The sequence below is a fragment of the Cibotium barometz genome, chromosome 2 (assembly GCF_041138505.1).
Source record: "Cibotium barometz isolate CiBa-2024 chromosome 2, ASM4113850v1, whole genome shotgun sequence".
NCBI classification, from domain to species: Eukaryota; Viridiplantae; Streptophyta; class Polypodiopsida; order Cyatheales; family Cibotiaceae; genus Cibotium; species Cibotium barometz.
Window position 1 is genome coordinate 13,413,875 of NC_141047.1, and position 70,000 is coordinate 13,483,874.

General features: G+C 39.0%; 2 protein-coding genes and 1 non-coding gene across 7 annotated transcripts; 2 read left to right on the forward strand and 1 right to left on the reverse strand.

Moving 5' to 3' along the window:
- Positions 1–2,216: 2,216 nt before the first annotated feature.
- On the reverse strand, positions 2,217–2,289 carry TRNAN-GUU (transfer RNA asparagine (anticodon GUU)). Its single transcript has one exon. It is a non-coding gene; the product is annotated as a tRNA-Asn (tRNA).
- Positions 2,290–26,590: 24,301 nt separating this feature from the next.
- LOC147640671 (ADP/ATP translocase 1, mitochondrial-like) lies at positions 26,591–32,428 on the forward strand. 4 transcript variants are annotated; one of them, XM_086814060.1, is made up of 4 exons: positions 26,591–26,697; positions 29,040–29,541; positions 29,727–30,098; positions 31,666–32,428. In XM_086814060.1, the coding sequence occupies exons 2-4, from the start codon at positions 29,050–29,052 to the stop codon at positions 31,963–31,965; spliced, it is 1,164 nt and encodes a 387-aa protein (XP_086670186.1). In that variant the 5' UTR covers positions 26,591–26,697; positions 29,040–29,049; the 3' UTR covers positions 31,966–32,428. The 4 variants fall into 4 exon arrangements, with proteins under 4 accessions (XP_086670186.1, XP_086670181.1, XP_086670172.1 ...); XM_086814055.1 differs by lacking the exon at positions 26,591–26,697 and adding an exon at positions 26,758–26,873; XM_086814046.1 differs by lacking the exon at positions 26,591–26,697 and adding an exon at positions 26,817–26,839.
- Positions 32,429–33,030: 602 nt separating this feature from the next.
- On the forward strand, positions 33,031–36,540 carry LOC147640672 (ADP/ATP translocase 1, mitochondrial-like). Of its 2 annotated transcripts, XM_086814078.1 has the most exons (5): positions 33,031–34,009; positions 34,690–35,194; positions 35,389–35,760; positions 35,998–36,303; positions 36,339–36,540. In XM_086814078.1, the coding sequence occupies exons 2-4, from the start codon at positions 34,700–34,702 to the stop codon at positions 36,295–36,297; spliced, it is 1,167 nt and encodes a 388-aa protein (XP_086670204.1). In that variant the 5' UTR covers positions 33,031–34,009; positions 34,690–34,699; the 3' UTR covers positions 36,298–36,303; positions 36,339–36,540. The 2 variants fall into 2 exon arrangements, with proteins under 2 accessions (XP_086670204.1, XP_086670198.1); XM_086814072.1 differs by having other exon boundaries at positions 33,034–34,009; positions 35,998–36,540.
- The last annotated feature ends 33,460 nt before the right edge of the window (positions 36,541–70,000 follow it).

Here is a 70,000-nt window from a genome sequence, read left to right on the forward strand (position 1 = left end):
AAAATCTCATTATTTTTGAGTGCTCAGGCAGCATGTCATTGCTATTTACATAGTGGTTTGTAATATAAAGAGGAACAATTTTTTGGATGCGTCACAGCCACCATGCCCCTAAGAGAGACCTTTATTGGGATTGACAAGGTGCAACCAACGAGGTACTTGCAAACTTGCTTAGCAATACAATGCCATCAATATTGCATTGGGCCTGCAGTGTACATAGAACTTTGATCCTCTACACATGATTATTGCTAAATAAATTATGATTCTCCCTCTCTCTCTCTCTCTCTCTCTCTCTCTCACACACACACACACACACACACACACACACACACACACACACAGGAACAGAAAAAAGGGCTCTGTTATTAACATATAAGAAAATGTAAATGATTATATAAGAATATACATAGGAACAAGCACATATATACATATAAATATATCAACATATTTATACATTACGCACAACACTCTCCCCCCAGACAACCCCCCCCCCCCCCCCCCCCCCCCCCCCCCCACACACACACACACACACACACACAGAAAACTCAGTAAAGTTCATAAGTAAATAGAATTGATACAAAATAAAATTAAGATGCAAAAGGAAAAATCCATAGAATTCATATAAAGCTCAAACTTTGAGGGATAACTATGAACCTCCATCCATCCACTATAACATATGATTAACAACTGCAAGTTATGAATGCAGTTCTTTGGTTGTTATTTCAGTACCAAAAAACAGTACTTAATTGGGAGCTAAAATATACACGAGGTTTAACTTTGTATGATCTTGCTAAAAAATTGGGAGGAGAGAGAGAGAGAGAGAGAGAGAGAGAGAGAGAGCAGTGATAATATGAATGTATATAAATAAATAAATAAATAAAGAAGCAAATCTTGAATAGTTAAGACGCATGCAGGCATTGACAAATGTACACAGAGAAACATGCGTGTAGACACGTACATGTAGGTACACACACATATATATACGTGTGCATGCACACAGACCTCCATATACATACACATGTATATGTATATGTATATGTATATGTGTACAGGTGTGAGATACAATCACTGTTTGAATAAGTGCATATAATAAGCTTTTTTAACTTTTAACTGTAAAATATCGCTAACCTTTGCAAGACAATCTACATGTATGTTTGTAGAGGTGTTACCTTAAAATGCAACACTTCGATTAAGGCCTAAAGATGAAAGCTACTTTTGAAGTATATGGTTGTTTAGTAGATTTGATAAAAATGAGGGACTAATTTTTGAGAGTAAATAATACATTGAACCCTTTACTTTTGCATTGAAACGCAAAATCTATTTTGAATGCAGAATATTAGAAGAGGTGTATGTGGATCAACCAACCGGTTTTGCATTTACAAGACATGGAGGAAAACATAGACATTGAAGAAGGTCTCGTGTAGTCTCAAGCAATACTATTGACAAATTAGTAACCAAAGGCTATCCATATACTAAGAAGGCATAAGTTATGAAGAGACCTTTGCTCCTTCAACTAGGATCACAACCATTGTATGTGTTTTTTATCATTATCGGTGGAAGGCTTATGACATCTATTTTGAATGTAGAATATTAGAAGAGGTGTATGTGGAGCAACCAACCGGTTTTGCATTACAAGACATGGAGGAAAACATAGACATTGAAGGTCTCGTGTCGTCTCAAGCAAGCTCCTTGAGCTTAGTACCAAAAAACCCATGCATATTTCTTTCTGAAGGATTCATTAAGAGTCCCATTGAGCATGCTGTATATGTACTCACAATGATGAGTGTGGACTGTGCTCTTTGTGGATGATATCATTCTTTTTGGTGGCAATGAAAAAAATATTTAAGTAGTCAAAACTGGTTTTGTCTTCAACTTTTGAGTTGATGAACCTTCTTGTACTTCAATATTCTTTGGAATTTGAATATATATTGACAAACTACAAAAGACTTTTTTATGTCTTAAATTGAGTATGCCAAAGAGAGAGAGAGAGCCTCCGAATCTACACACGTTCCAAAACTTTTTCTTAAAAATTTATACTTGAAAGGTTTTTATACATATATTAGGAAAGAATATTAATAATCAAGGCATATGAGACTAATATTCTAATGATAGAAAGAATATTAATGATCAAGGCATATGAGACCGTATTTCGAGAATGGCCCGGTCCTAAAGGCAGCCAGCCCAAAGACCAAATGGACAGCATGCAGCCTACAAAAAAACGCTAGAGGGAGGGTTCGAACCTCGACCTTATGGTTAACAGCCATACGCTCTAACCAACTGAGCTACTCCAGCTGACGCCCGTAGTTTTCTTGTTATTATTATTCAGTAAAAAAGAGAATGAAATTTTTCGTTTCTATACTAAACACTCGTCTCGCCCTTCCCAATGGAAAGCCATTCATTCACAACCAGGAAATCCAACTTCAACCCGCAAGCATATGTAAGACCATATACCTCTAGTGTTATAACTCATTCAAACCTCCATAGATTCTCTCTTTCAAGTATGTGTGTGTGTGGTGTGTTTTTTCTTGCAAGAGGGGGGGGGGGGGGGGGGGGGGGGGGGGATGGCAATATCCTCTTTTCAAGTAATTTTCTTGCAAGGATAAGAAACCACGCTAACTTCCTTCCCACACACGTTTATTCATATGCAGTTTGCCATTACAAAAGCCTCATCTTGGGTCTTCAACAAACATGTGGAGAGAGTCATGTGTAACACATCGATTAATCCCAACTCACGTGCATCCTAGACAAAGGTAGGCCTTAAACCTCTACTCAACTCATGTGCATCCTAGACAAAGATCATGTGAAGAGTCATGTGTAATTCCTTACCCCAACTCATGTGCCCTTGACCTACTCCACATTGAAAATGCTCCAACACCACCATCTTTATGATGTCCTTGGCCAAGTCAAGGGCACTTCCCTCATAAGAAAATAAGCTTGCCAACCTCACAATATTGTGCCAAAAAAATATAAAGAACTAATTTATCCCTAACCTTACAATGTTGTGCTAAAAAAGGCAAAGATCTAATTTATCCCTACATATGGTGCAAAAAAAGTAAGGACCGCTTTACATAAGGTGCAAAAAAGGCAAGGACATTATAGTATTGTGCCAAAAATGGTGAAGGCCCAATTTATCCCTACATATGGTGCAAAAAGGTAAGGACCTAATTTATGATAACATCCTAAGTATATGCCTTGTTTTTTTTTAAACCTAAGTATTTTTTATACCATCCTAAGTATATGCCTTGTTTTTTAACCTTTTCAAGGATCAAAGACATCACAATTTGTATAATTTCCAATCTTACTACATTTTTTCACCAAGGCCAATGATGAGTAAAGACCATACTAAATGGGAAGCTTCACTCTGTCCCATAGCTCTTCCTCTGATTTACCCTTCACCCTCAGTAGGGTTTTGAACCCACGCTTCAATCTCTTCTTTATTCATGAGGTTATTACCCTCCTGCCTTAAAGGATCATAAAGTTTAAACACTTCCAACTTATCTCTTAATAAGGGACTAAGAAAGCTCTATTTAAGTTAGACCTAACTTCTCTCCCCCCTTTCCTTTTCCATTTTCTTAACCCATCCAATGAGTGCCAGCCTAAGTTTGTATTCCATAAGTAACCCCATTAGTGGATATGTCTAGGCCAATCTCTAATGGTGTGCTCCATACTATCACAGTAGAAGCACTGCCTTGCAGCCATTTTGGCTTGGTGCTCTTCTAGGGTGAGAGAAGGCTTTGAAGACTCTCCCCCATTAGCCTTGCCCTCACCATCGGATAACTTGGGCTGCTTCCCCTTGTCCTTGCCACATTGTTGTAGTTATCCCCGTACTTTGGATCGCCAAAGTCGTGGTGGCCACCCAAGTGACTACCACACATTGTTGTGGTTGAGAGCCCCCATACTTTGGAGCGTCTATGATCGCCAAAGTCGTGGCCAACCTGATTGCCTTCTCTAGAGGATGGATGCGTGTGTGTATGCATCTATGCATGTGTATATGTGTGCAAACGTGTGTGAGTGTGCACGTTTATCGCCATTTTTTTTGACTAACCCCTTGCTATCAAAGCAAATATTTCCTTTTTTTCCTTCCATTCATGGATACAACTCACAATAAATGCTCTTGGGGCTTTGTGGAAATGAGGTTTGCATGGCAGCAACTCTAATTATATTTATGTGGAAGTAGGGAGTGCTAGGATCTGTTCCAAAGGAATCTCCTTTACTGAGAGGTCTATGGGAGTCCTTGGATTTGCCTTTGGAGTTGTTCCCTTTCTCCATTATCGGTGGTCCATGGCTCCTGTACTTTGGCTTTGCCTTTGTCGCTCCTCTTAGGCACCCATACCTGCTTTGGTGTGGCCTATTGGGGTACCTTCTTTGAGCGCGATGATGATGATCTTTAATGTACTATGGTTCTCACACTTTGTTGGTTCTCATACGCTGTTGGTTCTTTGATGTACTTTGGTTCTCATACTCTGTTGTCCCCTTGAATTAGCATTATGTTTGGTACCTAAATCAGCATGTGTCCTTGGTAGTAGCCTTGGGCTTTTAAGGAGCATTCTATTCTTCAATTTGCGGCTTTTCCTTTACTTTAGGATCTATACAAGCTTGTCACTTTCCATCCATTGCAAGCTCCCGTTTTGCAAGCTTGAAATGTTAGCTCTTAGGATCCATGCCTACTTTGGCTTTTTAACCTTGCTTTTTGGAGAAGTGGAGGGTATAATTACTAGGTTTAGCGAGGCTTTTGATACGCACACTTTTTGTACTTTACCCTTGGGGATATTTGTGAAGTGGAGGGAATAGGGATTGGGCTGAATTTGGTCGCTCTTTTGTTTCTCATGTGGTTCCTCCTCAGTTTTAGCTTGGGAATATCCTTGTAAGGTTTGGTATTTGGCTCGTTGACTTTAGCTCTTGATAAGCTTAGGAAAGGCTATTTCGATGAGACTTGGAGCTTGTAGATAATTGAACTTACTAGTTCGATAGGACTTTGTTGCAATAACATGATCAGTTTTTGGATCATCGGAGGAGATTTGCCCTGGCTCCCCTTCTCAGGAGAGGAATATTTATGGTTTGTTGCTCAAGTTTTATGGTCGCTGTCCTTGCCTAATCAATGATGGAGTCATGTTTGGATATCAATCCTCTTCCAAGGAGGACGATCTCTTTTGGCATAGTTCCTGCAGTCAAGACAAACAAACTACCTTCCACGAGATAAGATTTTATGTGGAAATCAAGCTTTACAAAACCTTCACATTAATTATACAGTGTTGAAATAATTTCCACTAAGGCCTTTGTATTCTTAAGGACCGGCTTCCCCAATGATATCTAAGTCTCATAGCACATCAAGTTTCTATCTACTCTTATAACCAACAGAGCAAGTTTGGCTATACCTTTTTCATTGGGTTTGAAGACCAAGAAAAGCCTTGCAGGCTTCATTGTCTACTATAGCCTTGCCTTAGTTTTGCTTTTTCTTCACAAACCTTGGCTTTATGTTGGGCTTGTTTTTTCTTTTTGGTCTTATTTTTTCTAGTTTCCTTAGCTAGGTGGATGTCCTTTAATTGTTCATAAGAATTCTTGAGTTTTCTCCCATTGAGGAATCCTTCAATTTGGACTCCATTCAATGTTTCTAAGCTGCGTTAATGCATTAAGCTTAATGCATTAAGCATAATGCATAAGCTTAATGCATTATGTATTATGCATAATGTGCATAAGCTTAATGCATTATGTATTATGCATAATGCATTAACACATTAATGTATTAAGCATAAATATTTTAAAGCCTTGTAAGTGTTTAAAAATGCACACATGAGAATGCTCAATTTTATAGATCAAGTGACTAGACAATAGGGGAAGGTTAGTAGAATGTGGGGCTAAGGTAAAATTATAAATCCAACAATTGGAATTTTGTATATCTCTTTTGTAAAATTGTTTTAGATTGTGAGAGGTCTTGTAAAGTTTAATATTTTAAGTATATAATTTATAACATTGATGCAAAGTACGTCAAACTTATAAGGATACTTATAATTATGAATTAATAAAACATAGGCTAATTAGGGTAAGGGAAGGTCCTTTTTCACCCCTCCCAAGTAAAAATCCTCATTTTGTGTCCACTATTCTCTTTGAAGTCTAAAAACTAAGCCTAGTTAGCTTTGGTAATCTACCAAGCCTAAAGATCTTGCCATCATGTGTGAGCCTAGTTAACTTTTGTAATCTTGCCATCATGTGTGAGCCTAGTTAAGTTTTGAAATCTAGGCTTGGTGGGTAGACCTCCTATATATCCATGCTACCTTCTATCCATGTCATCCTGCAAGAAAAGAATCCAATGTAAGCTTCATGCCATGTCACCTTGCCGCCTTAACTATCCATGTAATCTTGGTCAACCTAGTTGACTTACCACCTCATCATCCTAGTCATCATTAATGCCACATCATTTTGCCACCTTTGCATACCACCTCATGTGATACCATGCCATGCACACACCACATCATCCTCCACATTGTATGATGTGTCCATCCCCATGTCAACCAATGCATGCACTCGTGGACATGCCACATCACCATACACATGCCGCACCTTCTTAACTCTCTTCAAAATGGGATCTCAAGCCTTAAGAGCCAAAAGTGTAATAGGAAAAGAAATCTACCCACCCTTGATGTTCATGAGGAAGAAATAAAGAGGATAGCACGTGAACAAAAACAGAGAGTGGAGATCACAATGTCAACGTCAACATGTCATTGGTGAGCCAAATTTTTCCTCCCCTTTATTTTGATGCTCTTCACACTTCCACTCTGCCTTTTCCTCCTCTCCTCTCCACATTACTTTAGATATTCCACATGGACACCCCCCAACGTGCCTTGGTCTTCACAAGAACCCTCCCCCACCCCCTCCACAAGAATCCCCTCTTCCTCCTATGCACCTACTAGTGTGGATATGAAAGAACTATCCACATCCTTGGTGCATGGACATGTGAATATAATAGTCCAACCCCATTTCCATGATCTCATACCTTCATCCCTGACATCCATGCTCAATGCTTTGATTCAGCATCCTGACATGTCACAAAGCACAATGCATGGTGGCTTTTGATATTGAAGGTTAAAGATAGAGGACATATGTGTTGTTCATATGCGATAATCAAGTGGAAGAATAGTGTGGATGCTTTCGCTACTCGAGGGCTCTTGTGTGGTGGTCATAAAGTAGCTTCTAAATAGGAGGCAATGTGAGTGCCACATCTCACATCCTTTCCACAACACCACACACACTTAGAGTGGGATGCAATAGGAGGGAAAGTTTTAATGCTAATGATGCAGAAGCATTATGGGTGAGAAGTGGTCATGCACCTAGGCATGATCGCCTAGTAGAGGAAACAACTAAATCTTTGATAGGAAGGTTTTGGGAGGAGAATTATCGAGCCTCACTTGTTTTCGAGAAAGATTTGCACAAGAGAGTCGCAAGAGGTGTGTTCATGGAGCATGGTGATAGAAAGGCTTTGGGAGGAGAATTACCAGGCCCTAAAGGAAGCTTTGCACAAGAGAGTCGCAAAGAGGTGTGTTCATGGAGCATGGTTCTTGCTTTCTTGAGATGAGCCAAACTTAGTTGTATTTTTAGTTTGTGGTAACATTTCCACACATTAGGATTGGGCAAAGGTCATTTGAGAGGTGTAAGCCATGCTTTGTGTAGTACTCACAACAACGCGACACATGCCGTTTTGTTAGTATCATGTTTAGTTATATCTCTTCTATGATATTTTACACTCTCTTAGTGGGCATAGAGAGTTCCCAACCCTCGAGATTTCATCCAATCCCTATTATGTGCGCACACGGAGGAGGCCATTTACCACACAATCTCTTATGTGGCGTTGCGTTGCATCGTGTGGATCTCTTATGAGGCGACATATGGTAGACCAAGACACATGTGAGGTGCAAGTACTAAAGTGGTAGTGCTATGAGTATGTTGTCCATTATCTCCACGGGGTGGTGGTGGGCAGTCTAGGAGATTATAGCTTGTGAAACATCATACATAATGTGCGAAGTTCACACGCACTTTCAAGGAGGAGATTCACTCATAATGGTTGTGTACACTCACCAATCTAAATAATAGGGCTTTTAAAAATTCTAGTTTGTTTTTTTAAACAACTATTTGGTTTTCCCCAAATTAAATAATATAATCAAGGTATTTCTTTACATTTTGATCAAGACACCCATCTTACTTCTAGTCACCCAAGTGTGGCTGTTAAGAACTATTTAGTTTTCCTCAAGTTGAAGAATATAAGCTTACATTTTGATAAAGACACCTATCTTACTTCTAGTCAGCCAAGTGTGGCTGTTAAGATCTAGCCACTGGGGGGTATTATTATCACTGGGGAGGGCTGAGTAGCTAGTGATGGTCACTAGTTATTGTCACTTTGCGCCACCAAGCTAGTTTCCATTAAGCAACCCATAACAACTAACCATGTAGCAAAATAAGCCCAATAGCTTTAAGTGACAACCAAACCTAGCTTAGTGGTCTTTGGTGAAAATCCTTCTAGTGATCAAATTCTTAATGGGGCAATGAGTGGTATAGTTTTGGAGATGGGTATAGTGGGTATAATTACATATACATTATAGAGCAGGGTTAACTAAAGACAACCTTCACTACACAATGGAGTACTTTTGCCTATCTTGTGATACCTTTTGGTTTATGCAATTCTTCTAGTACATTTCAAAGGTTCATGAATGAGGTCTCTAAGCCTTTTATTGGTCACTTTGTGAGGGTATTTCTTGATAATTTTTGTGTGTATGGAAAGAGGATTGATCATTTTGTACAAGTTGAAAAAGTGTTCATATATAGCACATGCTTCATTGAATCCAGCAAAATGCAAGTGCTTCATTGAAAGGCTTGATATAGCACATGCTTCATTGAATCTATCAAAATGCAAGTTTTGATGCACCACTCAACATGTTCTTCTTGGTCATGTTATCTCAAATGAGGGGATTGCTATGGATCCAGATAAAGTTTTAAAGATCTTGGACTTGCCTTTTCGTACTACAAAGACAATGTGGGGTATTATAGAAGGTTTATTCAAAGGTTTACTCCTATTTTCTCAGCACTTAAGCAAGTTCTTGAAGAAATATTCACCTTTTGATCTTGATGAGAATGCATTTGAGAAGCTGAAGGTGGAACTACACCTCACCTTAACTGGAAGAGAGAGCTTTTTGTATATACAGATGCTTCTTTGTAGGCTTTTGGGAGTACTTTGACCCCCAAAAAGATGAACAAGGGCATGACCATCCTATTCATTTTGCAAGTCCACAGCTCATACGAGTAGAAAGAAACTACTCTATCACTGAAAGAGAAGCTCTTGCTATTATCTTTGCTATAAAAAAATTCTCCATTATCTTTAGGGGAATAAGTTCATTGTTATCATTGATCATAGACCTTTAAGGTTTATTTTTAATAAGCCTAATCCAATTGGTTATATAGCAAGGTGGATTATCCTTTTTTAAGAGTATGGGTTTGAGGTTTTGGATAGGCCATGGTCTAAGCATATTAATGTGCAAATGCTTTATCTCGAGCATATAATGATGTAGGGGATAAATCAAAGGATGATGAATTTCCTGATGCTAACCTTATGACTATAGGTAGTGTTCCAGATGGTTTTCAAGAAATTTGGGATTATCAAGGAAAATATCCTAGTAGTGCAAATAAGAAGAAGAAGCAAAGCATTACACCTAAAAGCAACCCTTATACAATAATTAGAAATAATCTTTATTTCCAAGGTGGTGATGGGATTTTTCATAAGGTGGTTTCCAATACAAATGAGAAAAAGCTTCTTCTTGAGGAGTTTCATGAAGGATTATGTGGACATAATCATGTTGGCAAGGCTACTACTCACAGCACAATCCTTACTACAAGGTATTATTGGCCTTCTCTTTTTAAGGTTGCTTTTGCCTTTTGTCGTACTTGTTATATTTGTTAGACCTTTACAAATAGGTCAACTACACAAGGACCACTTCATATTATCCCTCCCCTTAGTCCTTTTGAAAAATGGGGGACATATATTTTTGGGCCACTCTTTGTAACACCTAGGAGGATTCAATTTATTGTGGTAGACACTGAGTATCTTACCAAATGGGCTAAGACAATACCTATCAAGAATGCAACAAGGGAGAAGATTGCACACTTCATGTATGAAAGGATCATTATTTACTTTGGATTCTATTAACATCACGTCATCACATCTTATAAGCCTAGCACAAATGGATTAGTTGAGAAATCTAACCACACTTTATGTAGAATGATTGCTAAGGAGTGCAAGAAAGAGATTAGGGTTAGGAGGAAAGATGCACTCAAGTGGAGTACCACACATATACACTCAATGGGAGTACACCATAGCCAAGAGATTGGGCTCAAGATTTGTATTAATGTTTGTAAAAAGGTACTTGTCCATCTCCCCTAATTCACTTATATAGGCCCATGGTGTCTTCACATGGCCTTATGGTCTATTATTAATTTACATGTCCAATCGCCCATGGCTAATTGCCCAATTAATAAGTTCCCCTTCATTACAAACCATCCCCACGTGAATGGTTTCATCCTTGAAACCCTTGAATCACATAATCATAAGGGTTAGGTGCAACATTATGGAGAACACAACACCTCTTCAATTCCAAATGTGAATGTAGCATGTAGAGGGTAAGGTCCTCTAACAAAAGAGTATGAAAACTCTTGCATTGTTGTGAATCTACATAAGACACCTCTGAATTAGCTCCTTGTCTTTACTCCATGAAGGTACGTGCCTCTCCCAAAGCTCGCTCCAACAATTGAGTTTACCATATAGACATATGGACAGAAAAGAGTGAATTTTTAGGAATTTCCAGCAAGCTTATTCACTGTTATACCTGGAGCACATTTAAGTTCATCAAAATCATCCAACAATCCTTGGTAATGCTCCATCATAGAAGCGGGTTTCCATGAAGCCTCTTCTTTCGGCAATCCTTTCCATTTGACTAGGTATTCCACAGAGTTCGATTACAAAGAACCCTATCTCTTCTGCCCAAAACCTTCAACCAATCCTTCTTTATCCAAGGAAGGCAATTCCTCTTGAACAACTACTTCCAGCTCCACATAATCTTTTAAGTGTGATACATGGAAAACATAATCATGAATCCTTGTCAATGAATGTAGCAACAAATGATAGGCTACTTCACCAACCTTCCTCAATACTTTGTAGGGTCCAAAATATCTATGAGTTATTCTGGTAGTAGTATTGCCTTTGAGCGATCCATATCTTGATTTTAGCAATCTTAAAAAAACATAGTCACCCTCCTTAAACTCCAAGCACCTTCTATGCTTATCCACAAAATACTTCATACTCTCTTGGGCTTGTTTCATGCGCATCTTGCATTGTTGAAGGCAAAGCTTGCATTTTCTCTACCTTTTGTTTTACACTTTGATTCACCACATCTTGCTTAATGACCCCCCTCATTGGCATATTCACTTTGTACCCATATAATGCTTCAAAAAGAGACATGTCAATGCTCTCACGATGGGTACTATTGTATGAAAATTCAGTAAAAGGTAACCACTTATCCCATGAACATTGTGTCTCATAGCAAAAATGCCTCAAATAGGTCTCCATCCACTTACTCACCCTGTTGGTTTGACCATTGATCTCTGGATGATAATAGTGGTGCTAGGCATCAACTTAGTATCCATAATAACAAAAAACGTGCCCCAAAATAAGCTCATTAATTTGACATCCCGATCACTCACAATGTCCATAGGCATACCATGCAACTTGAATACATGCTCCACAAATTGCTTAGAAACCAAAGATGTTGTATACTTGATCTTGGTAGTAGGGATAAAATGAGAAACCTTTGTCATACAATCCACCACTACATACAAGCTATCCCAACCCCTCTTTGTAAAAGGTAATGTCATAAAAAAAGTCAATAGAAATGTTAGTCCATTTGCCTTTTGGGGATAGGCAAATGTTAGTCCATTTGCCTTTGGGGATAGGCAAAGGTTGTAATAAACCATTTGGTTTATGAGTAGGATCTTTGTTAAGTTGGCAAGGCGTACACTTTGACACAAATGCATGTATGTCCTTTCCCATTCCCTTCCAACCAAAAGAAGCTCTTTCTAATCTTGTCATAGGTTTTGAAGATTCCCAAGTTCCCTGCCACCATCGGGGTTGCATGCATTTCTTGTAAAACCTTTTACTTGCATGATGAGTGAGGCACCAAGTAAACCTTATCTTTGTAGTATATGAGACCATTATGAAGTAAAAAATGTGGCAACTCATTATGAGTACCTTGTTGTAGTTTCTAAAAACTCTAAGACATCTCCTCATCCCTAACAAGTACTCCTCTTATATGTCTACAATTATTATGCACCTCACTAATGGTTAAAACTAAGTATATCCACATTCTTAAGAGTGCATCCGAACATTTTCTTTCCCCTTAGTGTATGTGATCTCAAAATTATACCCTTGAAGTGTAACCAACCACCTTCTTTGCTTGGGTGTGAGAGTGGCTTGAAACATAAAATACTTCAATACCCTATGTCACTCCTCACATAGAATCATCACATGGAGGATTCCAAGGATTTCTTTGTAATATTATATATTAGGTATGAGAATGAGTGGAGTGTTGATTGTAAATACCATGTATATGATTTATAAATACATTGGTATGGGTTATAGTGCTAAATGTATATAGAATGGGTGATGAGTCATAAAATAGGAATGGGCCTTATGTCTATATGAAATGGTAATTCTAATAAAACAAGATGCATAACACATGCCAAGCTCATGGAGGTGTGTAGAAAGCATGTGGAGGAGTGTGGAAGTTTGCAGCATAATAGAGACAAATCCTTCTAAAAGTTCTATGTGGACTAAGGAGACTTTGGACATGTGTAATTGAGGGGCCTTTGTGTGGAATATCAATATGGGGTTAATCTTATCTTCCAAGTCAACAAATCTTTGAAGAAATATATCAGGAAGACACATGTCAAAAGTGGCTAAGAAGGAGAAATGATAGTGACATCCGTGTCTCCTCATTACCTCTTCTAGCATGTGCCTAATCGAAGTCTTGTTTCTCTCTTCTAGTTGTACTTCAACAATTGTGCACCCAACAAGGTCTCACAAATGTAGTGAATACAAACTAATCTCTATTTGATATTACTTGAGATTTGTGGTTGAGAACCCTCAAGTATTATAAGCCTTGGTATGTCCAGAAACTTAGCCATTGGATTCGCATGGTGGTTAAAACCTAATTATGCTATATGAGCGTGATGATAAACCAAACTAATTGTTAAGCACTATTAGGCTCCAATTTACTCAACTAGTAATATTACATTGAACACTATTCACAACAAAAGAAAAAGGGATGTTTACACCAATAACTTCAATAAAAAAATAACACTTTGGGATGCAAATACATATATTCAATTCATATTGAGTCGGCATGGTGTAGCTAGTTACTACACTTTATATATAACTAATGATAAACCAATAACTACTGCAATTTGTGAAGCATTTCAATTATGCACGATAAACAAAGCAAGCACCTTGGAAAGATTAAGAAGCAATAACAACTACAATTCGTGAAGCATTTTTAATTTTGCACAACAAACAAAGAAAGCACCTTGGAAAGATTACGAATGGGGCTCTATTTGGGTAAATTGATGTAGGTTTTCGTGAGTGGTCAAGCTCTTATATAATGCCTGCTGCCATAAGAGTTCAGGTGTTAATGTCATTGTGTCTTTTTTGGGCGCATGATATAATCTAGAGTCCAAATCATCTATTGAAGATTTCTCAGACAATACTTCACTCCATCGGCGGCGATGGAGGGGCGGAGACTATTGAGTTCACTAGGTGTGAACGCCCCTATGTGTGTGGATGGGATAACTGTGCCATGTGTCATCAGTCCTCTATGTGTGTGCGTGCGTGTGTGTGTGCGCATGTGTGTGTGATTTTTGTGGGTCGAAAGATAAGGCTTCAAGCCTACAAAGCATGTACCTAGTGTGAAGGTTTTACACATCAATCACATCATAATTGAATCGTGTAATCTAGCTCTCACTCTATAGCATGTACATGATGAAGGTTCTACACATTAAATCAAATCATCATTGAGTCATGCAATCTAGCTCTCAATGTGCAACTCTGTCATCTCTCTCTCTCTCTCTCTCTCTCTCTCATTAGCCATCACCTTGGTACCATGTAAAACAACAGTGGGTTCTCGATGTATATATGAGAATTCAAATTTATATAAGTTAATTGTTAAACCTGGACTCGAATTCACTAAATCACAAAAGTAGGCAATAATTCTTTAAATATTATGACTTGAATTCATTAAATACAGTGACCTGAATTCAATTTCCTTTGCAACTTGTTGTTGCATACATATGATACATAGGTCACTAGACATCATGTCTAGCCTTGCATTTAACCCTAAGAACATCAATTTCCTTTGCAACTTGTTGTTGCATACATATGATACATAGGTCACTAGACATCATGTCTAGCCTTGCATTTAACCCTAAGAACATCAAAACACATGGCCTGGTTTATATTGCACTTTCACTTTCATGAATCAAAGACCCTCAACTTATGTATTTGCTCAAAAAAATATAAGCAAACCAAATAAATGTTGACCCATTAGTGTTAGCAGAAACCCGTCGCTTTTGCAAGAAATAGTGAAATGAGATTGCATTAACAAATGACTAGAAGACCATTCCACAACACACATTGTCATCAATCTCAATGGCAACACACCTTCCTTCTTGTGGATAAGAGGTTGATCACAACAATAACATATTATGTTTCCAAGAAACCAACTTACAAAATCATAAATAGATATTGATGCACTTGTTTGAGGTATTCATGCTTTTAATGGCCACGGTGTGTCAATCTTTATGAGCAACACCTCAAAAGAATACACAAGAAAATAGCCCAGGGAATAGGAACACTACACACAGTTTCCAATGCTATTTTTGGAAAAATGCATCTAATTACAGTCTCAAGTTAGCACCAACAATGTCTTTTGAGGTTCTTCAACAAATCCCTATCAATGGTGATCACTGGAGACTTCAATATCAACGCACTCTCAACAACAACCAATACTTTTGATAGTCTGCGATCCATGATGGTCACTTTCTCTTGCTTCAAAACAAATCAAAATGCTAACCACAATGTATGGTTCAATAATCGACCCACAACCATCACCTTATGTGGAACAAATTAATGTTATTGCTCCGATCACTCAATGCTTGTAAAGTAAACTTTGCACATCGCTCCCCATTTTCTTCACAAAGACCCCTTTTATGCAATCCCCTTCTCAAATTCCTTTCCTCTGAATAGTCCCCACACCCATCCTCTAGATAGGAGAGGAAAGGGTACCATAGAGATAGGCCTTATATTTGAAGCCCCATTATGCCTAATGGTCTACTTTAAGAAAGCACTAAAATTGGCTACCTATAATGAACACACCACGCTTGCCATACATATCCACGAAAGGAGATCCTCAAGCACTTACTTTTATTTGAAGAAAGCACCAAACTTGCCATATATATACATCTGACATACATATCCATGAGAGCATTCCAACCTAGTCTAGTGGTAACAAAACTTCTCAAAACTTTAGTAAGAACAATCTTAACATATGTGGTGGTGAAAAAATAAATCCACAACATGAATAAAATAAAGAAGGTTACAAATAGTGTTGTATTAGTTGCCTTCTCTCTCTTATTACGAGTACATGATAGGATAACATAACACAAAAGGTAGAGTTAGTCTATAAACTAATACAAAGCCAAAAAAATCCTTTATTCATCGACACACAAAAATGTCAAAAAGAGTGACAAAAAAAGTAGATCAATGCCCCATGCAGAACCATCATCATTGACCTGTACATAAATTGGCTCATAAGTTGACAGTAACCACACAATTTACTTCTCTTTACCTCGCTAACAAAATTGATGTGGCAAACCTTTAAAACAATCTTTGGGCATTTATCTCTCCTTGGAAGCCTATACTTCTCGCTTCCATCTGTCCAAAAAAATATTTATAAGATACTAACATTAGCTGAAAGAAATATTTTTTAAAGAAAATAATTGCTACAAAGATAAAACGTTATAAAACTCATTTGGTGGACCAATTATTGAGAAGAATGGCATTTGAACAAGCTTGTAAATAGCAAATCGAAAAATTATGTATTGTTCTGCGCCTATGCACCGAAAATCTAATTTATCAAGCTTTTCATAGTCTACAAATATTACATGTATATGAAGCTGATTCCCAATCTTAGATTATAAATTCTAAGAAGCCTAAAGATCTCACTATATAAGTATCTGGATCATACAAGCCTAGCAATAATCTAGGTTTAAAAAATAAAAAAATATTCCTTGTTTTAAAAAATCATATATCAATTAACATTTAAATTTATAATTAAATAAAATAAATGCAAAAATCAAGTTTTTATACCATAATACACATGTGCAAATACACATGTGCACTCTAACAATTCGATCATTTGGGATGCGATAATGTCCATTTGAAAGAAATAATGTAGCTATTCCAGCAGCAGATGCAAATGCCAAAGCAATTTCATTCTCTTCAAGTAATCGGGATAGCAAGGCATTATAAAGATATGTTTTACTTGATCACTTGGTCCATCAAGAAAAAAAGCACCACCATTGTTTAAATAAATGGCCTCAAGGATGGTATCAAATGCTCTTGATTGACAATTCTTAGCTTCCAAGATGTATAGCCTATCCTCTATCAAATAATCCGGTTTCTCATCCCAATTAACTTGCATTAGTCATCTACAACACAACATCATAATTAAACCGCAACATTAAAACTATAAAATGTTGTTGCTTACAAAATAGACAGAGGAAATAGCTTAGGATTTCTTACTCAAAGAAACCTTCCCCTTGTGAAGGGTTTACAATCACTGCCAGCCACCTTATAGCAGCCTCCGCTTTCTTTCATCTTTATAAAATGCCGTTCTCCATCTCTCTTCAAACTCTTGTGCAAACAAACTATCAACTAGGGGGTCAATATCTCGGGTGGCTGCTGCGAGGTAATCATCCTATTATTCACGAATTGCAACATTAGTGGATGATATGCAAATGTTTATCATATATTTCAAGTGTCTAAAGATTGAAGGTTTACCAGGAATACTATTTGGGAAAGTTCTAAAAGCTCGTAGTTATACCAAGATGGGCGGCCCTTTTTTTTGTGTCGAGGCATGCTTGTCCATCCATGCCTTGTTCATCTCTCTAGTGTGTTTCATAATTGTTTCTTTGTTTGCTAGCCCAAGTGCCCTAATGAGGCACACTTTGTCCACAAGGGAAGAAGAAACATATCCCACTTCATTCATCCTATGGCAACAAAATTTAACGTTATGATGATGAAAGATTGAAACATAGTATATGGAATATTCCTAATTCAAAGAGTCTTAAAACATATATTCTCTTACCTGTTTAAGCGAGCGATCACTGTGAGAACCTCCCCCTCACTATCCTCATTGAATAAGGATAGCGTCAACACAAGGATATCTTGATGCGACATTCTATTTTATAAAACAAAAGACCGCATTAAAAAAAGTAGGCAGTTTAAGTAGACTAAAATTTTTGATCTCCTCCATCCATGCCACAACTCGATGATTGTCATCCCACACATACAACATCTTGTTGCTCATGAATTCCCACTCTATGCCTTTGATCATATTCTCGAACTCCAGATGTCATCCCATGCAATAACATTATCTTGAGTCACTTCTCTAACAGGATTATGGGATGAGAAGATGGAGCAAATGAACCTACATGTATCGACAACATAGCCATTATGTAAGATTTGATAAAAAGTGGTTAACAATTACCTTCACTCTGTTAAGACTGTCTTGTAAGAGTTCTAATCTCACGGAAGTTTGAGGAGTCACCATGAAACCCTCTTCATTCTCGCCTTCTTTTTCAATGCCCTCGTTCACCTCTCCTACTTCCTTAGTTTCTTTAATGATTTTTGAAGAAGCACCTTAGACTTAGCAACTCGACTTGGATTCCTTCGAGGAGGACTCCAATCATCATCTTCCTCTTACACTTTCTTTCTCTTCTTGGTACTTGTTACTTCTTGGCTTTATTGCCTGGCAGGTGTGCTCTTTACATGTTTTGCACGCTTTGGATGTGGGGTTTTCTTTGATGTGTTTGTAACAATCTAAACACATCGACATATACACAAGACAGATTGCTCTCCAAAAAATCACTAAAAAAGAGCATAATTGGAAAGGCGGAGAGAGATAAAATATCACTAAAAAAGAGCATAATTGAAAAGGTGGAGAGAGATAATTGGAAAGGTTTTTTTTGGGGGGAGAGAGAGAGAGAGAGAGAGAGAGCACGTTTTGTTTTGGGGGGAGAGAGAACGTGTTTTGATTTGGGGGTGGGTGCCCACTAAGGGCGACGGGCCCACTAAGGGCAACCATTACTCTTAGTGGGCAAGCCTTTAGTGGGTGTACATCACTAAGGACAACTCACTCATATGTGCTTAGTGATGTACATCATTATTTAAAAGTACAGCGTTACAATCCACTATATATGACACACGTCACATGATGTACAATGTAATTGCTTTTCAATGTAGTCCACCTTCCTTGTGTGTGCTAGCTTAAGCATAACTTTGTAATTGTGAGTAAACCTAAAGGAAATACCTTTATTATGATGATGATGATAATGACCATAATGATGATAGACATGCTTAGATGTTGCATTTTGAATCTTTTCAAATTCTCCCATGCATTGTTGGGCAATACAAGAATGTACTCTTGATTTAAAATAAAAATGGATGGAATCATAAAAGAAATGATAAAAAGGTTAAAACTTAAATTGGGATCACGGTTGAGATATAAAAATTATGCAATCATTATATGAGAGTTAGTTATGGAATAAACATTAAATGAGAGATAGTTATGCATGCATTTATTGTATAATATAATTATTAAAAACGAATTTTAGATTTTTTGTATTAATGACATTATTTGTAATGATCATTTTTATAAAATGAGTATAATTTTAAAATTCTAATATGTATAGAATTCGTGTTTAGACTTTTAATACGTTGTCATTAGTTCGTTGTATGTTTGTGAGATGGTTTTTTGAGAGCTTATGTATTTCTGAGATGGTTTTTTGAGAGCTTTTCTTGCCATGGTGGAGAGCACTTCTTTTCACATTTTTTGGGAGGTTTGGAGAGTGATCCTACGGGGTTACGAAAGCTGATGATTTTGACAAAAAATTATGTCCTCACTCTGGATTGAAAGTTTTTGCAATCAAACCACAAGATGATGGTGTAGAACATCTTATACCTATCCAGTCAACTAGAGCCGCTGGAGAGGAACCATGTTATATCTTTAATAAAGATATAACAACAAAATACCTTATTGTTCCAATAACAGGAGAGTCAAGCAACACTCTAACAAGCACCCCAAAAGAAGTTATTATTGACCTTACAATATGAGATTCTCCCACAGGTACACCAGTTCAGAAGAGTGTGGTCAAATACTTATTGTTTGAGGAATCCCATGTTGATGTTCTTCATAGATTGTTATTAGCAAGCACACATATTGAGAAAGTAGAAGAGATTTCTCAAATCTATAATGGTAATGTGGCTTTTGAGTTACCAAATGTACATGATCCTTCAGCCTCTCTAATGCAAGGAATAGAGCAAGCACATGATGGCCATTGTTGGGTGAAACCTGCAGAGTCATGTGAACTTTCTTAGGGTTGTATGAAAGAGTTTTTGTGGAGGCTTATGTGAGTGCACTTATGCCTTATGTCGAAGCAGAACTATGAATGGCACACCTAATACAACATCATGGATTGGTAAGTTTATTGTCTTGGCTTAATTTCAGTAAACTTTCATTTATAAGAGTATTTATTAGAACTTTGTAAATTTTCACATAATAGGAAAGCTCACACAGAAACTTCCCTCTCTGGGCTTAACAATGGATGGATATGGATCACTAGCTTGTTTCTACTGTAAGAACAAATCTGTATATAGAAGAATGTGTAGTGCTATGGTGTACTATTGTTTGCATGTTGATCCACATATGTCAATATTGATGATACATCAAGGGGAACATTTGCATGAGGTGCAAAGGGGCACATCAAGGCGGCAGGCATTGCAAAAGATAAGAGAACTTGTGCAAGAGGCAGTTTCAGAGGTTGCTACAAGTGGTCCAAGGAAGGTACAAATGGATATCACTAAATAACTCATATTGGATGCAGTTGTCAGGAAGCATACGAAGAATGAATCAAATATTAGCAACATGGAGTTGTCACTATTATTGGAACACATGCATCCCCTAATTCAATGTCAAAGGTTATGTTCTTTCCATATTGATTTTAATTGTTTGGTAATTCTTGTGAATGAACATTTACATAGTTTGTTAATTGGTCCAATTTTCTTATAGATTCAGGAGGATGGTGCGTGCTTCTAGGATCAACAGTTCAGTGCAAGGAGCAGAGTCAGGTATCCTAGAATTGAAGAGACAATGTGCTTTTGAGTTCTTCCATGGTAGTCGTTTTCCTGGGCAAGCTTTGGATGAGTCAGATCGATGTTATGTGTTTAAAATGTCAACCAACAGGGCCTGCATTAGGTTTAGATCTAGTGAACCGTATACTCCAAATAGGATACGGGGATTTGAGAAAGGCTTGGGTTTGTTTTGATTACGTCAGGCGTATACAAGGATGGACAACAATGGCTGCAGATGTATATAATCCAAGGTAGAGTTTGGGCTTGTTAAGTTCTTAAAAAAAATTGATCTTGTTTTTAGTACTTTCCAATTGTCGTATGATGGCATGCAACCTGTAAGAGTTTATGACAATTGCAACTTGTGAAATGAAAGAGGAGGACACAGTGGCACAAGTGCTTTTCTGGGAGATGATTAACAATGTTGTGCTTTAAAAAGACTTCTCCAAGCCAGATTTTTTTGGCTTCATGGGGCTGATGAGGCTGGAGCCAACTAGAGGAGAGTTAGGACTATCTATAATAATGGATCAGAGAATATATTGAAAGGTCATGAGGATTCGTGTCTTTTTCATTGGGAACAAAGCTTAAACATCCATACAGTATAATATGTAATTAGGAATTTTCAGGAAGAGCATAAGCAACTATGTCGTCAGTGGCGCTGTGCATTGAGTGAGGAAGAGGCACTTTTAAAATACAGACACATTAGATCGTGGTGGTGGATGAACGGTAAAGTCACTCTTATGCAAACTTACCAGCTTGGATTATTGGCTTAGTTGGTGGCATACTAGATATCCCCATTGGAGGAAACATCTTGTAGGGGTAAGTATTGTTTTCTTGGTTCTCAAACAGAATAGCTTGTATTTTGAATCTAAATTGTCAACTTAACTATTTGGTTATAGAATGCGGTTGTATGATGCAATTAACTTAATTCCCTGTTGTAGAATGTCGACGATGCTTGTGTGCCGCACATGCTAACCACTAATCTAGCAGAAATGAAGCATGCAAGTTGGTTAGCAGGAGAGGGTTTCAGGGGAACCATATCTTTATACGATGCAACTGTTTCAAACCTCCCTAATGCAATCCACAAAGAAGCATGCATTCATGTAAGGTAAATATCACGGAGCAAGCCCTACAACAACAAAGTTGATGGAGAAGGCCAAAACATGAAAAGCTCCAAGTCTGACAAGCACTAGCAGATTGGTGGGGGGAGCAGTGAGTGGCATACTAATGCACGTGCAACCAAACTTTTTTGGTGATAACATTACTGTTAGAGTCGACGTTGAAAACCCACAGTTATAAATCTTAAGGAAGATAACTCATCACATCATCCAGAGTATGTCACAAAAAAACAGACACACAAGAAACAAGGTAGGAGATTAAGCTTTCCACCCACTATTCCTTTAACCACATGTGGTCAAAAAAATGCAGAGGGAAAGACAACTGAAGCAGAGCTTCAGGAAATTGTGGAGAGTTACATACACGATTCAATGTGGGCTATACGTTGAACATCTCTACACAACAAGGTAACTTGCCAAGGATGGTTAGGTGGCCAAGATGGCAAGTGCAAAAAGAGCATCGAGAAATGCGGGCAAGGTGTTCCAGCTCCTTCTTTCTATGGTATGAGAGAATGGTATGGGGGCAAAGGCGTCAGTTCATGTGGTTTTGTAAGAGCAATGTGGATCATACTTGGAGAGTATGTAACACTATCTGTCAATCACGTGCTAGACCCCCGGTTGTTTGGCCAGTGGAACGAGGTACAAACTTGACTGTGGATGAGATTTGAGAATTGGAGGCTAGTGGGTTTGTGTTGTAAAAGGGACAATGTCAGCAAGCAAACGATATAGGCCAACGGTCAACAAGGTACAGAAGTGACATATCAGATATGGCAGCTAAGTGAATAGATTCGGTAATTTCAAGTACAGCTACGGTCTTTAAGCATTTGGTCATTAAAGTTGGGCAAACAGAAGTTTTTGTCATTGAGACTAAGGAATCACTAGTGCGCAATGAAAAATACCGGGTGACTATGGGAAAGAATCCATCATGCACATGTCTCGATTTTTAAAACAGGGTAGGTTTTGGACAACCATATTGTGCATGTAAGCACCTTTACTTTGTATATTTGCATTATCTTTGGGTTAGATGCGAACCATAATATGTTTATACATCAACCCACTCTAAAAAAGGAGGACCTAATGAGAATGTTCAACAGTGGGAGAATAATGTGAAAAGGACCTAGTACTGTTGATGGCATTGTATTGTAGTTTTGAAAAGATCCTTTATCTTACAATAATAAAATGCTCGACTACTTACTTTTTGTTTTTTTTAATGTTTTAGTAGGACAATTAATATGATCATATGTCAATGCCTCGAATATGTTCATTCCATTCATCTACTTTTTCAAAAAAAAGTGGATAGACATGCATGTACTTTTCTAAATTTAAGAAAAATCCATGCATGTACTTTTCTAAATTTAGGGAAAAGACAAGGATCTACTTTTCTAAAGTTAGTGGGTAACCATGAAAAGTAGTGGGTAACCATGAAAAGACAAGCATCTACTTTTCTAAATTTAGTGGGTAACCATGAAAAGTAGCTGTTTGCTTTTTGCTTTGTGTATCTATAAACTTGACCCCTGCCTCTTACTCTAATCCTCACTTCCAAATCTTGTTACCTTCCTCTCCCTCTTATTGCCTCCCTCGCCCTCTCATTGTATTTCTCTCCCTCTTTATTGTTCTCTTCCTTACAACTCTCACGACCATTAACTACCTTTGTTCATCTCTAATGGCTTCTTCTAATGTCCCTAGCTATACTCTGAAGGAAACCCTGGAAAGGGTTTGCAAAGACTTATGCAACAAAATGGGCGGAGATGCAACAAAACATCTCAGAATCACGGTAGAGGCCCGCAATCTTTGGACAAAGATGCTAGCAGATGAGCCTATTGATTTTGGAGATTTGTTCGTGTGTGGAACATGAAGATTGGAAGCACCATCGGTACTTGGTGAAGTTTTGAATATATTCCTGAAGAGACGAAGGAGCCCTTATGGGAGGAGTTAAAGAATAAAGTAGTCGAAAAAAGTGTATAGGTGTAGGATCCGTAGGTAGTCATAGTATGTTTTCAATTTTACACAATGTTAGATTGAAGTAGCCCACATAATAACCTTTTTTTGGAATAAAGTGGTTTTAACTATAGATTGCCATGTCTTTTGTATTAATTGTGGGTTTGTTGTTGTTATGATCGATTATATCAAATTCTTAGTTTATTGCATGTTTTGAATTGTGGGTTTGTTGTTGTTATGATCGATTATATCAAATTCTTAGTTTATTGCATGTTTTGAATAGCATCGTCATGTTCTTATCTCTCTCACTCTCTCTTCCTCTCAAATAATTAGGCCATGATCTCAATCATAATTGACAAATTATTGACCTTAATAAATTTACATTCTTTATTGCTTCTTACGCGAGGCATAGTAGATAGCTTGTATGTATAAATCTTGAAATTATTCACCTTGTTAATTGTACTCACATGCAAAGGCCTTAAATGCTATGAAATCACGTGCAAAGGGCATGGAGTACCGTGCAATAACATGCACATATAATAATAACATCCACATGTAATAACATCTGGATAAAGAGATTATGTATAGGGAGGGTGGGACAAAGAGAGAGAGGGAGGGAGGGAGGGAGGGAGGGGGAGGGTGAGAGAAGGAGAGAGAGGAAGGGTGGGAGAGTGAAAGGGAGGGAGAAGGAGAGAGAGGGTAGTGTGGGCTGGGTGGTGATGGGACAAGGAGAGAGAGAGGGAAGAGGGTGGGAGAAGGAGAGAAGGGAGGGTGGGAGAGCAAAAAGGGAGGAAGAGAGAGGAGAGAGAGGGAGGGTGGAAGAAGGAGAGAGAGGGAGGGTGGGAGAGAGAAAGGAAGGGAGAGAGGAGAGAGAGGGAGGGTGGGAGAGATGAGAGAGAAGGAGGGTGGGAGAAGGAGAGAGAGAGAGGGTGGGTGGGAGAGAGAAAGGGAGAGTGAAAGGGAGGGAAGAGAGAGGGGGAGGGAAGAGGGTGGGAGAAGGAGAGAGGGTAGTGTGGGCTGGGCGGTGGTGGGACAAGGAGAGAGAGAGAGAGAGAGAGAGAGAGGGAAGAAGGTGGGAGAAGGAGAGAAGGGAGGGTGGGAGAGTGAAAGGGAGGGAGAGAGAGGAGAGAGAGGGAGGGTGGGAGAAGGAGACAGAGGGAGGGTGGGAGAGAGAAAGAAGGGAGAGAGGGAGAGCAGAGAGAGGGAGTGTGAGAAGGAGAGAGAGAGAGGGTGGGAGAGTGAAGGGGAGGGAAGAGAGAGGGGGAGGGAAGAGGGGGGGAGAATGACAGAGAGGGTAGTATGGGCTGGGCGGTGGTGGGACAAGGAGAGAGAGAGAGGGAAGAGGGTGGAGAGGAGAGAGAGGGAGGCTGGCTGGGCTGGGCGGAGATGGTAGTGGCAATAGTTAGAGAGAGATAGTTCAAGTAGAGAGAGAGGAGAGCCAAGAAAAGCTCCCTCCATCAAGCTCTCTCAAAAATCACACTCCGTTTGGTGACGAGGTAGACTGTTGGGCTCAATAGGTGTGAACATCCTCTTAGGTGTGAACACCCCCTATGTGTAGGGATAGGATAAGTATGCCATGTGTCATCAGTCCTATGTGTGTGTGTGTGTGTATGATTTCTATGGGTCAAAAGATAAGGCTTCAAGCCTACAAAAGCATGTACTTGGTGAAGGTTCTACACATTAATCAAATCATGACTGAGTCATGCTCTAGCTCTCACTCTGGAGTATGTACATGGTGAAGGTTTTGCACATAAAATCAAATCATCATTGAGTTGAGCAATCTAGCTCTCAATGTACAACTTTGTCATCTCTCTCTCTCTCTCTCTCTCTCTCTCTCTCTCTCTCTCTCTCTCGCCCATCTAGCTATCACCTTGGTACCATGGATATGAGAATTCAAAGTTATATAAGTTAAGAATTTGTAAAACTTGGACTCTAATTCACCAAATTGGAAAAGTAGGCAATAATTCTTTAAATATGGTGACCTAAATTCAATAAATATGGTGACCTGAATTCAATTTCCTTGCAACTTGTTGTTGTTGCATATAAATGATACAAGGCATGACCATGTCTAGCCTTGCACTCAACCCTAAGAACATCAAAACACATGGCCTGGTTTACATTGCACTTTCATGAATCAAAGATTCTCAACTTATGGATTTGCTCGGAAAAATACAAGCAAACCAAATAAACGTTGACCCATTAGTGCTAGAAGAAACCTGTCACACTTGCAAGAAATAGCGAAATGGGATTGCATTAACAAACCACTAGAAGACCATTCCACAACACATATTGTTATCAATCTCAATGGCAACACCCCTTCCTTCTCGTGGACAAGAGCTTGATCAATCATGACATTATGTTTCCAAAAAACCAACTTGCAAATCAAAAAGAGATATTGATGCACTTGTTTGACAGTATTCTCACTTTTAATGGCCATGGTGTCTCAATCTTCATGAGCAACACCTCAAAAGAATACACAAAAAAAATAGTCCAAGGAATAGGAACACTACACACAGTTTCCAATGCTATTTTTGAAAAAAATGCATCTAATTACAATCTCAAGATCAGCACCAACAAAGTCTTTTGAGCTTCTACAACAAATTCCTATCAATGGTGATCGGTGCAGACTTCAATATCAACGCACTCTCAACAACCACTACTTGTGACAGTCTGCGATCCATGATGGTCACTTTCTCTTGCTTCAAAACAAACCAAAATCCTAACTACAATGTATGGTTCAACAATGGACCCACAACCATCACCTCATGTGGAACAAATTAATGTTATTGGCCCGTGTAAAGCCAACTTTGCACATAGCTCCCCATTTGCTTCACAAAGACCCCTTTTATGCGATCCCCTTCGCAAATTCCTTTCATGGGAAGGCACTCCATCATCCATACATTTTTTAGGCACTCCATCATGATTCATCCATACATTTTTTGGGGCAGTCGTATGATGTGGGGCTCGCTAGGACACATGTGAGATGAAATCGCCCTCTCAAAAGCGCCCGGGCCCCGCAGTGTGAACTGTGAAGAACCTTTCGCCCAATAGAAATGCTCGTCTCCGGCTTTCTTTCTTATTGACCTCACGTCTCTTCCGAGCTCGAGGCTGTGCTCGCACAGGCATTATTCCGTTACTCGTATGCTTACTCAGGTACTCTCTAACTCTCTGTCTCTCTCTTTTCCTCAATCTTCTGTGTGCTGTTTGTTCGTGTTCAATTCGTCAATCTATGGCCGATGATCCACGTCCGAGCCTTTCTAGCTCCGGCATTGCAAATTGCAAAGACGATCTGCCGGTAAAATGTCCGAAAGACGTGTGAAGTTACGAAGGTTATGGATTTTTTCAGCTCTAGATCTTGCATCTCGTTTACTCATCTAGCATTTCTAGGCAAATCGACCTCGACAGCACGCTAATGATCTTGTGTTTCTGTTTTTTTTTTTTCTGTGGGACACTCACGTGTTATGTACACCTTTTTTTCATTCCTTCCTCTGCTAGTGTTTCTAGACCCCTGCAACGGTTATGCCGCTGTCGTCGTTTCTTTGGACTGAAACGTGTGTTTCCGTTGATTTGTCTAAATTTTTTGGTTGCACCTGCGCTGTAATGTGGTGAGTATCATTGATGTCTCGTTGAAAGCCTTGGAGAGGCAGTTTGTAGCAGGAAACTGTTCGCGATACTTGCAGGTTCATGAATGATTTAAGCATTTTTTATCTAGATTCTTTAGTTTTAGCTTGAAAACATGTTTTAATGTGTAAATGATGCATGTTTAATATTGTTTTGCAGGGAAGGCAACATATTTTTTACATACTATAAACTTATATATAAATTTTGGGGCCTGTAACCTCCCTGTTTTGTATGAAACGTTTTTGAAACGTCTGGGATTTGAAAGAAACGTTTATGAAACGCGTTTCATGAAACACCTGGCAACTATGGGGTCCTCATGGGGCCCACTAGGGTGGTGAGCCTGGCGGTGCTGCTCTGCCTTGGAAATCGGACGGTGGTTCTACCTTGAATTGGCGGCCTGCCATTCCTGCACCAAGGTTTTTTGTTTTGTTTTTCGAGCCGGGGTCAGAGACGAGCATGCTCATCTTTGAGACTCGAGCAAAGCAACACTTTTGTCATTAGCTTCGTCGTCTCGATCGTGAGGACGGTTTCGCTACTTCCTTAAGGCATCTGCACCAAGGTCCTCAGGGGCCGGAGCCCGATGCTTTGCATCTTCGGAGCCGAGATCCCCCCCCCCCCCCCAATGAGGGGCTATGTTGGGAACCCACGGGTATCCCTCGCGAGGTGGGGGAGAGAGAGAGAGAGAGCGTTGGTGGCGCTTTTTTGTATTGATGGCGGGGACAAGCTCTAGCAAGGTGTCCCATCTAACGGCAAATGAAGCACTATTGGAGGCCACTCTTTGCAAAATAGGAGCTCCATGGAGGCATGGAGGCGATATGACATGAGGAACTATCCTTGGGTAGGCTATGCAGATGCGAATAGAAGAAATCCTTGCCCCCGAGCTAGAACTGAAGCGGCAACCCAACGGTTATGGGGGGATTCCATCACTTTCCCAATGACTCCACCCATCACCAGGAGAAGGGGAAGATATTCCTTACTGAGGCCAAGAAAGCAAACTACAACGAGAAAGCCTGAGAGGCCCGCTAGGGGTCGGATTTTGGGTTGAAGTCATGCTGCCACCTCAGAAAGGAGGACTGGGCTGTATCCAGGGCGATGGGGTTCATGACTCTGTCAGATGCTGGAGGCGAATCAAACTCGACCTGGTAGCATCCAGGCTCGCTGATGAAGCTAGCCTGCAGAAAATCCCTAAGCTGTCCACGTGCTGGGTGGCTACCAACTAGCTTGCATACCGATGTGGAGGCCTCAAGGGAGGCAACTGTTATTTGCGAGGCTGGAGAGTTGCTTCAGAGAAAGATGGGCTGGGAGGGGCGGTCTCGGTGGGGTTGATGGAGCGTCTGCCATGGAGTCTTTGTTTGTGAGGGAAAAGACCAAAGGTGGCGACACTGCACAAAGGAAAGAGGAGGCGGCGGAAGGGGGAGGGGGGAGCAAAGCCTGATGGAAGCAGAGGGGGGTGGAAAGAAACACAGCAGTGGGGGAGGGAAGGCAAGAGAAGAAGAACGAGCCGCAGGCTAAAAGCAGGGAGGGGCAAATGATGGAGGCGGGGCGGAAAGAAGTGGGCCCTGATGATGGCAAGAGCAGGAGGGGGGCGCTGGCTGCAGGGAGGGGAAGGGAAGGGCACATGAACGCAGACAAGGGTGGTCTCCAGCTTGAGTGCATGCAGATTACTCCTGGGTCAGCTCCCTGAGAATTCCTTTAATCATTCAGTATCTTGTGTATGTGAGATTCCGCAGTCTTCAAAACTGAGGACTAGCTGACATGCTTCAGATTGTTTGGATATAATGTTTTGTATGCCGTGTAACACGTCTTCAGCAGCTTTGGATGGAACTTAGGCTATTTACTTCTAATGCAGCATGCTAATTGTATGTGCTCTGCAGTGAGGTTGCAATGGCAGATAAACCAAAGGCACCGACTGTAATGCAGAAGCTTTTGGGGTATCCTTACATTGGGGCTAAAGTGGCCGACAACAGGAAATTGCAATATGGTGTTTTGCCATCAGCCTTCTACCCTTATCGTTCCCGGGAAACAAGTCCCTTGTCATCCAACATCTGCTCCATGAAACTTACTGGATGCTCTCAGGCTTTTGTGCCTCACAACCCTGTGTTTGTGGCTGCTCCGATGGAGAAGAAAGGGCCCTATGCATTTGCTGTTGACTTCCTTATGGGCGGGGTTTCTGCTGCAGTTTCCAAGACTGCTGCTGCTCCTATTGAGCGTGTGAAACTGCTAATCCAGAATCAGGATGAGATGATGAAGGCTGGCCGACTCCAAGAGCCTTACAAGGGGATTACCAATTGCTTTGCACGTACTATTCAGGAGGAAGGTTTTATCTCTCTGTGGCGTGGTAACACTGCCAACGTTATCAGATATTTCCCCACACAAGTACGGTTTCTGTTTCTTATCGCAAAGATCTGCTAGCTTTATAGTCTCCCATATGCACTATCATTAGTGCTGGAAATTTGTGTTTCTGAAACTGCTTGAGCACTGAAGATGTGCAGTATGGGTGTTTTCCTGCATGGTTTTCACACAATATGATCTTGTGTGGTGGTTTCTTTTGGTGCTTTCAGGCTCTCAACTTTGCGTTTAAGGATTATTTTAAGAAGCTCTTCAACTTTAAGAAAGACAAAGATGGTTATTGGGCTTGGTTTGCTGGCAATCTGGCCTCTGGTGGTGCAGCTGGGGCTTCCTCTCTGCTTTTTGTGTACTCACTTGACTATGCTAGGACGCGTCTTGCTAATGACGCCAAAGCAGCCAAGAAAGGAGGAGAGCGCCAGTTCAACGGGCTGCTGGATGTCTACAAGAAGACTTTGGCTTCGGATGGTGTTGCTGGATTATACCGTGGTTTCAATATTTCCTGTGTGGGAATCATTGTCTATAGAGGACTGTACTTTGGGATGTATGATTCGTTGAAGCCGGTTGTTTTGGTTGGCAGCCTACAGGCAAGTTGATACTAGCAACAGTTGATCATTAGTTTGTGTTTTTTTTTTTGTTTTTGTTTTTCATGTTTTATGTGTAGTTGTATACTCTTGAACATAGATTTGAGCTTCTTGCTAGTTTGTTTCATTGAGTCAATATCTACTTATGATATATGTGCTGTGATTTGTCCCTCTGGCAGGGTTTTAACTTCATATATCAACTTTGATCTAAATCTTGAGTTTGTGCTGTATATGTTGATGTGCCGTATATGTATGTACATACAGTTCTGTCTGTGTTATATTGTCAAAATGGATATGTTTGCTAGAACCTGATAGGAATTTTTTTGTTCTGTTTGTAATTTTTTGCTACTTCCCTTAGTGCTAGGCTTCATTATGGCTGAGTCTGCCCTGCATCTCCGGAGGTTTGACAGAAACTCAGTACAAAGGCCTTTGTGTGAATATATACTCTTATGTGTGTGTGTGTGTGTGAGAGAGAGAGACAGAGAGAGAGCATATCTTGATACAGAGTTATACACCCACTATTGGGCACTGATGACGTTAGTGGGGATGTCGTAGTATCTAGTCCATACTATGCATAATGGAATTGATAGTTATATAGTCTTGTGGATTGACTACCATGAGTATATAACATGCACGTTCCTAAAAGGTGAATTTGGGCATGTTCCTGGGTTCATCTAGGTATATAATTCAGCCGTATTAGCGGACATGTAGATTTCACATTGTGAAGTTTTCGTCCGAGTTGCGGCCAGTTGATATTGTGCTAATTCTTTCTATCTTTAGTGGTGCATTTTCCCTATCAACTACTTATTTGTATTACTAATTCTTTCTATTTGTTACTTCCCTTAGTGCTAGGCTTCATTATGGCTGAGTCTGCCCTGCATCTCCAAAGGTTTGACAGAAACTCAGTACGAAGGCCTTTGTGTGAATATATGCTCTTATGTGTGTGTGTGTCTCTCTCTCTGTGGAGTGCGTGCGTGAGAGCATATCTTGATACAGAGTTCTACACCCACTATTGGGCACTGATGATGTTAGTGGGGATGTCGTAGTATCTAGTCCATACTATACATAATGGAGTTGATAGTTATATAGTCTTGTGGATTGACTACCACGAGTATATAACATGCACGTTCCTAAAAGGTGAATTTGGGCATGTTCCTGGATTCATCTAGGTATATATATATATATATATATGTATGTTCATTTCTTGTGTGCCAACAGCTACCCATGCAAATGTTTGAGACATGTGTAGAGGCTGGATGCACACAAATCCCTGCCAGTCCCACAAATCCCTGCCTGGACTGGCAAGATTGGCTGTCCAAGGCTCACGTGCAGTCACAACAAGTTTTCCCCATGCGTATCCAGCCATTTCGACATGTAAATGGTTTTTGGACTAATTTTGCTATGTTAGTGAATGCTTTTGTATGTGTGCTTGTCTATTATGTTGGTATGTTTTCAGTGTTCTCGATTTTGATATGTCATGGATCTGAGTCACATTCTTTATCTGTTAGCTTCTAATGATTTTGTATCATTTCGGGGACACTTTTCTGAGATCTCGATTGGGGTTGTGCAGGACAACTTTCTGGCTAGCTTCCTTCTTGGCTGGAGTATTACCACTGGTGCTGGGCTTGCCTCTTACCCCATTGACACTGTGAGACGTCGCATGATGATGACTTCTGGTGAGGCTGTGAAGTACTCTGGCTCCCTTGATTGCTTCAACCAGATAATTAAGAAAGAGGGTGTGAAGTCCCTGTTCAAGGGGGCAGGTGCAAACATTCTGAGAGCCGTTGCTGGGGCTGGTGTACTTGCTGGATACGATCGCCTGCAGTTAATCTTCTTTGGGAAGACCTATGGGTCTGGTGGTGGTGGCTAATGCTCTAGGAAGCAGGTTTAGGCAACACTCAGTAGGGTTAGTTGCACTGCAGGATAATGACGAAACAAAGTCAACTTGGTAATCAAGAAATTAAATGATCAGTAGGCTTCTGTTGCAGCGTAGTGAGAAGAGAAGGATGCGAATTTTAATTCTCTTTTTCATTGGGTACAAAGCTCACAAGCCGAAGTTTTAGATTCATTGAACAAAACAGCTATTAGTTATGCTCTGTCATGACCAAGTGTCTTGATGGGAGCTGACTTAATGCGTTTTTGTCTGATCCTCTCCTTCTTTCAGTATCGGAAACAAATTGTAATCGTTTCAGGCGCCACGTTAAGGGTTTCTTTTGGCAGCGGACTGACAAAATCAGGTCCAATTGTAATGGCGATTAAATGAGTAGTAGGTTTCTTGTTGCAGTAAAGTGAGAAGAGAAGCATGATTTTTTTTTTTGGGGTTTTTTAGAAAAGTTTGGCATGCCAAAGTTTTGGATCCATCTAATAATGCCGCTACTGGTATGACTGAAGATATGGACTTGTTGCGTGATCCAGTCTTTGTATTGGCTCGTTGGTCTGTGGCTTTAGCCTCACTCATTTTTCTCTTCAGCTGCTTCTTTTTCATGTGTGATTTCGTTGCCCCTAAGCTGTAACACTTGCATTTCTGATAAGTGGGCTTGATTTGATATCTCTGCAATGATCAGAATCTAGTATTTACTGTTTTTAACTCCACGTGCAACAGATGTGCCATTGTTTGTTCCTGCTCCACAGGTTATGCAGACTCCAGAGCAGTAACATTACAAAAGCAAGTCCAGATGACCCCTTTATCACCGTGTAAAGAAAATGTGATTAAATTGTACAAGGGTTTCACCGTTTAGTGGGACAATTTTTCTACCGGCTTGATGTCGGTGCAAAGAGTCTAAATGGAGCGAGTTGACATAGAAAACTGGCCAGCCGTCTCATTCACACAGTACAGTATGTTTTTTTTTTCCATTAGCTTGGGGCGTTCATTGTGTGTGTGTGTGTGAGAGAGAGAGAGAGAGAGAGAGAGAGAGATCGTCTCATTCACACAGTACAGTACGATTTTTTTCCCATTAGCTTGGGGTATAAAGATTGGCGTTCGTTGTGTGTGAGAGAGAGAGAGAGAGAGTCATCGCTGCTTGTGGAAGCCTTTGGATTATGAGAATCATCAAACCGTGCTCCCGTAGGCAAAAGCCAAGCCACGCGTTGATGTAGTCAACGCCCACGTTTTTCAAGAATCGTAATGTTGCGTTTGCGTGAGGAACAAGTTTTAGAGAAGACCCCTTTATTGTGGATTTTTGAAAAATCTGCCTGAAGCCTCCATTTTGTAAAAAAGTAGTATTACGAAGAAAATTATTTGTTCAAATCACTTAAAAAATTTCCCAGTTCCAACAGAATACATTTAATGGAAATGCAAAAGAACATTTTTTGGTGCCATATATTTAAAGGAAATGAAAAAAAAAAACGTTTTGGTGCTATGTATATATTTGCTCGGAGTTATTTATTTATTATGAATTGGGTACATGCTTTATGATTTTCCCAAGTAATAAAAGAACCTTCTATCACCGTGCTCTTAGTATTTTGTCTCTCCGCAATTAATACGTTGGTTTGAAAAAGAAAAGAAGCCTTGGTCATTACGAATTCTTATTCTGTGTAAGACTTTGAAAATTTCAGTTTCGAAACCATTGAATTCTTGAAAAGTAAACAAGCCATTTTTATATGCTTTGAAAAGAAATCAAGGCCAATATATACTCTTGTTCTGACTCGTCATTCGTGTGATGCGTACTTACCCTCTACTGCCAATAGCGATACACATACTTCTAAGTTCTCTCCCTTCTCATATCGATCCTGGCCGCCATAGCCAGGTGACGGAGATCAAGGCCAATATATACTCGTCATTCGTGTGATGATTACTTAACGAAAGTGCACCAATCATATCGATCCTCATATCTCACGTTTCTTCTGAGCTCCAGGCCGCCATAGCCAGGTGACGGAGATCTCGTCCTCGCGCAGGCATCATCTCGTACATGCAGGTACTCTCTCTCTTCTCTTTCCCTCAATCTTCTGTGTGCTGTTTTTTCCTGCGTCTTATGTTTAATTCGTTCCTCAATCTATAGTCGAGAAGCCATGTCCGAGTCTCTGTGACTTTGGCATTGTAAAATGCATAGGCGATCTGCAGGAAAAATGCACAGAAGACGTGTGAAGAAGTTACGGCACTTATCACATAACCCTCCCTTATATAGCTTTCCTACTACAAAAGCACATAAAAGCTAAACTTATGGATTATTAACTGAAGTTATTACTAACTTATAAGTCACGTATAAACCTTAGTCTTAATAAGAAGTCTGCTTTTACTAATCTTTTGGACCCCTAATTACTAACTTATTTCACTTATCTTTTGGACCCCTAACCCACATATATTAGCCAACGTAACAATTTAATTGCCGAGTTAGCCTCAGGTGCGTAACACCTTTTGTCTAGTGATCTTCTGATGGATGTTAACCTTTTTGTCAACATTATGTATCTTGTATGTGTGCTGACATACTTTAGATTGTTTGGATATAATGATTTGTATGGGCAGTAATGCCTTCTGTTTGAGCTTTGGATGGACGTTCGTCTGGCTGTGGTTTTTTTTAAAATAAAAAACTGCAGCATATCTGTGTGTATTAACTACGTTCAAGGTATAAGCATGCAAATTGTATGTGCTCTGCAGTGAGGTTGCAATGGCAGATAAACCAAAGGCACCGACTGTAATGCAGAAGCTTTCGTGGTGTTCTCACATTGGGGCTAAATTGGCCGACAACAGGAAAGTGCAATATGGTGCTTTGCCATTAACCTTCTATCCTCATCAGTCCCGGGGAATAAGTCCCTTGTCATCCACCAACATCTGCGCCATGGAACCTGGTGGATGCTCTCAGGCTTTTGTGCCTCACAACCCTGTCTTTGTGGCTGCTCCGATGGAGAAGAAAGGCCCCTACGCATTTGCTGTTGATTTCCTCATGGGCGGGGTCTCTGGTGCAGTTTCCAAGACTGTTGCTGCTCCAATTGAGCGTGCGAAGCTGCTAATCCAGAATCAGGATGAGATGATTAAGACAGGCCGTCTCCAGGAGCCTTACAAGGGGATTGTCAACTGCTTCTCACGTACTATTCAGGAGGAAGGTTTTCTCTCTCTGTGGCGTAGCAACACAGTTAATGTCATCAGATATTTTCCCACACAGGTAAGATTGCTGTTTCTTATCGAGAAAAGATCTTGTAGCTGTTTTTGTTTTGTCTTTTATAGTCTCCCATCTGCACTGTGCTGCAAGCTGTTGTTCTGAAACTGCACGAGCACTGAAAATGTGTAGCAGAGATGTTTTCTGCGCAGTGTTCATATCATATGATCTTGTGCGGTGGTTTCTTTTGGTGCGTTCAGGCTTTCAACTTTGCTTTTAAGGATTATTTCAAGCAGCTCTTCAACTATAAGAAGGACAAAGATGGCTATTGGGTTTGGTTTGCTGGTAATCTGGCCTCTGGTGGTGCAGCTGGGGCTTCCTCTCTGCTTTTTGTGTACTCACTTGACTATGCTAGGACCCGTCTTGCTAATGACGCGAAAGCAGCCAAGAAAGGAGGAGAGCGCCAGTTCAATGGGCTGCTGGATGTCTACAAGAAGACGCTGGCTTCGGATGGTGTTGCTGGATTATATCGAGGTTTCAATGTTTCCTGTGTGGGAATCGTTGTCTACAGAGGCCTTTACTTTGGGATGTATGATTCGTTGAAGCCAGTTGTTTTGGTTGGCAACCTACAGGCAAGATCTCTATCGCTGATACCAGTCTAAACAAGGAGCTGGCCGTTGGATATTAGTTTAGTCAGTATGTACCTCTATTTGGGCTTTAATTGTGTGTATCAACTTCAATCCAAACCTCGAGTCTGTTCCATATAGATTTGCCAAGGATCTGAGTCACATTGTTTCTCTCATTTCTCTCAATTGCAAAGGTTTTGTAATGCTTTTCTGAGATTGTCTGTTTGGGTTTGGGTCGTGCAGGACAACTTTCTGGCCAGCTTCCTGCTTGGTTGGAGCGTTACCACTGGTGCTGGGCTGGCCTCTTATCCCATTGACACTGTGAGACGTCGCATGATGATGACTTCTGGTGAGGCTGTGAAGTACTCTGGCTCCCTCGATTGTTTCAACCAGATAATCAAGAAAGAGGGTGTGAAGTCCCTGTTCAAGGGGGGAGGTACCAACATTCTGAGAGCCATTGCTGGGGCTGGTGTACTTTCTGGATATGATCGCCTGCAGTTAATCTTGTTCGGGAAGACCTACGGGTCTGGTGGCGGAGGCTAATGCCCTAGGAACTTAGAGAATGCCCTAGGAACTTAGAAGGAGGCTTAGTTGCACTAGCAGGATAATGACGAAACAAAGTCAAATTGGTAATCACAAAAATTAAATGATATGTAGGCTTCTATTGTAGCAAAGTGAGAAGACATTAAGGATGAGAGTTTTGATCCTCTTTTTCAGTGGCTTCAAATTTCCAGCGAAGCCCAAAAAAAAATAAAAAAATAGCGAGTCTAGATGACCCCTTTTATCACTCTGTAATAAATTTGTGATTTCTTTTTCCAATTTGTGATTTCTTTTTCCAAGAGAGTGGGCAGCTGTTGGTCTAGACATTGCACATTTTGTGATGTCACCCAGGCATGTGCTCGAAAAAAAAACCATATTTTTCAACCAATCAAAATAAAGATGACTCTTTGGTTTGGTTTTCCAAAATCTATACTGGTTTTATAACTAAAATATATAAAAATTCGTTCCTTAAAATAAGGGTTACTGAAAATCTCGGCTAGGTTTTCTTAGCACTAACCTAGGCAATAAGAGTCGCAAGTGGTCCAATTTACATACCACTGTTGGATAGGAGCAACTTGTAGTAGCCAAGATGGCACATGCTGCTAGTGGTAGTAGAGGTGTTGGAGGTTGCGACTCCATTCTCATCACTTTTTGGCCGATGGGTAGGAGAGACTCATAGTAGTCGAGATAGCACATGTTGCCAGTGGCAACAGAAGTGAGGGAGGTTGTGGCTCCATTCTCATCCCTTTTTGGCTAGTGGGCAAATTGGACCTTGGTTGAGCGACTCCTAATAGTTGAGATGGCACATGTTACTAAGCAACAGAGGTGTGGTTGTAGTTAATCTTGTTCGGGAAGACCGACGCGTTTGGTGGTGGTGGCTAATGTTCTAGGAACTTATAAGGAGGCTTAGTTGCACTAGCATGATAATGACGAAACAAAGTCAAATTGTTAATCACAAAAATTAAATGATTAGTAGGCTTCTATTGTAGCAAAGTGAGAAGACATTAAGGATGAGAGTTTTGATCATCTTTTTTCAATGGTTTCAAATTTCTAGCCAAGCCAAGCCCAAAAGAAAAGCAAGTCTAGATTACCCCTTTTTATCATTGTGTAATAAATTTGTGATTAAATTTCACCATTTAGTAGGACCATTTCTTTTTCCAAAGAGTAGGCAACTAGCTGTTGGTCTAGACATTACACATTTTGCAAGGCCAGAATCACCTAGGCCAGTGCTCGAAAAAAACCATATTTTTCAACCAATCAAAATAAGGACGACTCTTTGGTTTGGTTTTTTGAAATCTATGCTATATGTTTGTTTTATAACTAAAAAATATAAAAATTTATTCCTTAAAATAAGGGTATGCTGGTTTTATAACTAAAATATATAAAAATTCATTCCTTAAAATAAGGGATAGTTAAAATCTCAGGTAGGTTTTCTTAGCACTAACATAGGCAATAAGAGCCGCAAGTGGTCCAATTTACATACCACCGTTGGATAGGAGCGACTAGTAGTAGTCGAGATGGCACATATTGCAAGTAGCAACAAAGGTGTAAGAGGTGGTGACTACATTATCCCTTTTTGGCTAGTGGGTGAATCGAGCCTTGGTTGTTACATACAACTTTTCGTAGGAGCATCTCATAGTAGCCGAGATAGCACATGCTGCTAGTGGGGTAGCAGAGGTGGGGGAGATTGTGTCTCCATTCTCATCCCTTTTTAGCCAATGGGTGAATCAAACATTGGTTGTTACATACCAGCGTTGGATAGGAGCGACTTGTAGTAGCTAAGATGGCACATGCTGCTAGTGGGAGCCGAGGTGCGGGAGGTCGTGACTCCATTCTCATCCCTTTTTGGCCAGTGGGTGAATCAAACCCTGGTTGTTGTTACATACCACCATTTGATAGGAGTGACTTGTGGTAGTCGATTTAAAAGCCCAACTTTACATACAACAATAGTTTGGCAGATGGGGGCTCTATTACAAGTGGTCCAATTTAAAAGCCCAAATTTAAATACAACAATAGCTTGGCAGATGGGGGCTCTATTGTTGTTACACGATTTCTTTAAAAAAAATGATTCTTGTAAAAATTGACCCAAATCGTATACCTTCTCTACTACTCTCAATCTTGTGCAATAACTCTGTGTGATAAAAGCATCTATACTCTTATTAAACACAAGCTATTGCTCTTCTAGGTGGCCAAAGCAGAGGAGGGAGGGGGGCCAAGGGAGAAAGGGGAGCATTCACGTTGCCCCTCATCTCAATTTTTGAAAGGAGACCTATCCCTTCTTACCTAATGATTTTCTTGAGAGAAAAAATAGATCTCCCTCTTAAAAGACCACCTTCATGATGAAACTTCAACTTGTAGTAGGTGTATCTTGTAAAGAAAAAACAAAAGACGTTACATGTAAGATGCATTTATTTAAGAGTTAAAACACCCCACCAAATATCCCCACCCATTAAAATTTAATTAATTGTAGTAGGTGTATCTTGTAAAGAAAAAACAAAAGACATTACATGTGAGATGCATTATTTAAGAGTTAAAACACCCCACCAAATATCCCCACCCATTAAAATTTAATTAATTGAAATTATATGCGTATGTGCACGCGCGCGCGCGCACACACACACACACACACACACACACACACACACACACACATAAATTGAAATTATATGAAATGACATTCTAGTGTATTTGTACCGGCCAAAATTAAGAAAAGCTGACTAAGATTTTAAGTAACCCTCATTTTAAAGAATCATTTTCTAGTTATAAAATTTGCATATAGTAGGGATTTTGAAAACAAAAGTTGGATAGATTTATGAGTTGTCCTTATTTTGATTGGTTGGAAATAATGTTTTTTTCGAGCATTGTATGTATGTATAATATATATATCTATATTATCTATTATGCGCAAGTTTTTGGGAGGGGAGGGGACACATGGCAGTTGGAAGAGGGCCAAGTGTTGGGGTAGGGGAAGAAGAGAGAAGGTGGTGTGATGGGGGAGGGGAGGAGCCACTTGTTGTGGTAGAGGGGAGAGAGAGAGAGAGAGAGAGAGAAGAATAGGAGGAGAGAGAGAGAGAGAGAGAGAGAGGAGTGTAGGGATATGTTGAGAGAATAAAAATTATATAAAATAAAAGTAAAAATACATATGATAAATAAGTATAAAATATACATCAAATACAAGTATATATAATAACAATATGTAAATATATAATAAGTAAAGATATTAAATAATTATTACTATTAAATCTATACTAATATATTATAATATAATGATATCAAATAGATAATATAAACAAGAAAATTAAATATATATATATATACTAAATATATAATAATATATTATAAATATAATAATTTAATACATAAATATACATAATAATAGAATATAAATATATTACTAATAAATAAAAATATATAAAATAAGAAAATTAAAAATATATAATAAAATAATATAGTAATGATATATAAATCAATATACATATAGTAAATATATAATAATATTATATTAATACTATTTAAACACATCCACACACATACGCAGTCACATGTGTGCGTGAGAGAGAGAGAGAGAGAGAGAGAGAGAGAGAGAGAGAGAGAGTTTCTATGTGTGTGAGAGAGTGTGCATGTGAGATGTGTGTGAGAAGAGAGAGAGTGCATGTGGACATGTATGTGTGAGAGGCGTCTGTGCACATGACATAGACATAGAGAGAATCTATGTGAGAGAGAATAGATATGCATATATGTGAGAGAGTCACACATAGACACATGCACACAGTACACACACACACACACACACACACACACATGCAAATAAGGAACTTGAGGGGCTCTCAAAGGTGGATGCTAGGATCCCAAGTGTATAAGGCTAGAGTCGGTGCTCTAGTGAACACCAAGGAAAGGTATAACGATCCCAAAGGTGTATGCTGGGATCCCAATTGTATGATGGTAGAGTCGGTGCTCTAACAAACACCAAGGAAAGGTATGTCAATGGAGACAGTGGCATCACTGAGGCCCATGGAAAGTGAATGCAGACTAAGTACATTATGTCTAGTTGTCGACATATCCTGTGCATGTATGGAAAGCTGTCATGAAGCTTTGTATCCGATTTTCAGAAAATCGAACATTTATGGTTGGCATGAAAAATATTCAAATTTATTTTTTAAAATATCATTCTAATATCTCATTAGGAATCATGCTAGCACCACACACAATCATATGAGTTCATGAGAAGATATACTCAATGTAGCATAGAGTTTGAAAAATCGGTAGAAAGTTCTTCTCAAGTTGATAGAGAAAAAATAAAAAAGATATACTCATGAGGATTCATGCTAGCACCACACACAATCATATGGGTTCATGAAAAAATACCAACTTAAAAAAGATGAGAATTCATGCTAGCACCATTCACAATCATACAATCATACATGTTCATATAAGAAGATATACGCACAGTAGCATAGAGTTGGAAAAATTGGTAGAAATTTCTTCTCAAGTTGGTAGAGAAAAAAATACTAAGTTGAAAAAAATCTAATAGTTGTACAAAGTTTTCATGGTGTGATTAAAAAAAAAGAATTCATATGCTCTAAGAATGCAAAGGGCATTGGAGAAAGCTCTCAATTTATAAAATTTATATGATAGGAGAAGATAATGAGAAACCTTACCTTTGCATTAAGCATCCACTTACAACATCTAAGTGGAGTAGTCATTCAAGTGGAAAAAAATGTGCATCAAATAATTATTTTTAAGAAAGAGAGAAACTCATAGAAGGAAAACATTTGAAGAGGATACAAAGTACCAAAAAGCAACATTCTTAACCCTACAAGAAAGATCGGAGGAGACTTTGGGTGCTTGAATCAGCCACATTGGTGACATTTTCATAACATGTTTCGAAACATGGTCTACTCAACAAAATATATTATTTCTCAATATTTTGAGGGATCACTTTATGGTCTATAAAGCTTCTATTTTCTATATTTATGATTTTAACATAGGAAATTATTCAAATGTTATCTTTCATATAGACATAAAAAGCAATAATGATTATTACATAAGGAAGAACAAAAGCTACTCTTTGAAGATTATGCACATAAACAAACTCTTTCAAAAGAAATTTTTGTATACATAAAGTAAGGCTTCTAGAATGGAATTAAAATTCTAGTCTAGTAACATGCATCAAACTTCAAAACCATAACATAAACTTCTAGTTTATATATTGATTATTTTTACCCAGGAAATTATTTAGATGTTATCTTTCATCTATATGATTATTAGATGTTATCTTTTATATATACATAAAAAACACTCATGAAAAAAAATTTAAAATTGATTGGAAATTCCAAACCTTTCAAACTCAAACACTTGCTAGAGCCTATGAGATCTCCACATCCTACAAACTAAATCATTTTTGTTGTCCCTATTTGATGAGGTTCTTTTGCTGTCAAAGCCTATGCACAAGATGATCAAACATACTTGGTTAGTTGGCATGAATCTCAAAACCACCAGATTCCTTGTTGATTTTTTGGTATGTAACTTTAAGAACCATGTATATATCGTTGAAAATATGTAATGCCAAATTATTTTACAAATATTATCTCCAAATCTTCACATGTTATGTTCTTCACCTATAGTAAAACTAGTATAACTAGGCATCAACTCTAGTGTGGTATGTAGCTTTAAGAACCATGTATATATCATTGACATATGTAATGCCAAAATATTTTTTAAATATTGTCTCCAAATCTTCACATGTTATATATTCTTCACCTATAGTAAAACTAGTTTAACTAGGTATCAACTCTAGTGTGGAGTGTAAAAAATATCAAGCCTCTAGAATATACGAAATTAAGAATACTTCTTTCTTTGTCTTGTTTACTTTATGCATGATAATTCTCCATTCAAGCCATTCAGATCCTTGCATGTGTTTTCAAAAGATATCTTTTTAGTGAGCAGTGTCAAGCGTTAGCGACCATTCTCAATGCTCTATGTGTGTGTGTGTTTATACTGTGGTTGGAGAGGTAATGCTTCAAGGCTCACTTTCGAGAACACAAATACCAAGTGTAGCCTCTTGAACACTATGGGATGGCTCACAATGATGTATAATGATCCTTTCTAGTAGGGCAAACTTGGAAAAAAAGGATTAGAGGATAGTTGAGAGGTTTTGGGTCGTCATGATGCTCTCAAGTTTAAATAGGAATAAGCACTCTATGCCTCATGAGCTTGTATAGTCCTAGTTTGGGATATCATCTTTAGGTTTAGATGCCATGTTTTAGGCGATCACATAGATACACATACATATACCGTATCTACACTATGTGCCTCATGAGGTTGTATTTTCCTCGTTTGGGGCATCATCTTTGGATGTAGATGCGGTGTTTTAGGCTATCACATAGATACACATACATATACCATATTTATAGTATTTGTAGGTCAATCTTCTATATGGGCCTATCGCACTGCCTATAAGGTGGTTGTCAAATACACACTAGCTTGTATTGGATGCAATGAAACACTTGGTTCTAATCCTTCAAATTGTAGCAAGGTATAACCTCAAGGGAAACCCTCTCACAGGGAGGTTGGTTGCCTTAGAGAAACTAAGCTAACAAAGATTGCAATCCACATACAATTGATGGTTGAAAAACTAAGGTCTAAGTAGTGGTTTGATGTGGCCAACTCATAAACAAAATGCATGAAGGTAGGAGATATGGTACTAATATAAAATGTCAAAAATACCAAGAAAAGCTCAACTATAGAGGCCAAGGGTCCTACCGAATCAAAAAAATTGCTCCTCCTCAAAATAGACACCCTAGATATGGCTGTGATGATGGAAGGCTATTTCAATCACAAGAATTGCTTCTCCTCAAGATAGAGACCATAGATGGGGCTGAGTTGGAAGGTTATTTCAATGGTAGAAAAACTAAAATTCTACCATGGACCTCTCACCTAGGACATGCGCTATCAAATTCAAAAAAAAAATGTAGGTGGCCTAATGAGGTCCATGTCTCCCAAGGTAAGACATTGTGACTAGCTCCATTATCAATGAAGGTTGGATAGTCTTTCTAGTGGAACTCTAGCTTAATGCAACCAGGTTCCATCATTATATCGATATCAAGGTTTCAATCATATTGTAAAGGTTGGTAGCATGTATAGAGATTTGTATGCTTGGGGGCATATGGTGTATTTGGTTCTTTTTTACTTGCAGACATGTCCACCCTTTTTTCGTTGTCTACCTCTTATTTCTCCTTGATCTACAACCTACCATGATTGCAATGAAGATTTTGATCTCATGGTTGAAATATGTAATTTAGTTTGGGTCAGCTCTGAGTTTTGGTTGAGATAAAATTTGCTGGGCAGGAGGAGTGGAGGCATAACCATCAGGCCTTGCATCATCCACAGGATGTGGAGATCTTGTTGCTTTTGTTAGCGAGCCTTCGGGTGAGTGTGTGTGTGTGTCAATGCCTGCATGACCGTTCGTATTTGGGCGTGCCCTTTTTGTAAATGTGTAGTATGGATGGAGATAGCAGATGCGGGTGCTAATGGCCTGTAGGCAAAGGATAAATGGCCTGTAGGCAAAGGATAAATGGCATTGGGCATTAGTGGGGATGTGATTTAAAGCAGTGTGAACAGCCTTACGCACAATGGCCACCAACAAGAAGGCGGGGTCAGTCTAATCGGGAAGAGAGAAGCACACGCCTACTGCAAAAACAGAATCTGACCATCTGAAAGGGCCTTGATGTGCAAAGGCATACCGTGGCGATTTCCACTAAAAATTGGGTTGCTGCTGCTACTGCAAAGGAGAGAGGTGGTCGTTCTTGTTTGTATAATTGCCTCTGAGTGTAGAATGCCAGTGTGTGTGTGTTGTATTTGTTTGCCAGGAGAAGCCAGGAAGAGTGGCCTGTTTTATCGTGATTTGGAGCTGGAGTGGGCTGAACGAGAATGGGTGCCAGATGAAGATGGTTCAGAGGATGTAATGGATGTCCAACTTTGTAGAGACGAAGACTTGTACTGAAATAAAGCTTGTTTATGCTCTTGGGTCTGGTTTTCTAGGTGTGTTTGTATCTGAGTATGGAAGTGTGACACTCTATAAAGGCATATACAGCTATATCGCTTCCATGTCATCAACGTGACGGGACGAGCTAGTGCACTCACATAGGAAAGTTACAATTTGCTACTCTAAGTCAAGACCCAACAATGACACGTGCTTCAAGAAGGCTAAGGTAAGCTTTTGAATTGAATAGGAGTATAGAAATCATTGAGAACATCTGAATAGATTCAATACACGTGTTTGAACATATGTACATGTGTTCAGAGACACTGATGAACACGTGTACATATGTACAGAGATGTGTCTGGACATATGTCTAAATGAATTTAAACACGTGTAGTATCAAGTTACAAAAAATAAAAGTTGTTTTTTTGTTTTTTGAATCTTTTTTTGTGTTTCACGTGAACTTATCTCACATCACATCTGGTGGCTCGCACCATGTTTAGATGATAGTCTCATTCCTATGACTCACATCTAGATGGTCTCATGCTTGAAGACTTACGTCACATTTAGATGGTCTCATGCCTCATGACACAATCTAGTGGCTTATGTCATGTCTAGATGGTCTCACACCTAGTGACTCATGCCTTGCCTAGATGGTCTCACGCTCACCTAGTGACCCATGCCAAATCTAGATGGTCTCACGCTCACCTAGTGACTCATGCATTGTCTAGATGGTCTCACGCTCACCTAGTGACCCATGCCAAATCTAGATGGTCTCACGCTCACCTAGTGATTCATGCCACATCTAGATGGTCTCACACTCACATTCGATGACATGCCTAGTGGCTCACATGTTTTTGGATAGAATGTGAACACTTAGTGGGCTCACATCATGTCTGGTGGGGCTTACATCTAGAGGCACACATGACATCACGTCTTATGTCTCGTGCCACATTACCACGTATGGTGGCTCATGCATGGTGGGTCATCTCTCATGGATCATGCCTCGTAGCTCACGACTTGCACCTTTCGGTGGCTCACGCATCACATTTGGTTGGTCTCACATGTTTTTGGATGAAATGGGCTTACATCTCATGCCTAATGGCTAACACATGTCTGGTTGAGCTCATGTAATTTTTGATGAAATTTTCTCACATGTTTTTAGACAAAGTGGGATCTGATGAGCCAAGTGTGGCAAGTGGGGCCCTATGCCTATGATAGGGTTAATGAGAAAGTATTAGCCTTAAAAACTCTAATAATTAAAAATAAGAAGAAATTTCCTTAGAAATTGAGACTAGGGCCTCGTATGAGCCTATGACAGGGTTGGTGAGCAACAATTGCCCTTAATTCTCCAATAATTGAAAAGGATAAGAATTTCCCTTGGAAATTAAGACTAGTATAGATTTTATGCTAGAAAATATTTTTAAGCCATGAGTAGTTAAAGCACAATAATAGGTTTCAACCCACTCTGCTCATGTCCCACAATCTCACGTCACATCTATATCTACTCATGTCGCATTTGATTTGCATCATCTAATTTATACGTGACTGTGTGTTCACGTCTCCAACACGAGAGTTGGTTTGGGCCTAGTTTTTCTAATTTTTATGGTTCCTTGGACTTGATGGGGTGTTGATTTTATGTGCTCTAATACTACCACTTGAAAGCAATATATAAATAATAAAAAGAAACTATCACACCCTAGTCCACACAAATTGGATCTTGTAATAGGTGCTTTTTTTTTTTTGGAGAGGATGATACTTCTAATCATATTGCTAAGAAACCTCTTAGCTCTATGCCATCAAATCCAAGCCATCTCCTTGTGGTAATGTATCTAGCCAAAGAGATTAGGATTTCCCCTTCCAAGCTTAAAATTAAATGTCAAAACCTAATATAAAACAAGCTTCAAAAAGTGAAATTAAATGCATCCAAGCTTTAAAAAGTGAAACTAAATGCATCCAAGTATCGAATATCTTTCAAAACAAGACTCCAAAACTGAATATATTTCTAAATCAGATTCCCAAAATGAATATCTTTGAGAGTGTGACTCCCTGCTCACTCTCTCTACTCCATATCAAGCAATATTGGGTAAACCCAAAAGCCCAAAATGGATGGAAATTGAATCTAAGCCCTAGGCTACTCCCCAAGCACATGCCAAATATGTTTAAGATTATAGCTTACCTTGCCTTTTTTGAAACATATGTGTCTTTGTCCTCTTTTCTATAGAGCCACAAAACGCAACTTCCCATGTGGGCACGTGCACTAACTCATCTTCTACATCCTCTCTACATTGTCACACCAGAGAGCTTCCATAGATATGCGAGTGAAGGTGGAGATTTAATCACCTTGATGGAGGTGAGGAGAAGAACATGGCTTACATAGCGGGTCTCACTCACAAGGGCAAAGCTCATGCGAGGAAGAAGCCTACACTCAGTCATATTCATGCAAGCAACCATCAAGCTATACTAGAAGAGGAGAAGCTTATGAGAGGAAGAAGCCTATACTCAATCCTATTCATGTAAGAATCCATCAAGCTATACAAGAATCCAACAAAACACAAGCAAGAAATAGGGTAGGGAAGAGGGATATCTCACAATTATTCTATTGCAAGGGAATGAATGTGTAATGCTTAATGTCAAAATTGTCTTATATACAAATGGCAAGTGTTCACACGTGGTCCGTCATAACTTTAAAATGGTGGTCTAGGGCCACTATTTCTAGCCGTAAGCAAATATATACACAGTTTGTAACTTCCCTATTTGTCATTAAGCATAGGATAAGCCACTTCATAGAGTCGAACACCATTTACAGATCCATCAAGCTATACAAGAATCCAACAAAACACAAGCAAGAAATAGGGTAGGGAAGAGGGATATCTCACAATTATTCTATTGCAAGGGAATGAATGTGTAATGCTTAATGTCAAAATTGTCTTATATACAAATGGCAAGTGTTCACACGTGGTCAGTCATAACTTTAAAATGGTGGTCTAGGGCCACTATTTCTAGCCGTAAGCAAATATATACACAGTTTGTAACTTCCCTATTTGTCATTAAGCATAGGATAAGCCACTTCATAGAGTCGAACACCATTTACAGATCACTTACATTAAAGATGGTGAAGTGTCTTACAATATCCTTGAACAACATAGAACACAATCATTTAGACATGCATGGATACAAGTATCATTCATACTTAAAAATTTCAACATATATTTCTTACCTCTTGTCAAGGTCTGGCCATGTACAATTGTTTGAAGGAAGCATTTTTTGAAGCAACATATTTGACAAGTTGGAAGAGCCAAATGGTAGCACATATCAAGGCTTGTGCTAGCTCTTGTTAGTACTCATGCTTTAAATGTTTGTATTCAAAGTCTTTCTCATTTGGTCCTTTGGCTACACAAAATGCCATCTATATTTTGTGTGTCAACTTTGAGTTATTTAACTTCTCACCGATCACCTGCAAATGCAAGGAATATCTACATCCTAGCCGATCCATATTTTGTGTGTCAGCTTTGAGTTATTTAACTTCCACCACTGATCACATAAAAGAAAAGCAAGGAATATCTACATCGTTGCCTTGGCTATATCCTTGACTCGACCTTTCTCTATTTTTGGAGGCTTCGGTCTCTTGAATACTTCAAGACATGTTGCTAAAAGATGAAAAATAGTAAAAGATATGTTCTCCTCTAAAATGATGATGGACTTCACCTAAGCTACCTTTAACTTCTCCATGAGCTCATCTAAATGAAAGAGTCCTCCCCTCTCCTTCTTCTCTATTTCTGGCTTTTGACATAGTGATTGGCGTAGAAGTATCCTCTTCACTCTCCACATCCTTTTTTGTATCTAGCTTTGAGTACTCTAAAATTTTGATAGAGTAATAAATGTAGATGCAAATGAATGTAAGAAAAACACTTTGACACTTTTAGGTTGCATTGTTAATAGAGAGCTTATGTGATATAGAGCATATAATGCAAGAAGTTATTGAGCATGAGCAACGAAGAATTAATATCAAGATAAGAAAATGATCAAAACAATAGGCAAAAAGCCTATTAATATGGTGTTAACATGTGCTTAATCTTGATGCTTAATCTTGATTAACATGTCATTAATATAAAATTAATGTTTTGATTGAGTCTAAATGTTTTGATTGAGTCTAAATGCACAAGTGGTTTGGGAGAGGTTAGATAATGAAGTTTTGATACTACTTGCTAATGTGAAAAACCCATAGAAGTTGGAAATTTTGACAAAATTTGGATGCACTTTAGTTGTAGTAGAAATGAGAAAGGATGGGCATTTCACTACATTTATATGCCTACATTTAGAATGCTATGTGAACAGATAGAATCGACCTAGTAATTGTATGCATACAAGTTAAAATTGCACAATGTACCAAATGGAGAGGATGTGTACCAAATGGATAGATTCAACCTAACTTGTAGGCAATTGTATGCGTACAAGTTAAATTTGCACAATGTACCAAATGGAGAGGATGTGTAGCAAATGGATAGCTTCCTTGATTTCCTGCATGTTGGACCCCTTGAAATGTATGTTAATTGTTTATATCCCATTTAATTCTTAAACCATTTGATTTTATACTATGATAGACCATTATACCATACAAGGTGATTTTGTATACATTTGTATGTTTACAAGTGTAGACTTAGAAAATTAGGTGTCCTTGAATTTAATTTTTCACTCTTGAATTTAATTGACATTTCTCATACTTTTTACTTCTTATTGTTTGTGCAAGATCTAGACTTCCACTCATGGGGGCTTTACTTTAATGTGTCTTGAAACTTTGGTATTTTTTGCTTCAAAGTTAATTGAAAAGTTATTATACCTATTTTTTGGGGGGCTCTTACGGTGTATCATGGCTTTTGAACCATGGTTCTTATGATTCTCCCACTTTAAGTTTTTTGTTTGTACTTTGCCTTTTTGGGAATCTAGATTATAGCAATACCATGGTAGTAGCCTTGAGCTATAAATAGATCCATGGGCACCCAATGTTAAATTGAGTTCTTTTCATGTTCAGTGTTGGTGCTAATCATTGGAGAGGTTAGGCTATATAATTTTGGGAAGGGATCTTGATGGGAATTTAGATTATAGTGGTACCGCCCTAGTAGCCTTGAGCTATAAATCAATCCATGGGCACCCAATGTTAAATTGAGTTTTTCATGTTAAGTGTTAGTGCCAATCATTGGATAATCTCTTTGGGAGTGGAAATTCTTATGGAAGGAGTGGATGTTAATGTTTGATGATTCAATTTTCCTTATTCAAGGCTACTTGAATTATTATTTTTTTGGCTCACCCAAGCCCTCATCCACGAAACACATCCAACAAGAAGACTATGGCGAACTGCAACTGTCATGTGGATCTTTTCTATGGCTGAGCTCGTAACCCTTGAGGTCTCCAAGCTCCACAACTCCTTGAGAAGCAATTCCACCGTAGCCTCCTGCGTGCGTTGTCACACCGCCAGGTTGCACTACATGTACTCGTCCCTCTTCTCACCTCACTTCACACACACTCACTAGCATGGATTAGAGAGAGATCAGTAAGAGGATTAGCAAGAGCAAGACTCTATTGCACAATGGGAGAGTTTTTTGTATTATGAGAGATATTCACTGATATACATGGCCATAAGTGTTCACACTCACTTAAATTGTGGTCGACAGGGCACTTTAGGATCATAAGAGGCCTAATGCTATTACAATGATTACTCTCATAATATATCCATGAAGTACATCACTTGGGACTTCATCCTAAGTAGCTACCACAAGCTCTTGAAGCAGGAATTGCCATAAGTATTCCGTCAGAGCATTATGGGCGCTCGTCCAAGTTGTAGATTTGGACAGTGTTGCCTCATATCTTGAATGTATGACCTTTTTGGTGTATCTACCTTGACTCTTTGATGTAAGATAATGGCAATAGCTCTTGTTAACCCTAGAAACGGGTTAACAATTTCCCCCTTCTTGATATGCCAATCGCCTCCTTGTCGTGATCACTTTGAAGACCTTTATGTGGGGATAATTGACAAGGTTTGTTGATGGCTATTGATGATTAGTGACGTTCAATGGTCCTTATTCCTCTGGAAGGAATGAGAAAGACTAGTTAGTAAATGAACAGGTTAGAGATTAGTAAGAATTTCTAACGGGTGGGGGTTTTTGTGAGTGATTGAATTTTTTTTAATTTTATTTTTTGTGAGCATTTTTCTATGTGGATATATATTATTTAGGTTGTGATGAAACATATGCACGAAGTAAATCCAATATTGTGCTATTTTTTGCTTCTGTTTAGATTCAGGATGAAATGTAGTGGAAAAATCCAATTTAGTGCCTAGATTATTTAACACTATAGTCCAAAAATCACTACAAAACTTAGAATCTCTATCAGAAATAATCACTTGAGGTAAACCATGATGTGTGAAAATGTGTTTAACAAACAAATGTGCAGATTGATGTGCAATAAGAGTCTTTTTACAAGGAAGAAAATATGCTTGTTTGCTAACAACAATGGTCCAAATCATATCATTATGGTTCGTAGTCAATGGAATACCAATGATAAAATCCATAGAAATCTGTTTTCAAGGAGTGTTAGGAATAGGAAGTGGCATGAGTAAACCAAGTCTCTTACCCTTATAACTTTTCACTTTTTGACAAACATTACATTCAGACACAAATTTAGATACATCATTTTTTATTTCAGGACAATAAAAGTCATTAGAGATAGTCTGGAATGTAGATGAAACACCTCGATGCCCTGCATAAGGTGGCTGATGAAATTCCTCTAAAATAGAATGTCTAAATGGTCAGGTAATGCATAATCTTTTCTAGAAGAAAAGATATCCATCATTATAGGAATACTCAGCAAAAGGTGTCCAATGATTTTCTCTCAATCTAGTCCAAATATCACTAAAGTCAGGGTCTTCGTCATAAGTCTCACGCATAGAGTCAAAAGATATATTCTCAATCACAGAAGTATTTTGAATGGAAAGCGTCAGCAACTACATTTTCTTTACCAAGTTGGTATTGAATAATAGGTTGAAAACTTTGAATTAAAGCTGTCCATTTAATATGTCTATCCGAAATAAGTGGTTGAAAAAGAAAATGTTTGATACTCTATTGATCAGTCTTTATAAGAATTTTGAGCCCATGAAATAATGTTTCCAAATTTTCAATGCATGGACTACAGCAGACAACTCCTTATAGATTGCATTTAAATGAGAGCATTCCAAAATTTTTCAATATAGGTTTGGACATCCTCCCCTTTCAATTGCCTAAGAGTATCCCAATGCTGTCGGGCTTTAGCCTTTTACTGAGGAGGTAAAAAATGTTTCTTAATTTCGTGCTAAAAATCCTCCCAAGTACAAGGTTTATGTTGTCCATTCTTGGTAGCATTCCACCATAAAGCAGCATTTTGAATTAAGTGATTTGCAGCACATTTGACCTTGTCTTTCTTGAAAAACAGCCATCGAATTGGCTAAGCCAAAAGAGTGCGTGCTTCCTTCTTTCCATCAAAATTCTGAAAAGAAAAAGCTTTGCGACTAATGCGAGATTCTTTTTGAGCCGTTTGAGCATCTAAAGTTGCTTTCACGGTTCGAAGAATAGAATCTTCATCACTATCGCCTTTAGTGCCATGCTTATGCCTTTTACGTGATTTCAATTGGTCTTTTAATGCAAGTCTATGAGTTCATTCATTGACCAATTGTGCTTGTAAAGCTGTGAGTTGCTATTGAATAGACGGAAGTGCAGGTAGATCAGCCACCATGAATGCTCAAAAATACTTATATGATTTTTCACTCATGGTAATGATTTTGAAGATCTTGAATCCGGTGGCGATTAGAAGAGTGGTGTTGCCATCCAACGCAATCACCAAAGTGCTTGAAGTAGTCTTGAAGCATCGGAAGGTCATGCAATAGAAAAAATATTGAGAATCGAGAGTGAATTTAAGCTTCTTTGGGAAGGCATAAAATAACAAAATTTGAAAATCCTGCAACTTTGAATTATTGTAATTTTTTGAGCAGAACTAGAATAAGAAATTGAAAATATTTCCAGTTCGAAGTCGGGCCAAATTTGAACGAATTCGGGTTGGTTTTGATGAAATTTTGGCTTGAAGAAGCTTTGCGTATGAATCTCCTCTTATCTTTTTAGACCTTTTTTGAATAAAGCAAATATGTAAATTTTCTTTACCCTTGATTTCTGCAGAGCTTCCTCCACCATTGCAAATTCAAATCCTTGGATCTTCCACAGAACCTCTCAGACAAGGTACAAGAATTATGCAAGAAACACGCTGAACGCATCTGACGGAACAGATTCTTGAACCGGTTGCAAAATTATGAGCCAATCTCCCAAGCATGAGGCACCGTTTTTGCGATTTTCATGCCATCCTGACGGGCGGGAATCGCACAGCCATGTAGTAGTAGAGAGCTTAAGCTTTATCTTAAGCTTAATATTATAATTTGTTTTAAGCTTTAGGTAAAGCTTTTATCCCTTGGATATGAACTTGATGTGACTTGAAAAATAGATCTCAACAAAGCCTTCAATCCCCTTGAGATTTTCTGAATTTTTCTTCTTTCACAGAAACTAGAAAGTTGCATGTACCTTCTCTCTTTCTTTTGCAAGCCTTCCTCCCTTTGATTTTTCTCAATATTTTTCACCTTCTCTCCCCCCTTTGCTATGATACCATTGAAACCACTAAGATCATGGGGAGACACACCGTCTAGCCAAATACCAATTGGTTCATCACTTCAATCAAACTACTATAACCAAAAAATCAATAAATAATCATAAAAGCATAACATATCATAAAAACACAAGAGAGAATCATTGGGTGCAATATATCCCCCCTCAAGAAGTGTCGGCTTCCTTCCACTTCTTGAGTATTTATGCTTTATTAATAAAAAATAGCCCATAAGCCAAAAATAGATTCACGCTTATGCATGGGCTTGCCCTTTACAAAAATGGGGGTTACTTTTAACACAAGCTTAGGTAAAGTGTTCCTATTATCTAAACACTAAAAAGGATAATTACAAAAAGAACCCCAAAGGCTAATTCACATGCAAATAAATAAATCCACGTCCAATATAACAAAAGTGGGCGGCTCAACAGGTCCATGCCCGAATACATCAAAATGGAGTGGCCAAATACAAAATCAAGTAGTAGATACTACGACAAAAATATCAAAATGAGAACGGTAATAGCTTGCACCATATCACCACCATCACTTCCCAGCCAATCTGGCTTAAGCACAAGGCCCGTTAATCTCACACCAACCTACAAGGTTGTCCATTCAAACATACTACGAGTTAGCAACACATGCTACAAGTCCACAACAGCATATAAGTAATAAATCCAACACTTAGTTCCAGCTATCCCTAATTTCATATGTCCTACACATGGAATATTTGGAATCACCCAAGTGCCATGCTTTGAACATAGTGGTAATTAGGTGTCCCCAATTAACCACAAAAGGATGGACGGATAAACCGTGACATCACATTGGGAATTGGGATGGATGTTAATGAAGGCAATGAACACAAGGCATTTCGCCCCCATCACTTTGAGAGGCATTAAGGATTTTGAGGGGGCTCATTCTCTTTGATAGTTTGGTTCAAGGCTTTTAAGTAAGGTTGTGTAGAATTCATGGAATGACAATTCCAAGATCAATGTTTCTTTAGACTTTTCTTCACTTGGTTTAGAAGTGGAACATCGTATATCGTGATCATACTCCATCATGTTGTTATCTAAACATATTGCTTCTTTACAACATTAATCGAATGTTTCCATATTGGATACAATGATGAAGTTGTATAAGCCGTTTTTCTTTATGCCCATTATGAAACATCTCTTCAATTGAGCATCATTTATTTTCTCGCATGGCTCACATCGTGAGTCCAAGATTTTTATCCGAAGGATAAAATCTCTAGTGGTTTTGTTTGTTTTCTCTCAATAGAGTAGCGTTCTCTTGTTGCACCCCACCAATCACCTTGTCTTGAAAAGCCACGGATAAAGGATGTTTTCAAGGTCGTGAAGTTTGTCTTAATCGTCTCGCAGGCATCAATGTGATGAACCATTGACTAGCCTTTCCTACTAAGCAAAGGTTCAACACATGTACCTTGGTGGGACAGTTTGGTTTTCTAAAGGCTTCACTTCTCTATTCAAACAGTTGCATGAATTGAATAAGATTGGGCGTTCCATCATGTCCACGATTTTGGAAATCTGTATAGCCACCTTCTTGGATGAGTCATTGAGGGCGTGTGTGGGTACTAATGTGGTTAGGACCTCATTTAGTCTTTGGACAACCTCCCTTCCTAGATTAGTCATTATATCCAAGGTTTGGGCATTTAGGGGTTGCAAAGGGTTGAAACCTAGCACTTCTAAAGGGTTAGAACTTAGTGGTAGTGCTAGGCAAGGGACCAAATCCAAGGGAGATTAATGTGACAGGGGATGTAAAACCTGATGACACGCTTGTTGTCGGCATGGCAAATGGTATTAGAAGGCGTATTTGGGGGATGGATCTTAATGGCTCGAAGATTTCAGCCATTGGGTTTAGTTTGGGTGTGGGTCCACATAATCCCTCTATTGTTGCCATATCTTGACGTTGCCAATTGCTTCTTAATGAGCAAGCACACATGTTTTTTGGGTTTTTTTTTTTGCTTTTTAGGTTTTCTTGTAGCCTCAAGAGGCCTAGCCCACCTTTCTCTCGGTTAAACGAGGGTTTGTTTGCATTAATTTGCTTAGGTACTAAGTGCACATGAAAGACCTCTCAGAGATATATTTTTGAAAAAAGTACGTGCCACTGGTGTCTCAGAGGGAAGACAAGGTCTCAAAAGCGCATGTGTAGGCCTAGAATGAACTTTTCTGAAAAAAGTGCATGCTAATAACATCCCAGATGGAAGAGGAGGTCTCAAAACCTATTTTCCATCACTCTCTCTAGATGAAAAAACAAATTGGAAAGATTTTTCCTATTTTTCAACCCGTTTTTGAATGTGTTCCAAAAAGAATTAAAAAAAAATGTTGTATGAGAGAGTAGTATATTTAGAGTACTACAACTTTGTCTCTCTAATTTTTTTAAGTGATTTTGTCATTTACACACTCAAAAAGTAGCCTGAATATGGTATGCAGTCTTTTTCAGGCTATTTTGGGTGATTTTTAGTGCTTTAAGGTCCGTTTTTTACCTCCATTTCTGGGTCGAATGTTGAAGCTGCTGGTCGGAGGCCAAAACGATGGATTTTTCCCTCGAACGCTCAAGACCAATTTTAAAGAGCTCAATGCAAGCTTTCCTATGAGCACTAGAGCACGTTCATTGGCCTCACTATTTAGGAGTTATGAGCCTCCAAACAGGGTTGTTTTCTATAATCTTTCTCCTTCCCCCCCCTTCCCCCCCCCCCCCCCCCCCCCCCGCGCGGGGGACCCTTTCTCATGCTGTGAAAGTCAGGGACCTTTCATGCTTCAAAAGTCACCTCACATGTGAAAGAAATTTTACAAATATATTTTTACGCGGACCTTTTCATGCTGTTAAAGTGCAAGACTTTTTCATGATGTGAAAGGGTTCACGACAGAAAGTGGGTATTTCACGGATTGTTTTTTTTAAACGCGGGGAACTTTCACAACGTGAAGTGCAAGACGTGAAAGTTGATATTTCACACTTTTTTTTAACACGGAACTTTTTTATGATGTGAAAGTCAGAGAGTCTCACATCGTAAAATAGGTATTTCACAGATTTTTTTTCTCCCTCGGATCCTTTTTCACGTTGTGAAAGTTTTTTTTATGCAAACCTTTTCATGCCGTGAAAGTGCAAGACCTTTCACGACGTGAAAGTGGGTATTTCATGGTTTTTTTTTTGGCATGCGTAGAACTTTCATGACATGAAAGTGCAAGACGTGAAAGTGAGTATTTAAAGGATTTTTCTTTCATGCAGACCGATTTCACGCCCTGAAAGTTAGATAGTCTCATGTCGTGAAACGGGTATTTCATCGATTTCCCCCCCCCCTCCCAAACCCTTTCTCATGCCATGAAAGTCATCTCACGTGAAAGGAGTTTCACAAAAAAAAACAAATTTACGTGGACCTTTTCATGCCGTGAAATTGTAGGACCTTTTCACATGAAAGTGGATATTTCACGGGTTTTTTTTTGTTTTGCGTGCAGGAAACTTTCATGACATGAAAGTGCAAGACATGAATTTTTTTTCATGCGAACCTTTTTCACACCGTGAAAGTCAGAGAGTCTCATGCCGTCAAACATGTATTTCACAGAATCCCCCCCCGAACGTGGGTGACATGAAAGTGGGTTCACGACATGAAATCGATTATTTCACAAAAAAAAAAGACACACGGGGAACTTTCACAACGTGAAAGTGCAGGATATGAAAGTGGGTTCAAGACGTGAAAGTGGGTATTTCACGGATGTCCCCTCCCTCTTGGACCCTTTCTCACGTCATAAAAGTTAGGGACCTTTCACGTTGTGAAAGTCACGACTCTCACACGTGAAAGGAAATTCACGATTTTATTTTTACACGGACCTTTTCGCCCCATGAAACTGCATGACCTTTTCACGATGTGAGAGTGGGTATTTCATGGGTTTTTTTTTTGCACGGCGTGGGAAACTTTCATGACATGAAAGTGGATTCACGACGTGAAAGTGGGTATTTCACGGATTTTTGTTTTTCTCGCGGACCTTTTGCACTTCGTGAAAGTTAGAGAGTCTCATGCCATGAAACAGATATTTCACGGATCCCCCCCCCCCCCCCCCCCCGGCGGGCGCTGGGACCCTTTCTCAGGTCGTGAAAGTCAGGGACCTTTCACGCCATGAAAGTCATCTCACACGTGAAGGAATTTCACGAATTTCTTTTTCACACCTTTTCATGTCGTGAAAGTGCATGACCTTTTCACGATGTGAAAGTAGGTATTTCATGGGTTTCTTTTTAACACGCGAGGAACTCTCACAACACAAAAGTGGGTTCACGATGTGAAAGTGGGTATTTCACAGATTTGTTTTTCCATGCCGCGTAACTTTTTCACGCCATGAAAGTCAAAGAGTCTCATGCTGTGAAACAGGTGTTTCACAAATTTTCCAGCCCTCCCAGACCCTTTCTCACGCCATGAAAGTCATCTCATGTGTGAAAGGTATTTCATGATTTTTTTAATGCACATCTTTTCACGACATGAAAGTGGGTATTTCATGGATTTTTTTTTCCTCACAAGGAACTTTCACGACGTGAAAGTGGGTATTGCACGCATTTTTTTTCACACGAACCTTTTTCACACTGTGAAAGTCAAAGAGTCTCACGCCATGAAACAAGTATTTCACGGATCCCTCCACCCCCCTTCCCCCTACATGGCACCCTTTCTCATGCCGTGAAAGTCATCTCACATGTGAAAGGAATTCCATGATTTTTTTTTACGTGGACCTTCTCATTTAGTGAAAATGTAAGACCTTTTCACAACATGCAAGTGGGTATTTCACATTTTTTTAAAAACGCACGGGGAACTTTCACAACGTGAAAGTGGGTATTGCACAGATGTTTTTTTCACACAGACCTTTTTCACGCCGTGAAAGTAAGAGAATCTCACACCATGAAACAGGTATTTCATGGATCCTCCCCCCCCTCTCGGGACCCTTTCTCACGCCCTGATAGTCATCTCTCACACGTGAAAGGAATTTCATGCATTTTTTTACGTGGACCTTTTCATGCTCTGAAAGTGCAGGACCTTTTCACGACGTGAAAGTGGGTATTTCACGGATTTTTTTTTTCACCGGGAACTTTCACGACATGGAAGTGGGTATTTCATGGATTTTCTTTTGTGCGCAAGAAACTTTCATGACGTGAAAGTGTAGGACGTGACATGAAGGTGGATATTTCACGGATTTTTTTTCACACAGACCTTTTTCACACCGTAAAACAGGTATTTCATGGATTTATTTCCCCCTTGCCCCCCCACCATTTCTCACACCATGAAAGTTAGGGACCTTTCACACCTTGAAAGACATCTCATGCATGAAAGGAATTTCATGAAATTTTTTTTACGCGGGCCTTTTTACACCATGAAAGTGTAGGACTTGTTCACGACGTGAAAGTGGGTATCTCAAGGATTATTGTTTTTGGTGCATGCGGGGAACTTTCATGACGTGAAAGTGCAGGACATGAAAGTCGGTTCACAATGTGAAAGTGGGTATTTCACGAGATTTTTTTTTTGTGCACGGGCAACTTTCATGACGTGAAAGTGGGTTCGTGCTGCAGGGAAAGTGCAGGACGTGAAAGTGGGTTCACGACGTGAAAGTGGGTATTTAATGGATTATTATTTTTATGTGCGGGGAACTTTCACCATGTGAAAGTGGGTATTTTACGATTGTTTTTTTCACACGCAAACCTTTTTCACGCCGTGAAAGTTAGAGAGTCTCACATCGTGAAATAGGTATTTCACGGATTTTTTTTTGAGTCTAGAGGGAAGTTCGAGTTTCCTTGTGTGGAGGAAATATTTTTTAAATTTTAAATTGGGGAGATATATGCATTTTCCTATAAAGGTAAGTGAGAATTTAAAAAATTAACACTTTTATGACACCCCCTTACACCCTTTATAAATGACTCCCAAAAGTAGCCATTGGCCAACTAAGGTGCATCTTTTCTTTCAATGCTTAGTAGCCTTAATGAGTTATTGAAAAAAGTGCTTATAAATTAATCAAAGATTAATCCTTCCACTAATCTTTTCCCTTTTTGGGTGTATGTGTGTGTGTGTGTGTGTGAGAGAGAGAGAGAGAGAGAGAGAGAGAGAGAGAAATATATGTACATTATGTGTGCTATGTTATATGCACATTATGTGTGCATATACTAGGAGGCTAACCCACATTAGGCTTGTGAGCATGGGAGCATGGAAACAATCTCTAGTGGAGCATGGGGGGTTAGGACTAACCTTAAGGGTTAAGGTTAGGGTCAGGTATCCAAGGGTCACACATGGGAAATGGAGAGTCAAGAGTCACTTGAGGGCCCTCCTATATACTAGGAGACTAACCCACATTAGGCTTGTAAGCATGGGAGCATGGGAACAAGCTCTAGTGGAGCATGGGTTAGGACAGGGTCAGGCATCCAAGGGTCACACATGGGAAATGGAGAGTCAAGAGTCAAGAGTCAACAGTCACTTGAGGGCCCTCCTATATAATAGGGACATGGGACACACTCAAGGGTGGCTTGGAGGCTTGGGCTTATGAGGCTATCATGAAGCCATAGAGCTTGATTTCCACATGTACATAGGGGCCCATGGGCAAAAGGAGAAAGTGACTATAAATAGGGCTTGGGGTACATTGGTAGGATCTTTTGACACTTTTACTAATTTTGGTCATCTTGTACCTTTGGGCTCCATCAATGGAGATTTGGCCTTTCATGGTCAAGTTCATGGCTAACATGAAAGCCATCCTCTTGGTGAGAGGTTAAACACACTTAGGCTATTTGTGCATCTTCTCTTGCAACATGCACTTATAGATTTTCTCTCTCTTGTATATTCATGTGATGAGCCATTTGATAACTAATCTCATGATTAATGGATACTAGATTCTTACTTTGATGTGTTTGATTCAATATTTTACTCTAGATCCATTTCATTTGGTATCAGAGCCTTGATTTTGATCCATTATCAAGGTTTTGGGCATGAGATTAGTCATTTTCTTGATAATTTTCTGAATTTTCTCTTGATTTCTTGGAGTTTTGGCTTAATCTTGCTTAATTTCTACTTAATCTTTTGAGATTAGTGGAGGAGAGGCATCATTTCATGTGATTTCATGTGATTTCATGGAGATTTAGCTCAATTGGACCTAATTTGGGTACTCTAGACCAATTATTTGGGACGGGGTACAAAAATTGAAAAAAATTTAAATTAATCACTTGTTAATCTCTCTGTTAATCACATTTATCTTTTGTGCTTCTACTCCAAGCTTTCCATAGCCATTACTTCTCATCTTTCCCCTGTTTTGCTCCCATTTGCTAGGGCTTTTGTTGATCTTGAGGAGAGGAACATATAGAGTACCAATTTACATGCATTTTTCTGAAAATTTGTTTCCCTTTTCTTTCCCTTTGCTCCAAACCCTAATCTCTCTCACATAGCTCACCATTGTCCCATTCCACTCACTCTTACTTGTTGTAAATGTATCCTATTGCTAATGAGGGCCTAGTTTGTGTTGCTCTTGCTTCTTTTTGACCACCATGAGGCTAGGCATGGCTGCGCCGATTTCGCATGCAGCCTCACAGCCTACATTCACAAGAAGAAGGTCAAAGGCATCAAGCCTAAGCCAAGGTTTATGAAGTTTGGTTGTTAGCTATGATGTTTGGCATCTTTTTTGTGGATGTTGGGGAATTCTTCATTGCTATTGGAGAGGGAGAAGAGGAGGTTTGAGCAGCCCTCAAAAATTGTAAAAATCTTCAAGATTTGGATCCATTGGAGGCTCTATCAAGCAACAATCCAACCATTGAAGCTTTCGGAATACCATTGGTGAGTTGCTATAGCCATTTTCTCAAGCAATGGTGATTAATCCTCATGCTATAGACAAATTGGGGTTATTCATGAAAGGAAACCATAATTTACAAAATTTTAACATTCCTACATAACTCATGATCCATTGGAAAGTGATTACATGCTCTAATGGGGATGCATAGAAAGCTTATTGCTCACATCTTTCTTTAATCACACCCATTTGATGTCATGTGGCCATTTGTGAGACAAATGAAAGATTCTTTGATGAATCCATGCATAAATGGATGAAGGAATGCATATGCTTAGATGCATTGATTGAGCCACATGCATGGAGTGGATGTTGGGTAATAATGAGAAGGTTTTTGCTAAGGACATGATGCTTTTATGCATTGGTATGATGCTATTGAGCATTGGAAGAGCTTGATGTGTGATTGGAATCAATTGGTAATGCTACATTCAAATGTGCCAATTACTCATCAGGAATGCTTATGGGAGTGATACCAATTGGATATTGATATCATTGGTATATGGTATTACCTCACTTGTGCTTATTGATTGATGTTGGATCTTTGGATGAATGGCGGACATTTGGAGCTATGTGGATAAGCATGAGTTCATGCATAATGGTTTATGACTATATTTTATGACTATATTGTAATGGGCATGAGTCATGCCACATCCTTGTAAGTGATCCGCCTCATTTTCATATTCAAGCTATATGCACCTCACAATTGTTTGCACTCACTTCAATTTCTAGAAACTAGATATGCTGGTGAGGGTACCCCGGGTGTTGGCGGAGAGGTCCGGGGGGGGAGCATGGCTTGAATCCACCGTGCCGTGAGTGTCGTGGTGGTAAAGCGGTACGGTGGAGGATTAGGTGTGGTGGAGGTGAAGACTTGGCCTCAACCCGTGCCTTGGTTCGGACTAGGTACGGGGGTGAGAAGAGCTTGGCCGGGAGATCGGCCAGCTTCAACGCGCTACACCAACGATCTTCTTCACACAATCATCCTCTTGGTATATGTACATGGCAATGGCGCCTTAATATGGACATCTCATGGGAATTGATCTTGCATTATGCCATGGGAAACGTATGGTGAATGCTTGGAATTGCAAGGAATTTGTATGCCTTTTGGTGATGCAAGTTGAGGCACATGCTATGTAATGGATGGGAATTGATAAGAGGATTATGGATTTTTGCATTGCTACTTGAGAAAAATTGAGATTTAGCCCCTAAAACAAAGGAAACTATGTCAAAATTTTTCTCAAATTTCTGGTCATACATGGACAATTGAAGCTTGTGGAGCACAATTTGCAGACCTTGGGATGCTAATGAGGTGCGAAAGATGTTGACATTGGTTTGGGAGCAAACAAAGATCAATTGGGCACAAAAAGGGTCACTTTGGCAAGAATCTACAGATTCACAAAAAAGCCCTAATTCAGTCCCAACCCTTTTGGACTGAATTAAAAGGGACCATATGAGCTCTTAGTGCTTCCTTAGAGCTACCCAACGAGCCCTTAACCTCCGCATTTTGATATCTCTTTAGGGTAGAATTTAGGGTTTTTGTAGAAATAGTAAACCCTAATTCAGTCTCACAGGGGTTTAAAGGTCTTCTAGATCTAATTACATAGGCTTGTAGTACTCATCGAAGGCTTCCATTTGGGCTAAAAAGTTTTGCATTTGGATATCTCTAGCTCAAGTTGTACCCAAAATACCATTTCAGCCTATAACTCTGTAAACCCTAAAACAAAGAATACTAGCACACCTCATCTCTTACGGGTCTTTGCATAGTGGTCTAGTACACTTCATTAGCTCTCCAACAAGCTTTAGATCACTTCAATCGGACATCCCTACCTCAATTTAGAGCCAAATTTCTGAAACCAAAGGTTTCCATGGGGTCGAAGCCAAAAGGGCAACCGAGGCGCAACACTTTGGCTTCCGACGAGGTAGAGGGTGAAGAGGCAATGATGGAACAAGGAATTTTGGATGCTCCAGAGGATACTCTTGGGCACACTTCAAGAGAAGGGGATACTTTTGGGCATACTTCAAGAGAAGGGGACACTTTTGGGCATACTTCAAGAGAAGGGAATGAGGAGTTGAATGCCGGAAGTGCCCATAAGCACACCCCACAATCTTCGCATGCCATCCCCATCGATTCGATCATGCAAATGCTGATGGAAATGAATACTAAGATGGAACGATGGCTACAAGGGTGGAAGTCAATGGTAGGCTTGACACTATGGCTAGAAGGATGGAAGTTTTGGAAGAGAGGGTCGCTCGGCCAATGAGCCAACCTTCCTATGATAGTGGTTATGGTGCTTTACATGAAGGCAAGCAATTTGGGACAACTTTTGAAGGCCGTAGGGAAGGCAAGCTACCCATGGTACAAGAGGTTTCTCCCAAGGTAACACATGAGCATTCCACCAAGAATGTCACTTTGGGATTCATGGCGGATGCTAGGAGGCCTTCTATGTGAGAGATGAAGCCTACTACATTCCAAGCGGGTTCTTCTCAATTGGATGGAAAGCAACATGCACCTACATTCAGACATGAGTCGTCAAATTTTGGGGATCCGAGGAGAGTACCTTTGCATCCCAAAGCAAATCAGTTCTCCATGCTTGAAGAGGAGGTGTATGATATGGATGATGTGGTTGAGCTTGATTGGGAACATATGTCATTCATTGAGAGACAAAGAGAAGCTCATGATAGGTGGATGGAAATGCCGAATTTCCTCAAGAGGGAGTACAAGGATTTTGCACAATTCCTTGGATCTTATGTTCAAATACAAAAGCACAAGCCCTCGCACCATCATGAGAATGCATCATCAACCGTGTCAAAGGATGTAAAGGACAAGATTTCACTCTCTAAGTTCAAGGGTGACGGTTCAGCCCCACATGAGTTGGAAGAATGGATGAATAAGTTGGATACATACTTTCAGCTCTATCCGAAGAGTGAAAGGGACAAAGTGCATTTTATTTCCTTGCATTTGGAAGACTATGCACATCAATGGTGGAGACATATGCTCAAGGAAGAGTTATGCCACATACTTGGGAAGAAATCAAGCATGAAATGAATATGACATTTGTGTCGCCTTTGGTTCTTAACCGATACCATGAAGAATGGTATGAACTCACACAAACGGGCATGTCGGTTAGGGAGTACATCAAGAGGTTCATGAAGCTCTCTATGTTTGTGGATGGACTCAATGAAGGCATGCGATTGAAGAAGTTTGTGCATGGTCTAGATTCATACATCAAAGCGAATGTCTCGGCACAAAGACCAAGCACTATCAAAGAGGCTATGAGGTTGGTGGAGCTATATGAGCCAAAGTATAAGAGGGTTCAGCCCAATGTACCTTTTTATAAGCCATTTCACACTTCTTCAAATATGGAGAAAAGTCTACCTTCTTCTACATCCACTTACACTTCCAAATTCCACACATCTTTTGGAAGTAGACAATCCACAAGTGGAGTTCATAATGATGCTAAGAAGAGCAATGGGTTTGTCAAGAAGCCTCCTCAACCATTCAAGAAGACTCAACAGATGGATGATCCTAAGATTGAGGAATTGAGATGCAAAGGCCTATGTTTTAAATGCAAAGAGAAGTGGTCACCCAGGCACATTTGCAAATCAAAGAAAGTGGTGGCTACTATGATCATTATGGATGAGGATGATGATTCCAAGTCATCTCATGATGTGGAAGAGTTTGAAGATTGCAGCGAGGAGACACATGAAGAAGACTTGGAGGATCATTCTTTTGTCAAAGAAGAGGATGAGTTTCCTTTTGACCCTGGTGGAAGGGATCATGCATGCATTTTGAGGGACAATATGCTAAAAGATGCAAGAAATGCAGAAAATGCAGCCCATGTATGTTCCATTTCACAAGAGCTTTTGGTGGGTTGCAAGAGTCCGAACACCTTCAGGTTGGTGGGCACCATTAATGATAGAGTTGCACACATTTTGGTGGATTCACGAAGTACTCATAGTTTTGTTAACTCCAAATCCCTCAACTCTCTCAAACTATCTCCAACGGAGCTACCCATAACCTTCCAAGTACAAGTAGCAAACGGAGTGCACAAACAAATGGCTCGAAGTGTACTTGAGGCACTATTGTCATGACATGCAAGCATCATGGGATGAATGGCTTTACCTTACTGAATTTTGTCATAATTCAAGCAAGCATTTGAGTATTGGGATGTCACCTTTCGAGGCTCTTTATGGGTATCAAGTGCATGTGCCATCTATTGCCTTCCATGAGGATAAAATGGTTAATCCTTTAGCCAAGGAAGAGTGATGAGACAGCTTCTTCAATTATGCAAGGATAATATGAAGAAGGCACAAGAAGTCATGAAGGCAAATGCGGATGAGCATAGACGCAAAATGGAGTCCAACAAAGGTGATTATGTGTTACTCAAGCTTCCTAAGAGCCGTCACAATATTCTCAAAGGGTCTTCCAATTCCAAGTTGGTACATAGATACTATGGACCATATTTGGTAGTCAAGAAAGTGGGTGATTTGGCTTATAAGCTTGACCTACCTCCTTCTACAAGGATTCATAATGTGTTTCATGTATCCAACCTTAAGAGGTTTGTGGGCTCTCTTCCTCAAGAGATTGAAGAGTTACCACCGATGGATGAAGAAGGAGAGATTATCTATGAGCCGGAGAGGATTATGGACAAGAGGACAAGGGTTTTGAGGAACCGAAACATTGATGAATTCCTTGTGAAATGGAAGCACTTGCCCATAGATGAGGCTACTTGGCAATCAATTGAGTATGTTCAACAACATGGTTTACTTGATGGAAGTATTCCTTGATCAAGTGGCATGATTATTATGTGAAGAATGGGCATATCATGAGGTTTTATATGTGCTGTAATTTCTGGACAGCTTTGGTTGGATCTATTGTCGGGGTTACCAATCTACTCCAACACACTTGGAAGATCATTTGGTTCGATGAAAAATATGTGGGACCCTTTTGGGTGTGGCTACGCATTATTTGCAGCTCATTTTTATGGAGGTTTCATGAAGAATTTCAAGGGAAGCTTCATCGACAACATGGCTGCCATAACAGTCCTACATGCTATTTTTGGAGGAGGAGTTTGCCGGCTTTACTACATTTGGTTTCCTTATTCCAAATGTATTCGAGGTGCATTTTTAAAGACCTCTCTACTTCCCATGGGTTTACATTGAGATTGCGATTCAATTGTAAATATCTTGTATGATTTTGAGGACAAAATCTTTGGGAAGGGATGGTTTGTCATGAAGCCATAGAGCTTGATTTCCACATGTACATAGGGGCCCACGGGCAAAAAGAGAAAGTGACTATAAATAGGGCTTGGGGTACATTGGTAGGATCTTTTGACACTTTTACTAATTTTGGTCATCTTGTACCTTTGGGCTCCATCAATGGAGATTTGGCCTTTCATGGTCAAGTTCATGGCTAACATGAAAGCCATCCTCTTGGTGAGAGGTTAAACACACTTAGGCTATTTATGCATCTTCTCTTGCTACATGCACTTATAGATTTTCTCTCTCTTGTATATTCATGTGATGAGCCATTTGATAACTAATCTCATGATTAATGGATACTAGATTCTTGCTTTGATGTGTTTGATTCAATATTTTACTCTAGATCCATTTCAGAGGCCAAGGCTATGTTATGCTCTCTTGTGTAGAGGTTCATATCTACTCATCTACCATTTCACACTATAGCTACATGCTATTGGATTGGGGTTATACCTCTTGATGGTATGGGACATCAAGGTAGAGGTATGATGTATTTCATTATTATTCATGTGTGCATCCCCCCTTGGGCTCGGGGGTGGTTAGGTGGTTGAGTTTATGCCTGATTTATGCATGTTTATGCATAACAATTATCTAGAGAGATCTTAGGGTTTTAACAGTGGTATCAAAGCAATCTCTATTTAATTGTGTTGATTTTTTAAGTAAATTTTAATATTTACTAATAAAAATATTATTTTGTTGATTTGTGTTGATGAATTTCATGTGGATCGTCGATATGGCAATTGGAATGCGTGTTACTACAATTCAATGGACAAATCGACGTTGCGGGGGAATTTCGTGAGTTTAATGCTATTTTTTTCTATTTTTTATGGTTTAATATAAGCGTTAATAGATTTTTTTACAAAAATACCACATATTTTATGGTGGATATTTTTGGTAGAATGGATTTCTTGAATTTCTTGAATTTTTAGAAAATTTTCCTAGTTTTTTAAAGAAATTTTTGGAGCATTTTTATGATTAAAAATATATTTTTATACATTTTTGCGGGTTTTTTCCACGGGAATGCGATCAAATTTCTGTCAATTTTCTACTGAAATTCAGTAGGGGATAGCGTGTTGATGCATGAAATGCACTCCCATGTGCGTGGGACTCTCTCCACCTCTCAAATATGAGTTTTCCTTCTTTTTTCGTGAGAAATTCTCTTAAAAATATTTTTTTAAACATTAATCATAATTAATGTTAATTATGCTTAAGTATTGTTTAATTAAAAACTTTAATCAAAGATTAAAATTAATCTCTTTGATTAACAAAGAGAGAAGAGATGGGAGGAGATAGAATGAAATGGAGAAGAAGGAGAGGAGAGAGGGGAGAGAGGGAGTCCCTCTCATCCTCTCTCTCTTGTTTTTTCTGCGCACACAGGCGCGGGGGGGGGGGGGGGGGGGGGAGGGGGCTGCGCGGAAAAAAAACATCCCCCTCCTTAAAAAAATCAAAGCCAACATAAGCTTAATTAAGCTTATTTTTTTTATTTTTATTAAAAAAGTTTTTTTATTATAAAAAAAGAGCTTTTGATAATATTTCAAAAAAAGCTTGAAAAAAGCCTGAAAAATAGTGAGAAATTACGGGATTTGAGGAAAAAATCTCTGGAATTTTTTTGGAAATTTCTTCTTGAAACTTTTTGGCTTTTTATTTTCCGAAAAATCTTTGGCTTTCCGTTTTCTCGAAACCTTTTGGTATTCCGAATTCCGGAAAAACTTTTGACCTTCCGTATTCCGAAAACTTTTGACCTTTCACATTCCGTTTTTTTTTTGTCTTTTCATTTTCCCAAGAAACTTTTGGCTTTCCGTATTCCGGGAAAACTGTTGGAATTCTGAAATTTTTTGACCATTCGTATTCTAAATACGTTCGGGTAATTTAATTTTTTAAAAAAATTCTTAAAAATTAGTAGAAAATTAGACAAAGGTTATTTTAAATTTCGGGAAAATGTGGGGTTGGTGTTTGGCATGTGGTGTGTCCATTCGGGCACCCGTGACCATTCAAATTCCTTTAAAAATATATTTTTTGATCTAAAAAATTAGAAAAATCCATTAAAATTGTAAATTTTCATTGGATTTAAGAATTGTCGGGTAGAATCGAAAATTCTGTGAACCATGGGATTCTCAAAAAATAAGGAATATTCTAAAATTATTTTTAAAAATCTTAAAAATTGGTATTTTTAAAATATTAATGGTATTTTGGTAAATTTAATTGCTAAAAATATTCTGGAAAAATTTAGGTTTGGAATGCCATAAGATAGGTTTGGTGGAATTCAAAATTATCATATTTTGAGGTCCTATAAAATTAGAAAAAATTAGAAAAAAATCATGATAATTCTTTTTCTCGAGAATTTAATATTTTCGAGGGTTATTTAATGTTGAAGTACGTTTTCTTGTGCTGACATTAGATAGATGCAGGTTATTCGCATATTATTAATACGATTATATCTCGTATTAATGGATATTTATGTTTGGATTAATTCTAAACGATGTATTCATGATTTTTTACCATTGTTTAGCTATTCTTTTTAGACATGTTCCTTAATTTCTTTTGATGGCTATAATTTGCATTCAAAGTGTGTTTCACCTTTGACACTTTTTTATGATAATTTATTTTGCACTTATTTAAGTGTGGATTGTGCTTAATTTCTTAAGCCTAAGACAAATTCTATCATGGGTTAGTTGATCGGTTTGTTTTGGTGGGTTTTTTTTGGATGTTTTCCAAGTTTTATATGGACTCAGCAGGTTCTACCTAGATCACTTGTGTCTAGGGGTTTTTTATTGAGTGTTACACACACGTGTTTCACTTTCTTACTTTGGAGTTTTACTTGAACAACACAACGTTCATATACTCCGGATTAATGAGTTGGCTACCAATTTTAATGCTTCTTTTGGCATGATTTATGTCTATTAGATGGTATGCATTGATTTTTATGATCAACTATGGTTTTCAGGGATTTAAGGAGCTTCTATGCCTTTATCCATGGTTTTATAAGGATCTTTTGATCTTTTGGATAATTTCATGTGCCTTGAAGGTAGCATTTGCCTTCGTTTTTTGCACATAATTTTGGAGTATATTTCTTATACTCTTGTATATATTCCAACTCGGATACCTAGTTGCTTATATATCTAGGTGAGTTATTTTTCTATCCTAATTTTATTGTGTTTTGGGTAGTTATCATTAGAAAGGCGCCAATAATTTAATTACTTTTCTAATGATGTTCTCGGAAGGAGTTATTCCTTGATGTAGTCTCAGGTATATAGAGACAAGTTTTAGTATGTGAAAGTCTGGATAAGGCCATCTTATTCCTTTTATACAGGATTTTATTCATATTTTCCTAGACAACATACTAGGGAGTTTCAAATTGTTAAGGTATATATGGGTAGTATCATGGTGGTATGGGACGCTAGTGATCCCTCACATATATTATCTCATGGGATAATTTGGGCTCAAGATTGTTGCTTTGCTTACATCACTTAGCATGTTGACCTCAACATTCAAAGACAATCTTATTTTCTAAATTCACTAGAAGTTATAGTGTGGGCATTCTCTAGATATCTATAGCCTGCATGTTTTGATGAGGGTAATCTCATCGGCATTTTAACTTGTTGAAATCTTTTTCTTTAGAGTTCAAATAAGTTTATCTTGTTGTGTTCGGATAAGGAAATTTGGATTCTTCCTTTGTTGGCATTTCTTTCTCTAGTTCCGTACTTTAGGTGATTTATATAGTTAACCTGATTGTTTACGGATGGACATATGTGACTCATCGAGACGCTGATGACTCTCTATGTTGATATGGGTAACTTGGGACATCGATTATTCCATATGCAGATGTGGGTATGTCGGGGCGCCGATGAATCCCTGGTTCCTGCTGTTAAAATGTCATGTTTTCCTACTTTATTCCAAAAGGTTTACACAACGAGGAAGTTACTTTGAATGTGAATTGCTCTGATCATCCACAGTAGTCTGATGGGCAAACAGAGTGTATGAATGA

What these genes read in the sequence shown, in the direction of transcription:
- LOC147640672 (XM_086814078.1), top strand. Translation starts at nt 34,700, where the DNA reads ATGGCAGATAAACCAAAGGCACCGACTGTAATGCAGAAGCTTTCGTGG. An exon ending in TCAGATATTTTCCCACACAG is followed by an intron (nt 35,195 to 35,388) that starts GTAAGATTGCTG and finishes TGGTGCGTTCAG; the next exon opens with GCTTTCAACTTTGCTTTTAA. An exon ending in TTTTGGTTGGCAACCTACAG is followed by an intron (nt 35,761 to 35,997) that starts GCAAGATCTCTA and finishes TGGGTCGTGCAG; the next exon opens with GACAACTTTCTGGCCAGCTT.
- LOC147640671 (XM_086814055.1), top strand. Translation starts at nt 26,845, where the DNA reads ATGTCCGAAAGACGTGTGAAGTTACGAAG. An exon ending in AGACGTGTGAAGTTACGAAG is followed by an intron (nt 26,874 to 29,039) that starts GTTATGGATTTT and finishes TGTGCTCTGCAG; the next exon opens with TGAGGTTGCAATGGCAGATA. An exon ending in TTTTGGTTGGCAGCCTACAG is followed by an intron (nt 30,099 to 31,665) that starts GCAAGTTGATAC and finishes GGGGTTGTGCAG; the next exon opens with GACAACTTTCTGGCTAGCTT.